The sequence below is a fragment of the Perognathus longimembris genome, chromosome 25, assembly GCF_023159225.1.
Source record: "Perognathus longimembris pacificus isolate PPM17 chromosome 25, ASM2315922v1, whole genome shotgun sequence".
NCBI lineage: Eukaryota > Metazoa > Chordata > Mammalia > Rodentia > Heteromyidae > Perognathus > Perognathus longimembris.
The window spans coordinates 1,484,449-1,556,537 of record NC_063185.1 but is presented as its reverse complement, the minus strand read 5'-3'; the positions used below and the strand labels follow the sequence as shown (position 1 = coordinate 1,556,537).

General features: G+C 42.0%; 1 pseudogene; it reads left to right on the top strand.

Moving 5' to 3' along the window:
• Window positions 1–41,120: 41,120 nt before the first annotated feature.
• On the top strand, window positions 41,121–68,916 carry LOC125341759 (annotated as a pseudogene).
• The last annotated feature ends 3,173 nt before the right edge of the window (window positions 68,917–72,089 follow it).

The window sequence follows — 72,089 nt, the reverse complement described above, 5'->3', positions numbered from 1 at the left end:
GATTCCCCAAATCAGGCGGGAAGCTCCCATCAGGCGCTGGGAAGCCAGTCTAGCAGGGGAAGGGCGGAACAGCCCCAAGCCCCCAAAGGTTCCTGAACTGGCAGAACCGGCCCCGTCCCCTTCCCAACAGGGGCCGGGGACGGCCGGCAGGGCAAGCCCCACCCGAGGCGCCTGAACCTTGCGGACTCTTACAACTAAAATCACAGGCGCTGGTGGGCAATACCAGCCCAGCAGGGTCACCTGAGCCTGATCTCGTTCCCCCTCCTCGCAGCGGAGGCGAGGTCTGAGGGTGCCAAGCCACACCCGGACAGTCGATCCCACCGGGCCACACACATACTGCCTCCCCCCCCAACGGACTCGCGGGAGTGCGCAAGCACAACCCAACAACCCAGGGCTCGCTCTGGGAGGCAGACCCCGCTAAAGTGCCTGTTGTAGGGGACTCACAGTGCACAGGAGTGCGGGGCCCCAGCGAAAGCGCCTGCTCTGGTAGGCGTGCCCTGCACTGGTGGGCGGGGCCACAGCGACAGCACCTGCTGCCGTAGACACGCCTACACAGAAGGGAGGGAAGACCTACACAGAGCTCCAGATGCGCAAATCACAAAGAAACATAACTCAGTTCATCAAAGGACAAGCCAACTCGCCAGCTCCAAAAAGCAGCACGACTGAAGAGGAGATGGAGAATAAAAAAGCAAATGAGGCCATGTTAACAGGAATGATCGAAAGCGTCAGAAATGAAATCAGAAAACAATTCCAGGAGTTTAGAGCGGAAATCTGGAAGGACACCCAGGAAGCCAAGAAAGAAATGGAAGCAAAACTGGATACAATGCAAGCCTCGTTTAAAGAAATGGAAGCAAAAATGGATACAATGCAAGCCGCCTTTAAAGAAAATCTCCACACCCTGAGAATTGAAATGCATGAAAAAATAGATTTAAAATGCAACTCTTTAAAGGAAGAAATTTCCACGATCAGAGCTGATATGACAACCATGAATAGCTCTCTGACATCCATAAACTCCGCAATTGAAACCATAACACAAAGAGTTGACCATATGGAATCCAGAATCTCTTGCCTGGACGATGAAGCAGCTGACAACAACCAGAAAATGACCACACTCCAAGAAAAGGTGAAGCTTCAGGGAAGATTAATCCAGGAACTAATGGACAAAGACAAGAGATATAATCTGCGCATAATTGGAATAGAAGAAGGAGCCGAATATCAGAGCAGAGGGCTTAATCATGTTCTCAATAAAGTTATTGCAGAAAACTTCCCCAATCTCACAGGGGACCCCATCCAGGTAACCGAAGCCTATAGGACACCTGGCAGGCCAGACCCCAAGAAAACCACCCCAAAGCACATAATATTCAGGACTGCAGACCTCAAGATTAAAGAGCAAATTCTGAATTCAGCCAAAGCGAAGAAGGAAACTTTTTTCAATGGGAAGAGGATTCGAATAACATCCGACTTATCCACACAAACTTACCAAGCTCGAAGTGGGTGGAAGAACACCATCCAAGTACTTCAGAATAACAATTTACAACCTCGGATCAAATATCCAGCGAAACTGGAGTTCACATTCGAAGGGAGAACCAGATCTTTCCACACCAAAGAGGAGCTAAAGGAGTATGTGAATAAAAAACCAGCCCTACAGCGAATATTAAGAGGGGAAGCCCACCCAACAGAGATCGTAAAAGACACACAGACAGAATCAGAAAGAAACTTCAACAGCCAAAGTCCAGCAGAAAGACCAGCTCACTAAAGACAAGAAGAAGAAGAAAAAAAAAAAAAAAAAAAAAAACAGGAAAAAACAGCCCAACAAGAAAATGGAAGGAGAAAAAACACCCTTATCCTTGATCTCTTTAAATATAAATGGCTTAAACTCCCCGATCAAGAGGAGCAGACTGGCAGAATGGATCCGCAAACAAAAAGTTGACATCTGCTGTCTACAAGAGACCCACCTTACAGCAAGGGACAAAAACAGGCTTCGAATGAAAGGATGGAGCAAGATCTACCAAGCAAATGCACCCACCAAAACGGCAGGTGTAGCCATTCTGATCTCAGACAAGCTGGACTTCTCTTTAAAGTCCACTCAAAAAGACAAAGAAGGACACTACATATTAATACAAGGAAAAATCCAGAACCAAGACATCACGGTGATAAATGTATACTCACCGAACAAAAGAGGCCCGACATATGTCAAGCAAATTCTCACAGAATTACAGAGCAAGATAGATGCAAACACAATCATAGTGGGTGACTTTAATACTCCTCTCTCTCCAAGAGACAGATCCAACACCCAGAGGATTAGTAAGGGAGCTGAGGACCTAAATAACACCATTTCCCAAATGGATCTAACAGACCTATATAGAACCTTCCACCCTACAGAGACCCAATACACCTTCTTTTCAGCAGCCCATGGATCATATTCCAAAATAGACCACGTCATAGCCCACACAAAGAACCTCAGCAAATACAAAAGTATTGACATCATCCCATGTATTATATCTGATCACAGTGGATTAAAGGTAACCCTCAACAACAAAGGATACCACAGAGCCTATACACACTCTTGGAGGCTAAACCCCACGCTGCTATCCAACACTTGGGCCACAGATCAAATTAAAGATGAAATCAAGGAATTCATAAGCCACAATGACAAAGAAAACACATCACAAAGAAACCTATGGGACACAGCTAAGGCAGTACTGAGGGGCAAGATCATTGCACTCAGTACCCACATTAAAAGAATGGAAGCAGAGCAGGTGAATACCCTCACGATGAAACTAAAACAACTGGAGAAACAAGAAATGACAGAATCTAAAACGACTAGGAGGGGAGAGATTACAAAGATTAAAGAAGAGATAAATCTGATTGAAAATAGAAAGACCATTCAACAAATAAATAAGACTAAAAGCTGGTTCTTTGAGAAAATAAACAAAATTGACAGACCCCTTGCAAGACTCACAAAAAAAAGAAGCGAAGAGACTCATATTCGTAAAATCAGGGACTCCACAGGAAAAATTACAACAAGTACACACAATATTCAAACAATCATAAGGAGCTATTTCCAAAACCTCTACTCAGCAAAAAACAATAATTTTACAGAAATGGATCAATTCTTAGAGAAGTACAAACTGCCCAAACTGAACCAAGAAGAAATAAATCAACTAAATAAACCAATAACTTACAGTGAGATACAAGAGGTAATCAAGAACCTCCCTACTAAGAAAAGCCCAGGCCCAGATGGATTCACAAACGAATTCTACAAAACCTTTAGTGAGGAGCTAATTCCAATACTCCTCAAACTCTTCCGCGAAATAGAAACGGAGGGAGAAATCCCAAACTCATTCTACGAAGCTAATATCATACTCATCCCCAAACCAGGCAAAGATCCAACAAAAAAAGAGAACTACAGACCAATATCACTAATGAACACAGATGCAAAGCTCCTCAATAAAATATTAGCTAACAGGATCCAGAAAGTGATCAAGAATATCATACATCATGACCAAGTAGGCTTCATCCCTCAGTCACAAGGATGGTTCAACATCCGTAAATCAATCAATGTAATTCACCACATAAACAGAACTAAAATCAAGAATCACATTGTTATCTCAGTCGATGCCCAAAAAGCCTTCGACAAAATACAACATCCATACCTATTAAAAGCTTTGGAGAGAACAGGAATAGATGGAACATTCCTCAAAACAATAAAAGCCATATACAACAGACCAACTGCTAATATCATATTAAATGGAGAGAAACTTAAATCATTCCCCCTAAACACAGGAACAAGACAAGGATGCCCACTCTCCCCACTTCTGTTCAACATAGTGCTGGAATCCCTAGCCATAGCAATAAGGCAAGAGGAGGACATCAAAGGGATCCACATCGGCAAGGAAGAAATCAAGTTATCCCTATTCGCAGACGACATGATCTTATATCTCAAGGACCCAAAAAACTCAGTACCCAAACTCCTACATCTAATAAACCAATTTGGCAAAGTAGCAGGATACAAAATCAATCCACAAAAGTCAGCAGCTTTTCTGTACACCAGCAATAGACAAACAGAAAAGGAAATTATGGAAACAATTCCATTTACAGTAGCCAAAAAAAGAATAAAGTACCTAGGGATCAACTTAACCAAGGACGTGACGGACCTATTCAATGAAAACTACAAAAATCTAATAAGGGAAATGAAAGAAGACACAAGGAGATGGAAAGACCTCCCATGCTCATGGGTAGGCAGAATCAATATAGTGAAAATGGCCATATTGCCCAAATTGTTATACAAATTCAATGCAATACCTATCAAAATCCCAGCCACATTCTTCACTGAAATAGAGAAACCAATCCATAAATTCATATGGAACAGCAAAAAACCTAGAATAGCCAAAGCAATTCTAGGCAAAAAACATAGTGCAGGAGGTATCACCATACCAGACTTCAAGCCCTACTACAAGGCCATCATAACAAAAACAGCATGGTATTGGTAAAAAAACAGATCGGAAGACCAGTGGATTAGAATTGAAGACCCAGAAATAAAACCGCACTCTTACAGCCAACTGATATTCGACAAAGGAGCTAAAGATATACAATGGAATAAACATAGCCTCTTCAACTACTGGTGCTGGGAGAACTGGGCAGCCATATGCAGAAAACTCAAAGTAGACCCAAGCCTATCACCATGCACCAAGATCAACTCAAAATGGATCAAGGACCTCAACATCAGACCTGAATCCTTGAAACTACTGAAGGACAGAGTAGGAAAGACACTAGAACTTATAGGCACAGGAAGGAACTTCCTGAATAGAGTCCCAGGGGCACAACAAATAGGGGAAAGACTCAACAAATGGGACTACTACAAATTAAAAAGTTTCTGCACAGCTAAGGTCATAGCCACCAAAATAGAAAGACAGCCAACGATATGGGAAAGGATATTTACCAGCACAGCAACAGACAAAGGCCTGATATCTGTCATCTACAGAGAACTCAAAAAACTAAGCCCCTCCAAGCCCAATAAACCTATTAGGAAATGGGCAAAAGAGCTAAAGAGAGACTTCACAAGAGAAGATATAAAAATGGCAAAGAAACACATGAGGAAATGCTCAACATCCCTGCTAGTAAAGGAAATGCAAATAAAAACAACCCTGAGATACCACCTCACCCCAGTTAGAATGGCCTATACTCTGAACTCAGGAAACAACAAATGCTGGAGGGGCTATGGGGAAAGAGGAACCCTTCTCCATTGTTGGTGGGAGTGCACATTAGTACAACCACTTTGGAGAACAGTATGGAGGTTTCTCAAAAAGCTCAATATAGACCTACCCTATGACCCAGCCATACCACTCCTAGGCATCTATCCTAAACAGCAAAACCCAAGATATCAAAAGGACATTTGTACTTCCATGTTTATCACGGCACAATTCACAATAGCCAAAATTTGGAAACAACCCAGATGTCCCTCCACAGATGAATGGATCCAAAAAATATGGTACTTATACACAATGGAATACTACATAGCGATTAGGAATGGTGAAATATTGTTATTCGCAGGGAAATGGTCAGAACTCGAACAAATAATGTTGAGTGAGACAAGCCTAGAACACAGAAAACAAAGGGGCATGATCTCCCTGATATATGACTGTTAACAAAGGGAGATGGAGAGACAGTAGAGACCAAGTCTGTGAACACTGTATATGTGCTTGATACATTGTATATTGCATATGGGTCTACCTGACCTAGACAAGGGATAGAAAAACAGGTTGTAAGATATCACAAGAAATGTACACACTGCCCTACTATGTAACTGCACCCTTTTGGCACAACACCTTGTAAAAAAAAATTTATGTTCAATTAATAATAAAAAAAATTAAAAAAAAAACTAAGACCCTCTTAAAAAAAAAAAGAATAAATGAATGAGTGATAAATTCTGCTTGAATGAAACTTGATATTATAGCCATTTTTAGATGAGTTCAATCTTGCCAGGAAAGAATTGCCTTTCAGGGAAAGAGAAAAGGGGCAAATTCATAGAGGTCGGAAGCGTGAAGGAGTGCCAGGTGCTGGGGAACGCACAAAGCATGTTACAAAGCCATGTAAATAAACTCTGGCAAAGAATGGTAGAAATCAAGCTGGGGAAAAAAAAGAGCAAGTGGGAATAAGATGACGAAAATTTAAATTTCAAGGCAAGTGTGCTTATTTAATTAGAACAAAAATGCATCTTATTATGTTTAAAATTATTCTTGTTTTCACCTCCAAAGAAGAACAACATGAAATGCTTTGCCTAATTTACTAGATGGCTGAGGGTACAAAGTTGAAGAATTCATTTAAATAATTTATAAGTTGCTGTTTAAAAAGCGCAAGTTTAACTTCAGTTGTAGAGTGAAATTTAAAACTCCAATTATGACATCTCTGAATGCTGAAGGATAAAAATAACTGGGTTCTTAAGTGTATCAGGAAGAGTTGGATGGAGGTAATGCATCATTCTTTTACCACTTACTGTAGTATTCCATTATTATTATAAGGTCATTTTGCCAGTCTTGGCTGTTTTCGAGTTTTTCCTACAGCGTTCTAGCCCTAAGTACTTCTGTGTGTATAGTGTAAGAACAATGGACAAGTACAGTGAACACCCTCTAGCACAACGTAACCTATGAGTTAATGCCTATCCTTACTCTGATTTCTAACCAACAGAGACTCAATCCTTCAGTGCACCACCAGCTGAGGAGGGGTTTTATTCATGTCACCTACAAGTTTGGCCAACAGACATTCTTGACATAAAAAAAATTAAAACTAGTTTTTTTGTCAAGAAATTCAGAATATAGATAAGCTAATTTATCTTTAAAATAACCCAATTCAAGTTCATAGTAGGTACGTGTACATTCTCAGGTATGTCACAGATTAAATTTTTAGGAAGTTTTCCAATGGTATCATGTTTGATTCCTGCAGATCAGATGTACTGCATAACAAGACTGCCAGGTGTGTCTTGATCTTGATGTGGGGAGGTGGTGTTGGTGACGTATCACGTTTATTATGATGACAAGCCTTGCAGTAGAGTATTTCATCAGATACCACGTGACCTGCTGCCTAGGATGGATGTTTACTTTGAATGGCTTTACAATGATAGCTCATCCCTAAAGCTATTTTCTGCAAGGTTGAAGAAATGTTGCTTGCACAAAAAGTATCATAGAGTTAATAATTCATGAGCAGGACTCGGTGTTCAGGACACATAATAAATGCTTAGCAAAATACAGGGTGTTAAATGACACATTTCCTGACATTGCCTTGAATCTACTTAAAAAAATAATTCCCTAGCCAGGTGCTTTGGGCTCACATCTATCATACTTCGGTGACTGAAATCTGAGAACTGCGGAAGTCAGACTGGGGCAAAACGATTGCGAGGCACTTACCTGAAATTAACAGGCAAAATGCCAAGAGGGTCAGTGGTAGAGGTACAGCCTTTGGTGAAAAAGCCAAGAGAGTACAGGAAGTCCTGAGTTCAAGCTCCACAGGTAGATTTCAATCAACTTTCATTTTTCAAAAATATGTTCGAGGGCTGGGGCTCAGGGGCAAAGCGCTTGCCTAGCAAGTGCAACTTTCTGGGTTCGATCCTCAGCACAAAAGAAAAGACAAAAAAAATGTTCAATGAGGATGATTACAAAATGTGTCTTCTTTTAAAGCCTTCAAGACCTCGCACAAAATTCGTATTCTCTGCACATAGGCAAGAATTTGGCAACTCCTATCTAATGACAGAGGAGAGAAAACGCCGGTGGAGAGGTGGTGTGTGTTCCAGCATTATGGAAATGTAGACTAGAAAGATGTGCGAGCCCTGGTCCTGGGAACAGTGAATGGCACCGTCAACACTGTTTTATTATCTGTTAATTTGTAGGAACTCATTATTTTCTGAATATTTACATTATTTCTATGACTGACAGTAATGATTTTGGTCATTTGACCATTAATTTCCAGTTGCTCTCACGCCTGCCTTGGATACAAGGTTAACGAAGGAAAGCAGGTGCGAATGGCAACGCATCGCCAAGTCCTGCTAGCACATGGCAGAGAAGGAGCGGGGTTTTCTCCCCACAGCATCACATACATGAAATGACTTCTGCTCAGCCTGTTTGTCTTCTGTGAGCTCCATCATCCAACACAGACAAAGAAACAGCCCAGCCCAGAGGGTGAGCAGCCCGCTCCCCGCTGTTCACTGAAGGACGTGCTTCAGGAGAGCTGCCCCAGAGAGGGACGGGGCTGAAGGAAGGCGCCATCGGCCCTCCTTAGAGACAGGACCCCCGTACCACCGAGGCACGAGAGCCTGGAGCAGGGCTGCACACCCCCAAGTCCCAAGCTGAGACGCTGCAGTGGCCTGCCCGGAGCCAGGCCGGGGGCAGAAGGGGGCCTCCGGCCTTGGTTCTCCCGATGCTCCCAAAATGATGTCCTGCAGCACAGGGCAGGAATGCCTGTGCCCAGCCGGCTGAAACGGATGGACTCGGAGGGGACCATGAACCGCAGCATGGAAGGCGAGCAGGACGAAACAGTAGCAGGCAGAGAAAGCCATTCTTGGAACGGAAGTGCACATCAGCTCTCTTCCCCTGTTCCTAGGCCGGCAGGAGTCCCAACCGCAGCTCACCTGTTCAAACAATAACAGCCTGGCATCCAGATGTTCTCAGGAAGGAGGGAGGGAGGGAGGAGGGGGAGACGGACAAGAAGGGAGGGAGAGAGGGGAGAAGGGAAGGAAGGAGAGAGATGGATTGCTGGGTTCTGAACTCTCTTGATTGTTCTGTGATGGAAGACAAGGCATCTGTGGTAAAGACATGGAGGGAAGCACTGCTCCGCGCGGCCATCCAGGTGAGCGCCACACCCGGAGCCTCTCAGGGGACAGTGTCCCTGGGCCCTGAAGATAGCAGACAGTCCGTGATGGGTGCGGCCCAGCGCCAGGCATGGAGAAATAAAAGACAATGGGAGGAGAGAGAGTTACAGATTCCCAGGCCTCCGCGCTTGACCTTTACCACTCTTGGTGAACAAGGAGTGGGAGTGAGGACAAAACAAACCCTTTACCCTTCCTAGAAGCCACTTTTTCCCAATTTCGTGTTCTTAGTGTTGAGGCACTGGACTCAAAAATCAGACTGTTTCAAAGCAGGGAGGAAAGAGCTTTGCCCATAAAGGGAGATGAAGCGCGGAGTCACGCCTCTGGAGGTACCAGCCCATGCCTCCTCCCAGCCTCAACCTGCATCTTCACCCAGAAGTTGTAAATTAGAGGACATGAGCCAAGCTCTGGGCTCACACCTGTGATCCTAGCTGCTCTGGAGGCTGAGATCTGAGGATCCAGGTTGGGAGCAACTGGTAGAAAAGGCTATGAAATTCCTTGCTCCAATGAATTGTCAAAAAGCTAGAAGCAGAGGCACGGCTCAACTGGCAGAGTGCCAAATTTGAGGGGGAAAGCCAAGCCAAGCAAGAGCACAAGGCCCTGTGTTTAAGCTCCACTAGTGTGTACACACACACATACACACACACACACTGAAAAGATAGATTAATAAATCAGCAAAGTTGCCTTTATGAAATAAAGTTTAAGAAATGCAGATTTATTGTCCATCCCCCTTCTTGATTCATGCCACAGCGTTTGTCTATTTAATCTCACCGTGCAGGTGTCGGTTTATGGTGCGCGCAACACCATGATGCCAGAAAAAGGAGGAACTTGACATTTGTGCTCACTCTATAAACTTTATCAACAGAAATCCCTTGTGTTTTCAAGTGAGTCTATTGATTCTACAGTGAAATGAATGTGCCACAATTTTCCCATCATTTCTCTTTCCTGCACAGTGTCAGCCAGAAAAGATGTCACACGCATATACATACTTACATCTCTATGAGTAAAATTCCATTTATGTGTGCAACTGACTTACAAATAGCATTTCATATACAATATTTATGCATTTATATAAATAATTGAATTTTACTCATCCAATACATGATAATACATTGTTTGCGAAGAAATGGATTGGCCTGGAAGAAAGGTTAAATGAAGTAAGTCAAGCTCAGAAACACAAAGGACACATGTGTTGCTCACATGTGGGAATTAGACCTAATGTATAAATATGCATGTAAATACATGCAGAAGCACACTCATGTGTACGTGGATGTATTAACTAAGTGTGGTATCCACAGGGCAGGAGTCCGGTGCTGTGATTCCTTTGGAAAGGAATCTGCAGTCTCACTCAATTACACTGGGATCACTGAGTGCAGGGCGTCGGGGAGGAGGCAGCATGACTGGAGAGGGGAGGGAGGAAGACTGAGGCCGTACAGTCCCAGTACTCCTCACACACAGTGAACGTGGAACTGGAAGATGGAGGGGAGAGCCGAGATGGAGAGGTTGCGAAGGTTGGAAGTGGGGGACACAGGTTCAGGCCTCACCTCGCTCCAGGGAAGCTGCAGAGCTGTCTGTGGATCTATGCTGAGGTCATCATCCAGGCCCGGGTCTTCAGACCTCCCACTCGACCCTCGTGGAGCCGAGCATGACCTAACACTCAGTCGGCAGAGACTTGGCAGTCATCTGTGCTCTAGCTTGTTCCTGGGAGTCTGCCATCAGAGTCTCCCAGAGAACCTCTCAAGAGGCAACACGGCTGAATGTGTCTCCTTCCCGCATCACTCTCTACTGCAGTGATGTCAGAACTTTCCCCCTACATTCTCACTTACCAACTTTCCATCCGCAGAAAGAACGGACCATACTATCACTCCTTTAATTCAGTCATCACTCTTCCTGTCTGCCTTCCTCCCCTCCCCCAGCCTTCCCAGGAGCAGAGGGGGGACAGTCCCTCAGTTTTCTGTTTTCTTGTGTCTTTATTTTGGCCATCCTGCTCTTTGAAGCAGGTGGATGAAGGTACAGACAACAGATGGAGAGCTGGTCTGGAATTCCATCGTCGTGTGGAACTGGCCAGTCTCTATCTGAACTGAAAAGGGTTTGCAGTCTAACAGGACGTTAAGATAAGCGGGTGATCCTGCCACCAGTGGCTCACACCTGTAATCCTAGCTGCTCGAGAGGATGAGGTCTGCACAGACAGAGTTGTAGGGGAGCTCTGCCAGAAAAGTTCAGTCGACTCCGTCTCTAAAATAACCGGCAAAAAGGAGGGTTGGAGGCATAGCTCAGGAGGTAGTGCACCAGCCAAGGAAGTACAAGGCCCTGCGTTAAAAATACAGTGTTGTCAATTGTATAGGCACCGAGATGTGAAATAAAAGGCAAAACTGAATCCATTTATACCTCTTCAAGAGGAACTTTTTCAACAGATGAACTCCAGTGGTCCAGGGACAAACATAAGCTGAATTTTCTTGAAAGCGATGTCATCTACATATAAATAAGAGAAAGTCCAACACACACAGGCACACTCAGACACACAGACACACAGACACACAGACAGACAGACACACACACACACACACACCCCTCTGTATACTGCCTTAAATGTTGTCCAATAATAACAAAAATATCTCCATGTCATGCCACGCATTCTTAACTAGAAGATCATGTCCTGCTTCATGCTCATTAAGAACACATTATATATATATCTGGATGCGGGTTATCATATTTACCAAGTATATTCCTTAGTTTAGTGTTAATTAATCCATTTCATAGTAGAGGAAGGGAAGCACACTGTGAATGAACTGTTCAGTAACTTCAAGAGCAATTGGCATAAACTCAAGGAAACGAACCTTCAAGCCATCATTGTAATGAGCACTGGAGGCCTGCCCTCGCAGCCGGTCCCAGAGCCTCCAGGCATCTAGCAAGCTGGCTGCGTGCTGATGTCCCTCCCAGAGACATTTCTAGAAACTGCAGTGTATCTGGACTGGGAAATCCTTGTACTCTTCCCAGACAAGGTGGGTGTCTGTGGATCGCTAGACACCTGGAGGGTCCTGAGTCAGACCCAGACCCAGGGGGAAGCCTCCAACTGCCAGGCCCGTTTGAAGGAGCAGATGAGGGAATCAGGCAGCACACCCCTGGAATCTGATCCTGATGTCATCAATGACTTCCCCAAACTCCAGGGCCGGGATACAGAGTGAAACGTGCCCCCCACCCCCAAGATCATTCTTAAGACAGAGCTTCAAGCCACAGGAGTTGTGTCTGGTTAACCCAACCATAATCCCCCTAAGGTACATGTTATTTATATTTCACATACAAAGATGTCTACATGAAGAGATGTGGTGCCTGGAGCCCCAGTGTCCACATTTATTTTAGACTTACCGGCTGCTGCAAAAGCACAAAAAAGAAAAAAAAAACTGAGGAGAAGCCATTTGCTTTTGCATGTCACTAAGCAGACACAAAGAAGTAAGCAGATGTTGAGTATAAAGCCCTTGGTGGGAGCCAATAGGAAAGCTAGTAAGAGCCGCGTGCAAGGCGCAAGGCGCAGGGCGAGTTGCTGGAGTGGGAAGGGCTTTCCCTGGAAGGGCGGCGTTGGAGTTAGATTGGCAATGCGTGTGGAGTCCAGGGATAGACGGAGGTTCAGGACACTCGCTGGAGAGCCCCCCCCTCCTGCACCCGAGGTACCAGGCCCCGGGAAGGCCGGGCCTTGGGATCCGGGCCCGGCCCAGCAGCAGACACCCAGGAAGGATCGAGAACAGACTCTGCGGTGGGATGGGCGACAGCAGCGGCCCTGGCCGGGACAGGGGTCACTCAGCCCCTCTGGAGCGAAGGGCACCTGTCCTGCAGCCAGGCCAGGGCCAGGCTCCGGGGAGCCGACTGCAGGCTGCTTCTCCGCCTGTGGCTTTCCTCAGGCAAAGGAAACCGAGGCCCCTAGAGTTCAGTGAGGAACCCCGGGTGTCTGTGAGGAGTCTCAGAAGACTCCACAACCCATTCCATCTGGAGGCTCCCACTGAGCCCGGAGCACTGCCCTGCGAGTCCTCTGTGTCTCACACGCCGCCCCCAGTGCTGCTTGGGCAGCCGGTGCCTGGCAGGAGGGCGTCCTGCATTCCCTGCCCCCCACCCCCGGGCCGGCCGAGCCCCCCGCCCTGCCCAGCACAGTTGGCCTCCTGGTCGTTCTCTTCTGTAAGACATGAATTCATCTTTTCTTCTCTCTCCAGAAAAAATTCTCCCCTCGCGCCTTCTTCTGTGCTAGAGGAAGGTAGAGGCCACCGTCGTCAGACGCACTTTTCTGCCTGAGCTTTTTCCTAAGCAACACTAGGTGTAAAATTGTCAGCCACCTGTTCAGAACTCATTCCTGTGCACAGCAGCTATGGAGGACGACTGGATTTTACACAAGAAATACAGTATTCTTTCACAAAGTAGTATGTGGGAGAGCAGCCTCCTTCTAACAATACAATTCCAGCTCATGTAGTTTATGAATCGGTAACCGATTCGTGGTGTGGATTCATTCTTGCCATTAAAGGTAAATGTTATCTTTTGTGAAATCAACTAGCACGGCTTTCCTCCTCGTCGCTTCCTTCTTTCCCCCTTTCTAGATTTGTATAAGCAATGATGTGAGTTATTGCCTAGCGCAAGGCTTTCGGAGCCAGGGATTGTGGCACATTCTTAGAAATTCAGGTAACTCAGGAGACCAGGGCAAGAGGATTTAAAGTTCGAGACCAACCAAGACAAAGAGAGAACCTATTAAAAAAAATAAAGAAACATGTACTGGGACTGGCATCATAAACTAAATGGTAACCCGAGGCCCTGAGCTCAATCCCAAGTGCCTCAGTTGTGCTCAGAAGGAATAAACAAAAGCGGATACATGTAAAAATAAGGGTTTTGCTCTATATGGATCTTGTACTTAATCTGCAGCACACAAAAAAAATGTACCTACTCCCTTAAAATCTGTTTAAAGTCAGGTGAAATGCCTATATAATTGGAATGCTAATATGCTTAGCACAATTTAGTGTTCAAATTCCTGTTAAAGACCATTATTCTTTACTATCTTCACTTGAAAATGAAACACATCTTGAGCTTTGGGGAGAATTCTTTTTCAACAATAGAAGCACGTCTTTGTCGTGTGCTTTAAGCTCCTTTCCAGGGTCTATGGAAACTACTGAAGGCTGGAATACACTGGGGGGGGGGGCGGCGGGCAGGGGAAGCCCTTTGTACAGCTGCCTTACAGCTCCATAGCATGAAGCCTGGAAGCTGGGACGTGGTGTGGGGAGGGGAAGGAGGGTAAACTTGGGCCATGCGCACAGATGCCCACAAGCTGGCCAGCTCCTCACATCCAGTCAGGAGTACACGAATATTTATTTTGAATAATCATTCCACTGTGTGTGTGTGCACATACACTCATATATGTGACCCACATGGTATCGTACACAAAACATGATCAACATAAGTTAAAAATGCAGCATTAAGTATTACTTTTAAGATTCCTTATGGATGAAACTTACCATAAAGCTACTATACCTGCTTCTAGTTTGAGAAAACATGGTTGGAGGAGAATTGTTGGCTACGTTTGTTAAAATATGTTTTAATGTTGCAGAATTTAAAAAGGTAAGAATAGGCACTATTAAGTATTAAAGCACAACAGCAAAAAAAAAAAAGCCAGATTTGTAAGGAAGGAAAATCAGAAAACTAATCATTTGGATTTAGTTTCAACTGCAACATATTTTACATAATGTACTGTCTTCTCCCAATGTGAAGGTATTTGTCACATAGAAAAGTTATCCAACATGCACAATAAAAGACTTTTGGGGAAAAAATCTGTTTTGAATTTGAATTGCTTCTGGTTTTCGTACTTGACTTTATCTAAAAAAGCTTCGATTTTAGGCTTATGTTCTGAAGAGTTTAGTCTTAGGATACTTGAGTATTTTATGAATAACTGGATGCAGAGATAACTCATTCAGTAATTAAAATATATCTATAGGCATACTGATTATGTACTCATTTCAAATCATGAAAATGATGCTTAAAATGGTGTCTAAATCTTTGAAAAATTATATAATTATGACTCATTTTTCACATGATTCAACAAGATTAAGAGTTATTGTGGGCTGGGGATATAGCCTAGTGGCAAGAGTGCCTGCCTCGGATACACGAGGCCCTAGGTTCGATTCCCCAGCACCACATATACAGAAAACGGCCAGAAGCGGCGCTGTGGCTCAAGTGGCAGAGTGCTAGCCTTGAGCGGGAAGAAGCCAGGGACAGTGCTCAGGCCCTGAGTCCAAGGCCCAGGACTGGCCAAAAAAAAAAAAAGAAAAGAGTTATTGTATGCCTTTGTCTGAATTTCACATATTTGTATATGCTGTAAGTAGGAACTCAGAAGAAGTTCATCCACAAACGAATTAGAACATAAAATGGGTTTTAAGATTAACAATAGTTTTTTCTGTTTCTTTTTAATCACTTGAAATCTGAATAAATAAATTATTGGATCGATATTTAGTAAAAACGCTAATGGTTTCATTTAATTAGAAATTAAGTGAGTCCACTGGCCTGCAGTCCCAGACAGCAGCTGCCCTGTGGGAGAAGTGTTGCTGAGAGATGAAGCCATGGGAGAGACCCTGGCCAGGGCTGGACCTGGGGGAGCCCCAGGGTGGGGGGCAGGGACTGGGGGAACTCAGGGGTGGGGGCCACAGAGGCTGACCTGACAGGCCCCAGGGATAAGGGTCCCCAGGAACCTGCGGAGGGAGGACCGGGGCAGGTCCCTGTCCTTGCAGGTCGCAGGGTGAGGCAGATGGTGGGCAGAGAAACCTGGCCTGTGAGGAAGATTCTTTGATTGATTTAATGGCCCAGCTCCCATTGATTATGAAACAGCGACGTTAGTAATGCAAAACCTACTTGTTTATAAGCCACTATCTCTTACAGCTCTCTTGCTAGAAGCAAATGATTATTATGATTCAATAACTTAGGGGGGGGGGGAAGTCTTGCTTCCTGTGATAGCTGACTCCTAAACAAAAACTACGAAGACGAGCCATTTAGAATTATAACAATAGACTAGAGAAAATTAGGCAAAATAAATTGGAATCCAGTACATGCAAAGTATAAGTTTGAAAACTAATTATTATTAGCAAGACACCTAATTTTATGCAGTTACTTTTCTCTAGCCATGCTAGTTAATAGTCTTGTGCATTCTTTCCACCAGGGCCTCACCGTCTTCCTTCTGGCAAAGACAGAACGATATTTATTTCTTGAATTTCTTCACCTAATGAGTTTCCTCTATTTTTTATATAGCTTTTTCCTGCTTTACCTGTCAGACAAATTCTCTTTCAAAGTCCCCCTTCCATACTTTTCTTTCACAAAGTGACCCACGAGTCACATTTATTTACCCAACTGCTGGAAAAGATCACTTTGCTTCTGAGCCTGTGATAGTTTAGTATTTGGGAAATTGTACGCACTGTTACCGGGGGAACTTTCCTCAGTATCTTCTACTCAATTCTAATTGAATAAACACCTATCTAAACTCCTTTCCACACTAACATAATTTCATGGTACCCAGGGCCTCTGTCATTTCTGATCACCACACTGGAAGAAAGACCAGAAGAAGAGGCAGAAAGTGAACAGAAAAGGGAAGGTGATCAATTGTATATCTGCATCTACCCAAAATCTGTTATCTATCATTTACCTGCAACCTATAATCTATTGACTACCTGTCAGTTATCTATTGGTAATCTATCAGTTATTTATCACCCATCTATCTTGTCTTGGGCCATTTTCAAGGAACACCCTAGAGACTGTGTCACCGCACACAGCACGGAGGAGAGTGTCCAGGACAAAAGGCAATCAGCTCATCTGGCTTCTCCCTTGGGCATTGGAATTCTGGCAGACCTTAAATTTGCATCAACCAAGGCTGTACTTTTGAATCACAAGGAGCCACTCCTTTTAAATGTGCAGTTTTCAAGCCCCTAAATCAGGATATTGCAAATATGGAATTCCTTAAGTTAATGTCACCTGGGTTGCAAGGCTTTGGATGCAGGCAGTGAAGAAAACGTCTAGCTGCAAGAGAGGCAAACGTGTTTCTAGCAACAAGAGAGGCAACGTGTTTACAATGCAGTGATCCCTCTACTGAGTGTCCTCTCACTACCCTACCTAACTGATTGGCCAAGTTGGAACAGGCAGGCGTCTACCTCCTCTGCCTCTTCAATATCACCAAAATGACTGTGGGCAATACGTATCCTGCTAGATGTGTAATGGCACTGCTCAAAGCACCCATGAGAGAAGACCTAAGCTCCTATTATTATGAGCTGCACCAAAAACATTTTAAAAAGTAACTCTAGTGTTCAATGTTACTATATGAAGCACACATCACCTTGATTTAAGGTGTCATCATGAAGAAAAAGTCAAAATTCATTATCCTCTCGGCACACGGAGATCAGGGCTCATATGCGAGTTGGGATCAATAGTAATATTCCTTCCCAGCACTTGGTAGAAGAAAAATGTTTTCTGTAAAAGGAAGAACTCCAATTACTTTTATTAACTAGGAGTCAGTTGGCAGCATTCTTCTTGGATTTAAAAAGATAGTGTAGCAAAGCCTATAGTTATAAGTTCATCATTAGTAAGACGTGCATTGGATGGGGTGCTGTGCCTCCACTGTAGCCATGTTGCACTCCTCGCAAAATATTCCTTCCACGGACGCCTTCATCACACACACACACACACACACACACACACCCCTCACCCAGCACCCTAGAGCCTCGCCTCAGCTACTCAAAGATTGCAGCCAAAAAGAGATGTCAGGTCATTATTTTACATCCACCTCAGGAGCTACAGATAAATTTCATATGACGACGCTTTCAAAACATTAAAATCACTCAGCACATTAAAAAGTCCGAGAGGCCTAGCCTGACAATCACTTATTTCTTCTTCATCATCCAGAGTAGACACGCTCTTTATGGAAAAGGTCTGTACTTGTGCCGTGTTAGAGAGTGTGAAATTATTTACATATTAGTTAGGCTGCTGAGAATGCTCACAAAGGCTGCTCTAGGCTTCTGGTTGCAATTCAAGTAGCTCCCAGCTAGACAACTGCCTGGCTCAGCCCTGGCGTGTGAGAGACCATGGAAAGAGGTATCAATATCACTATTTCACAGACACATGAAACCTGGGAATCCAGCAGATGTGTGGGCCTCCTGAACACACACAGGTCAAAGGCTAAAGGCCAGTAACTGACCTCTTCAAAATAGGAAGAGAAATTTCACCTCCTTGAATAAGAGGAAATTCTCTGAAATACTAAGAAGGAAATAGTATATTATATAATCATTAGGAACAGGCAATAGCTAGCATAGCACCAAATTTTAGAAATATATATATAGTATATACATACACAAATATACATGTATATAAACATATTTATATGCACATATGTATATGTATAAAACATATGCATAAAGAAAGAAAGGCTTGGGGAAATATTTATATACATATGTGCCTATGTATACTACACATGTACAAATGTGTATCCATGCATCTGTGTACTGATACCTATGTGCACAGACATCTGTCTATAGGCATGCACATTCATATTGTGTGTGCATGAATGTGCTCGTATTTATATGAAGTTGCACATATCTGTGTGTTTATATATTTACAAATGCATATATATGTATTCACAGATACATATAAATTTATAGCTAGTTAATATATGCATACAAATTTGTAAACATACATATGAAACTTAGATTTCATAGAGTTATAGACTGGACAAACATGCCATTTTGGACTCTTGGCAAAATTTTATCAGCTGATACTCTTCCCTGCCAAAAGAAGACCTCCCCTCTGCTTGGCCCTGGGCAAGAAACACTTCACATTTTCATATCGAAAATTCTCTCTGGAACACAGGATATATATCCATAACCCTGAATTCACAAACACCAAGGACATTGTTTTGGACAATGCACTTGTGGTTATATCAGGTATGTTTTTTCAGTCTATTACTTTTCTTTCCCATTTGTTTGTGTGGCACGTGTGCAGAAACAAACCCAGGGCCTCTATTTCCTAGGCCTCGGAGCCCTAGTCTTTCTGTTATTGAAGACAAGACCTGCCAGGGCCGAGTGAGGAAGACACCTGTGTCGCTTGGCTCACAGATGTCAGCAGAGCAATCTTAGACAGAGCACCGGTATCAGACAACAGAACAGCTCGCGGAGACTGGCGAGGCAATTAATTCTCAGATGCTAATTCAGTGTCACACAGAACAGAAGGAAAACAATAGCACCCCTGTGTTCTTGTAAACATTAAGTAGATGATGGATTCATGAAGAAGAGAAAAATGAAAAGGAGAAAGACAATTTCAATTCACCTCATACTACATTTGATTGTAAATGGCATAGCACTTTGAAATGGCTTTTATATGTTTATTTATTTCTTGGAAGTGGAAGGAAATTTGATGTCTCTATCTAAATCAATCATCCCTTTCCTTTGGCGGCCAACATGCTTAGATAAAAAACATATTGGGATACTAGAGGCTGTGAGACTAGATTTCCTCATGAGCAAAGTCAGATATTTAAATGCATTTCCATATAATAGGGAAGAGGGGAATAAATGATGATGCAATCAATCCTCTTTTGCCTGACCCCGAGCATAGCTGGTCTGAGGGGAGAGCCCCTTGCTAGCTGCCCTGTCTTTGAAGAGCCCAGGACCTCCAGTTCATGTCTAAAATGACTCTCCCGCCTCTCTCCTGGCATGCAGGGGGCTAGCTAGGTGAACTCACATCTTTGTCTCCTTTGAAAAGCGGAAGCTACATCTGCACATTCTGAGGCAACATTTCAAGTTCCCTCCTGAGCTGAGCCCCAGTCGGAACAGAAGCTAGGCGCGGGCCCCGGCGCTGGGGACCAAGCAACCCCTGCTCAGAGCACATGGACACCTCCAGGGCAGCGCCAGGCCCACTGCTGGGCTGGGAAACACAAGTGTTATCCCTGGAATGGGTTATCTAGACTTGAGTCCCACAAGGAAAGGGAGAGCGAGGTGGCAGGGGATGAGCCAACTGGGAGAGGACAACATGCATGCTAGCAAAGAGTTCAGTGACGCAGCCATGGCAACAGATGCAAGGAAGGACGCGCAGAAATTAAATCCCCATTCCCACGTGGACTGCAGTTCTGTCTTCTCATCTTCAGCTTCTTCCTAATGGTCCCTGTAAGACAGGAAGATAAAATGATAAAAATAATAAAACAAAAGCCATCAGGCTGCGACATCCAAAATTCAGGCTGCCCAGGACATACATCTGGCAAGCATCATCAGCAAGGAAGCACAGAGGCAGGAATCCAGGTCCGTCCAGAGAGCCACCCGAGGCTCACAGCCCACCATTCATCTCCCTGAGGCTCTGATGTGGCACTGATCAGCTCAGATTCCAGGTCCAACAAACCCCAAAGCCATCAGTTCCCTCACAGACCCAAGAGCACGTGGCTTTAACTCCACCAGCTCCTCTGCGAGAAGTTGTGTGGCTGATGCCGTAAGTGCGCCATTGTGGTGCAGGCTGTGGCCAGCAAGGACACGTATGGCGTGGCCCCTCTTATTGAGGTTTCTGTGGCTGATGTGGTCGAAATGAAGCACGGGGAGGGGGGGGAAGGGGCGGGGCACAGGCGCTGCAGGCTACGTGCTTAAGAAAGCAGCGAGCCGTTCCAAACCATCAATTGCAGAGCATTAGGCACCTGCACAGCGTCTGTCCACGGCTGCTTGTCCTCCCATCCCAGGCTTCAACCCCAGGATGGTTTGGATAGACTTTTCTTTCCTTTTCCCTGTTTTCCAAGAGCAGCGTTTGCATGAAGAGGGATACTGATGCAATAATTAACAAACGGGCTATTTTTTAGTGGCATGGTGGAGAATTTAAGTGTAGTTACATATGTATTATAACTTGGCTTAGACATAGCCAAAATATCAATACAACAGCAGTTATGTTACTTCCAGATAAGTAATGAAGGGTATCTGGAACCTAGCTTTACAGGCCTAAGGATGATGATCCAATCACACACGTAAAAGAGTGATCAAATTCTGCAACTGCAGTAATTGCCACAAAAATGTATATGAATATTTGGAAAGTTCTGGCTCACGCTTTTCATCCTAGCTACTCAGGAGACTGAGATCTGAGAAATGAAGTTCAAGTCAGTCTTTTTTGTTGTTGTTGTTGGTAGTGGGGCTTGAACTCTGGGCCTGGGCGCTGTCCCTGAGCTCTTCAGCTCAAGGCTAGCGCTCTACCACTTGAGGCACAGTGCCACTTCCCAGTCTTTATTTAAATTTTTATTTATTTAATTTCAAAGTAGGGGTGACAGTTTCATATGCACATTTACTCTGGAAATCTTCCATTTTCTAACTTCTCTCTGTGTCTCTTCAAAATATAAGTATTTTCTAATGGGAATATCTTTCTCAAGAGCCTACGAACAGCTCATTTGAGTGTAATAGGCAGCAGTGATAAAGTCTTTGTCTTCCAGTCTGAGGAAGAAAGAACACACTTCCCTTAGACAAAAGTCAGCAGGCCGGCACAGAGCTCCAACAGCTTTCTCCACCTTCCCGTGAGGTCGTCCTCCAGGGCCGTTTCCATGGTTCCCGGCACCTCCACGCTCCCTTCCTCGCCTTTCGCCTCATCGTGGCCCGGTTCACTCTCCCTACCCTACTGGAATAGTCTCGGGGGGAAAAATCCCCCTTTCTTGCTTAACAAGTTTAATACAACCTTCTCTGTGACTCGGGGTGAAGGTCGAAAACAAAAAACACCTGTCTCCTCTTCCTCTGTGTCACCCAAGGGAAATTCAGCAATTCAGTCAGTTAAACGTAACTGAAGAGGCAGCGCAGACGCAGGGCATTGCTGGATCTCAGCAAATAGCATCGATCTGTTTCGTAAGGAAAGGCAACTCCAAAGCAGCTGGTAGCTTGGTAAAGAATTGTTGAGGAAGTAAGTACTCAATCTGATGGCTGGCTTTTCATGGTTTGATAATCATATATCATTCAGTAATTGTCACAAGCATAGTCCTCTTAGAAAGAAGGAATAACAAAAATCTGAGGTACTTTACTGGAGGATTGGGCGATAGCATTTAGTGCCAAGTGTGGCTGCCTCTCAGGCAAGAACTGTACACACACAGACACCCTTCCTCTATTGACTTGCTAAACAAAATACCTAAAAGAAACATTGCCCGATGCTCAAGATCTAACAACAACAACAAAAACCGAAGAAGGTAAGTAAACATAAAAAACGCAATCAAGTTCTGACCAAAGAAGGGTAAGACCAGAGGAAACAAACCAAAATAGGGGAATTTCTAAGCACAATTTCTAATAGTATCACAATGGACAAAATTTTTCTGGATTTCAAATTGTAAAAGATTCTAAAAATATAAACTATGCTAAGGCAAACATTGTTCATCCACACCTCCAATCACAGGGCGCCAGGTCTGCATTAACTCTGTGGGTCTGGGTGGCCGGAGTGGTCACCACCCTCAGGGTAGGGTCTCCTCGGGAAAGCACCCACGCTCACACGAATCTTCCCATAGCTCCGAATCTTTCCTAATCAATGAAGCCCCGGGTCCGCAGACCGAGCCAGACCAGCACTGAGCTACAGCCTTAGCAGCAGTGCCCACCACAGCTCAGGCCACCATCCCAACGAATGGCCCAGTTGGCCCTGTCTCCTGCAGTGTTGGTCTAAGGAGTGCTTCTCTATTCATATAGGACACTCGCTTCGCTTCTATTTCCCAGATTGCTTTCAAGGGAGCACCACTGAATGAGTTATTCACGGGGAGGGCTGGGAGTGCAGTTAATAAGATCGGCTTGCCTAGAGAATGCCCAGTGAGACTACAAATGAAGAAGGCCACCTGCCGCAGATGGATCAGAATCTCCCTGGCACTGTGCGCCCAGTGCGGCTGTGTAATCATCAATGTGCGCCTGCCCTGCGCTGCCTGGGCTTTGAAGAGGGACAGTCTTGCTGATACAGTGGGTTGAACATTCAAGAAGATATGGAGGTCATAATGCAATATGAACAGTAGAATTTGGTGACTCTTGACTAGACCTGCTTGATGCTATGGAAAGAAAATCAAAACCTAAAGATTAGTAAATACATGCCAATCTGTGAATAAAAACCAGAAGGCTGAGAGACTCAGGTGGTTCATGACTGTCATCCTACCCACGCAGGAGGCTGAGATCAGAGGATCAGGTTTGGAAGCCATCCCAGACTGAAAAGTGCATGAGACTCCTATCTCTAAGTAGCTAACAAAATTGGATGTGGAGGTATGGCTCAAGTGGTAGAGTGCCAGCGCTTAGTGACAAAACTAAGGGACCGTGCCCTGGCTCTAAGTTCAAGTCCTAGTACCAGCACACAAAAAATGAACCAGAAAATAACCAGAGGGGCATCTTGGCTACATGAAAAGAGTTCTCTAATTCCCTGCACTGGGAGAGTATGTCTCAGAGAATTACAATAAAGAGATTAGACATAAACACCAAGGAAGAGAGGTGAGTGAAGAGCGATCCATGACCTGCACTGGAGAGACAGGCTGCATAGATGAGCTCATGCATGCAGTATTCATTCTCTTGGCTTCAGATTTCTTCACATTTCCCAATAATGGGCTGTGTTTCCTATTTGCTTCTTCATGGCACAAATACTGCTCCCCTATAGGTCTTCCTGGCACCACCTCCCATCTTGTTTAGTAGCCAGTAAGAACCATCGCCAGGGGCTTGGGATATGGCCTAGTGGCAAGAGTGCTTGCCTTGTATACATGAGGCCCTGGGTTCAATTCCCCAGAACCACATATACAGAAAATGGCCAGAAGTGGTGCTGTGGCTCAAGTGGCAGAGTGCTAGCCTTGAGCAAGAAGAAGCCAGGGACAGTGCTCAGGCCCTAAGTCCAAGCCCCAGGACTGGAAAAAAAAAAAAAAAGAACCATCACCAGATAATGCAGCCAGAGCTGCGAGAGGAGAACTTGCATTCTCCCAGGAGCAAGCGGAAGGTAGGGGAGTACTGGTGGGTTGGGGGCGGCTAGGATGCAAAGCTGGGTAAAAGTGTTCATTAATATGGGATGGCTGCTCCTACATAAAGCATTTGATAACACGATGGCTGTACCCAGCAGCAGGGAGGGATTAAAAGCACAGAAGCTAAGTCTGAGCAGATCCATCAAGTTGAAGACCCGCCTGACAGCTTATTCCAATTTTGAAACAGGTGGAAGTTATTATGTCCTTTTTACAAGGGTAGGAAAATCTCTCAGGAAGAGGCTTCAGTATCACCAAGAAGTCTAGGAGTGACTGCCCATTGGTAGATCAAAACCAACCTTAAGAAAATTGATGTCAGAATGGATTTAATAAAAGAATTTACAGAATTTAATAAAAGTCACTGGGGTCAAGTGATACTGCTTAAGAGCCAGAAGTTAGGGGTGCATGACTTTTGTCATTCTAGTAGCTCTGAACTTAAGGGAATACAATTGTTTTCATGTGAGTAGGTCTGCAATGCCACCCAAGGAGAGTTGACACTTGGGGAGTCAATCACAGACACTAAACACAGGAGAAGAAGACTGAGCATGGGCTTTTAACACCAATTCCGCAAGCACTGTCTTATTTCTAGATATGAGAGAGTTTTACAACTGATTCGTACTGGAGAAGACATTGTTTATAGGGGAATTCTTGGCGCTTGTATGACAAAATGCATGATAAGCCTCCTCACACTTCCCCAAGAGGGCCAACAATCAGTCAATACTTGACTAACTGCAGATGTGGAAAAGGATTCATTTAAGGGCTCCAAGACATTTTCAACACCACATCTGGTGTCATATTCACCATCTGGGAGCAGAAAACCATTGTGTCCTCTGTTGCAGTGGGAACGCATGGAAATCAGGCAGAGTTTATTACTCCGTAGTCCCCCAACAAAGGGACAACGTATTTTGGTCCCCCCAAAATATGCATTCAACTGTTGGCGATTTTGCTCATAATGTATGCAGTATTTCAATAGATGTGTGTTGTGGTTACCATCCATAGTTTTGAAAATAGAACAAAGCTATTACAGTGGGTAGAAATCTGTAACACGTGCCCTTCCCCATTACTGACCCAAAGTCTATTGTCTCCCAAGGTGAATGACAAAAATCATTGTCATTGACCTAAATAATGCTGGTGAATGGTTGGCTTTATTTCCTTTTTCCTTTCCAGGATGTTGCTCCACTAACTGCACAGAGACTTACCTAAGAGGTGGCCACACTTGGCACTAAATGCTATCTCCCAAGGAAGAGGATGACCCCAGGAATAACACTGGACGCTCTTGCTAGCCTTGGCATTGCTGCTGGGGCGGATGGGGGCCTCCTCAGGTGCGTTGTACATGGCTGCTCACAGGCACCGGCTCCCACCTTCTTGTTGGAGAAGGGCATCAGAAATTCTGCACATTCTTTTGAAAGATGGTGCTGTCTATTTAACAATTCTGCCTCGGGATTAGTCACCGTTCCATCTCTTGCAATATAATTGGACATTATCTGAACATTTGGAACCTGGTACCAAAAATCAAGCTTTACTGCTCTATTAAGGACAGTGGGCAAAGAGAAAATGACTAGTTTGATTGGAATCTTCACAAGACAAACAAATTCCAAGTCCTACAAAGTGATGTTTTTGTAATAGGTTTCCCAAAGTTTGTGTGTTGAAACTGGATGATAACATAGTAAATTAAGTGCCCCTTCACCATCATATTAGAAAATAAATTAGAAAATTAACATGTTACTGTAGTCTATATTATATGTTTCATAATGCTTTATACAGAAACAGATTAAAATTAATTACATTGATAAAAATTAGGGCTGGGAATATGGCCTAGTGGCAAGAGTGCTCACCACATATACATAAAGCCCTGGGTTTGATTCCTCAGCATATATAGAGAAAAGGCCAGAAGTGGTGCTGTGGCTCAAGTGGCAGAGTGCTAGCCTTGAGCAAAAGGAAGCCAGGGACAGTGCTCAGGCCTTGAGTCCAAGCCCCAGGACTGGCAAAAAAATTCAATAAAGAGGTTTAGGAGGGATATTCTTTGTGGATTTCTGAATATTGGAAATGTTTTTAATTAAAACATTTGTCCACTCTGTGTGTATGTGTCTATCTATGTGTGTATTTATATATGTGCATGTGTGTTTGTGTGTATGTGTATGTATACATGCATGCACATGTGTATGTGTGTATGCATGTGTATATATATGTGTGTATGTATATATGGGTTACATGCGTGTATTTGTACATGCACGTATAAGCACATGCACATGAATTCAGGGCCTGGAGCTGTTGTTTAACTTTTTCTGTCTAGGATGGTACTCTACCACTTGAGACACATCTCCACTTCCAGCTCGTTTATTGGTTAGTGGTAGAATAGAGTCAGAATTAAATGTTGGGGCTAAATTTGATCCAAGACATTCAAATCTCAGCCTTCTTAGTAGCTAAGATTACAGGTATGAGCTATGAGTGCTCAAATATTTCTTATCATTAGATATTGAAAACATTAAAATTCTAAGGTACAGTGTCAATCATAAGATACAGTGTGACACATTTGTTATCTTAGCTTTCTTGGTGAAAAATAATAATCATGTCTCAAGTTTGTACGTTTTGATTAGAAATCCTCCTGCTAAAATTGTGGATAAAGAGAAGATGTCCTCTTGATAAATTTGAATAAACAGGTGAGCTTTATTGGAAGTATGATCAATTAGCCCCCACAATCCACCAGAATTATGAAAATGTTTTAGTTATAGGGCCCAAGAACCAATCCCCTGTCTCTGAAAAGCAGGGTCGTGCCAACCCTGGAAATCCAAGCATGAAAGCGGGTTTTCTCTTGTGTCACAGTGAGCCATAGACCCCTGCGTGGAGCAAAAGCGCTCTGGCTAAGCTAATGGCACCAAACACTGGATATTCACTGGCTGCCACTATGAACTCTCCTGACATTTGAAGTGTTTATCCCAGACAAATATGCTTTTTCTTTTTTTCTGCTGCAAAAACTCAGGAAAATGAGATTTTCCTTGTCCCTTGCCTTTGTTATCCTTTAGTGGGAATCACTTAGGAGCTAGCAATCCCCTGCTCAGGACAGAGAGTTGCAGCACAGGCCCTCATCCAACACGGGCTGCTCAGGAGCGCCACTTTGGGATGCGTGACATTTCTCCCTGCGCTGATGCGAATGGGCACGTCGGGCCTGAGGAGAGAGAACTCGCCACAAGTATTATGCTGCATGGAACCCATTTCAGCTTTCCTTAGGACATGTTCTATAGAGAATCATACAGTGTTCTAAACCCTGAGAACACAGAGATCCTCTTCTTCTTTTGTAATGGCTGTTTATGTTATTTATGGATATGATTCCTATACCTCACAGAATAGCACATGGTGTTCTATCTAGCTATTTCCCTATATATACATATATGTATACCTATATATCTATATATGGATTTATCTATCATCTGTATATATATTTCTGTATCTATCTACATCTACCTATCTAAATATATATGTCTATATATCTCCATACATACATACATACATCTACCTATCTACCTATCCATCTATTTATCTATCAATCAATCATCTCCCTACCTACCTTCATCCGTAAGCTTAAGGACTGTTTGAGGATGGTCCCTGTTCCACTCTCTTCTAGAAAGCACCATTTATACATCAGGTAAAATTTGAGGTTATACTGATGAATGTTTACTCCATCTAGATCTCTCTGAAATGATTCCAGGTATTTAAATTTAGAAATTGGAAGGTATGCGGTGGCCTCTAAGGCTTATATTCATGACACAAACTAATATCTTTTAAATTAGTGGCCCAAGGCCCATGAGATTCACCTCAACCCACAGTGGCCTTTGCAGAGTTTAGAGTGTCGAGAGAAGAAACACGTTATTTTGTTGAAATCTATGGAAGAATCTATGAATAAGCTGGACTGATACGAGCACTTGCAAGTCTTTGGAACTGAAGTAAAATTGCAACTAACAGACAATGTTAACATTATAGGACCTCAGGGATGAAGTTGTGTTAGTTATTTTTGGTCCAACATTTGAGTCAAGAAAGTTATTGCATGAAAGCCATTTGGAAGGATGCAACTGGATTGCATCAGAGGATGTCATATCAAGTACATGGTGAAATGGTCAGGAAAAAAAATCTATGCCCAGGAGATAACAATTATATGGATTATAGTATACTAAGTAAAGTGAGCTAGATCCAAAGGAACAGGTTGCATAGTTTCCTTCCTATTTTATAACTAAAGTATGCCTAGAAATCTACCGTAGTAGTGCATGTATACATTCTACACAGTAGATTGTAAAGTTCAAAAAAGGTTTTAGAAAGCGAAGAGCTTGGAATAATGACCTACCACTCGGGGAGAATGGAGGTGAGGCAGAGCTGGGGGGCAGAAGTGAGACGCTCATGGTGTGCTCAGCAAAGGGGGTGTGGGACAATTCCTTCTGCATCCCTCGGAGGTTACCTGTGCTTCCAGGCCAGCTGAAATTTACTGTACTCTCAATCAGACACTCGGGTGATGGCAGGGCCGTGCGATGCTTGGGAGTGCAAAGTTCTGTGGGTCCCTGTGGTGGTCCTGAGGACAGACCAGGGCTGCTCCCTGATTGGGGACACCAGGCCATCAGGCAGAGAGAGCACACGCACGTGTACACCAGGACGGAGGACCTCTCCTGCTTTCCTGTTTAGATGTGGGTGGTGCGGGAGATGATTAGGTTCTGGTAAGGGATTGAGGACATCCGCCTCATGATTAAATCCTGGTGCTTTTATAAGAAGGAAGAGAAAAGCAGACACAAATGTGCATATTCTGTTTTAGCAGATGGGCTTCTGTGCTGAGACAGAGGGCTGATACACACGCGCGCACACACACACACACACACACACACACACACACACAGAGTTGTGCCAGTCCTGGAGCTTGGACTCAGGGTGTGGGTGCCATTACTGAGCTTTTATTGGTTAAGACAAGCGCTCTACCTTCTCCCCACAGCTCCACTTCTGGCTTTTTGGTGTCTATTGGAGATGAGGGTCTCATTGACTTTCCTGCACATGCTGGCTTTGAACCACAGTGCTCGGATTTCAGCCTCCAGATCAGTCAGGCTTGCCAGTGTCTGTCACAGGGATGATGAATGATCCTAATCCCGGCTGTGTTGTGAGCAGTGCTGCGGTGCCTCTGTGAGGGAGAGAGCCCATGTTGGATGAGCACGAGGAATGGCAGACTCCTCCTACCCAGTGAGAGAAGGGAATCAAATCTCCTCTGAGCAGCACACCTCTAGTTCTGCTTCAGCAGGCTTATTCATGTCCTTCTTCCCCTGGGAGACACAGAAATTCATCAGATATTAAGAGGTCAGGTAACATGCCAAGATTAGAAATAATGTACATCTCACAGTTCTACTTATTTGTATAAAGAAATATTTGTCCTGGTGTGAACACTGGGAATGAAAGTTGTGCTGAGCTTCCTATAGCCAGAGGCTGGTAATTCAAATGCATCTGATTTATATTGATTTTAAATTTAGCTCTGAGAGCAAACACTTACATGCTCTATAACATTGTTAAGCATCACAAATAAAATCAGAAGATGAATTGTCATTGCCTTCCTAAGCTGTAAATTGGATGACTCACCATGTAGGGAAATTAACTCCAAGATGATTGGCTGGTTTATCATTTGAATTATAATTTAGGCACTATGATGTGTTTCCTGTCAGAAATTCGTGTCCTGACATTAGATTAAGCCTTCTTATCTTGAGTTCAGTTAAGCAACGAAAGATTGAGTTCATTTAGTGAATAAAACTCAAGAAATAGCAGATGGCTTTTCCCCAGATTAGGTTGTTGTCAGCCTTGTCTTTAACTGTGTCATCCAGAAGACTGTGGCTTTCCTTCACAACTTGCTCATTTTACAATCCTTGCAGAACCACCTTTTCCCTGTGGTTGACTAGGGTTTAAGATCCTGCTTCTTTTAGACTAGAAGGCGACAGACAGACAGGGGTAGCTAGGAAAACTTGTTGTCCTGAAGGAAATCAAAAGCTTCAGGTAAAGACAGTCACTGCGCTCTGGTCCTCAATCTCTGACTCAGATCGCCACGGGAATGTCTGGTCTCTAGGTAATGTTTGGTTTTAAAGAGAATTTCTTTTCTTTCTCAGAAAATTACAGATGTATGTTTTCATTGGGTCTAGAGGTTGCTCTTCCTTCATGCTCCGCCATCACAAATTTACCTTGCTCATTCTCACTGTAATCCAGAGCAACTGATATGTTTCTGTTCCCAGTCCCTCACCTAGAGCATGATGGGAAACATTACCGCGGCATGTAGATGCAGTTTTCCACCTACATGTCGTGAGGTATGGACAAATAGATGATAGATAGAAAGGCGGATAGACCATGGGTGGAGAGATGATAGTTTGGTCACGGTGCTTGAATCTCACGTCTGATATGTATTATCACTCTTATTCATGAGTATTCTGTTTGCTGCAGAACTGTAGTATATAAAGATTGCAATGTGACTTCAGAGCATTCTGGTTTGTCACTGTTATGTTTGAGGGATGAGGTGACCGACTGAAGTCAGACTTGTAGGCTGCACATAAGAAGGTTCCTCTGCCTGAAATGGCTCCTCCCTCCCCCCCCCATTTCCTCAGTTGATTGTTTTTGTTCTTGAGACCTCACCTGGTCTTCTTCCTTGGGGCCTTGAGTTTGTTCAGATGAGATCCACACCTCAGTTCCAAAGTCAAGCTACACATGGTGCTCCATTCCTTATGAAAATGTACATCTGTCAACAGATGAGTGCATTTCCTCCTCTCGTGCAGTGGTATAAGCTGTACTGACTGTTATTCTCCTCATGCTTTGAGAGCCGGGTCCCAGCCTTCTGCCTGCTCTAGGCAATGCCTCTGGGACCGAATGCTGATGGGAAGGAAATCACACAGCTAGGAGGAAAGGACACGTTTAAACATAATGGGGGAAAACCATCATTTACTTGGAAGGCAGTCAAGAAGGTTCTGTAATTTCACTCTAAAATTAGAGCAAGTGTGAGTAGAAGTTCTCAGGTTGGCTACAAAGGCTGTTACATAGAACCAACTTCTCAGCTCCAAACACCACTGGGCAGGAGCTGCATAAGTTACACAGTTTTACAGACAAAAATATTAACCAATTCAAGAGATGCTTTAATACTGCTAGTAGCAATCATGTACATGATCAAAACATTAAAGACACTACTCCTTGCTTTTCATATGCTTTATATCAATGATGGGTGTTTTGAGTACAGGAAATTTGCAACTGGCCTCCTCAAGTAAGGAACCTGAGCTTGTTACAAACTAATATACAACACATATTCCACTACTGACTTGTGATTATTTGTTATCTTTTATTCTTCTACATGCGAAGTTGTAATATGCGGTGCATATTCCACTATTGACCTTTGGATATTGGTTATCTTATACTCTTTTACACACAAATGTCTCCACTTAAAGTTTGATTGCTATTATCCTTCAGCTAGCTCTAAGGACTCATGGATGTCTGCCACCAATATCCATGGATTGTGACTGAGGAAGAGCCACGTGCGGGGTGCCTCACACCTGCTAAACCTTTGCTACTCAGGAGGCTGAGATATCTGAGAATCATTGTTCAGAGCCGTCCTGGGCAAAAAAGGCCTTTTATCACCAATTAATCAGAAAAGGACTGAAGTGGAGGTGTGGTTCAAGCAGTAGAGCAGCAACCTTGAGCAAAGAAGCCAAGCTTGAGTGTGAAGCTCTGAGCTCAAGCCCCAGTAACACATGAATACCCATGCATGCACACATACACACACATGTACACATACACCTACACCTGCACACACACACTGTAAGAACAGGTAAATTGATGAAGAGGGTGTTTGGAGACAAATCAAATAAAAACTGAAATTGTACTTGAAACTCCTGGGAGAGGATGTGTCGGGAAGAACTTGAGAAACACTAGAGGTGAAAGCTGTTTTAATACCTCTAACCTCCATGCAAAGTGAGAGGCTTAGCAATAAGTATTCTTGAAAAGTATAAACTTAAGGATAAGAAGAAAGGAGGAATGGAAAGAGAAGGAGAGAAAAGAGGGAAAGGAGAGGGAGGAGTGAAGAAGTCGGCAGTATGTCCTTCTCACCATACAGCAGGTAAATGAATTTAAATCGACAAGCAGACAATCAGCAGCTTCTGTGTTTGAAAGCAGGGATGAGAGATTGAACAACAGCTCTAAATTCAAATGCTCCTGTGATGGTGGTGTTTCATATATTTTAGATATGAATGGGAAAAAACGCACCTTGTTGAATATCAGTTTCCTCACCTGTAAAATGGGACCTTTCATAATGTATACATTAGTAATCGTATCTGAATTATAAAATTAATATCTATATGTTGGTGAATGTATTGGTAGGTACCCAGGAAAAAACATAATAAAAATAATAAGGAATTAAGAGATCCTACATGAAAGAAATTGAAGTATGTATTTCTTGTTCATTGGGATATGTATCTTTTCATAATAGAGAGTGACTGAAGTGTGCTTTTGGGGTTTGAAAATTCTGGTCATAATTCTTTCTGTGACATCTTCCAGAGTATTTGTTTCCGGACTTCTAAGTAATCAACAAATGTTTACCAAGAGTTAATTTCTAGGTGGTGTTTTCTTTAACAAACTTAAAATTTGCTTAGCAAACTTAATCACAACTACCACGCTGACCACGAGGATGGATGCTAGAGCTATCTCTCCAAACTCTGGCCCATAAGAACTCATACAGTCAAACCAGGCTGGATCTGAGTCATGAGACCTTAAAAGGCAAATCTTGGAAGCGCTTTAACAGTCACATTTTCTTTTACTCCAGAGTTACTAAAAGTCAGAAAAGAATTGAAGAAGTGGAAGGAGGGACCTGATTTTCATTTTTCAACTGGGCCTGCACTGGAGTTCCAGGCAGAAGAGTGGTAGCTAGTGTTTGGGAGTACAGAGGAGAATCCTGGGATGCGAAGTGGACCATAGACTCCATAGTAGAAGAATGGGGTGCAGGTCCACTGCAAAGACTTTCTGATTCTGAATCAAAGGATGTTGTGGTGGCTCTACAAGGCTGAAATGCGGAGAAAAACAGTCCCATTTTAAATATGTTTTAGTTAAGGTAATGGAGCCTTCCAGAAGGCTGGATTGAGTTGAATACATGCATCAAGAGCTAAGAGGAAGGAGGTCTCAGTAGCAAATACAATGTAGTGAGTCCTCAGCACAGAAACCTTAAATGAAATTTTCAGCCATATTTGGACTAAATCTACCATGATGGAAATATAATTGAGAGATACCAGGGTTTTAAACAGAGACCCAAGACCCATCTGCATTTAATACTTTTACAGACAAAGTACTACCATGTGGGAAAGTGATGGCTATGATCTGAGATTATAACAGGGGATCTCAGATTTTAGAAATCATGCACCAATATGGATAAATAAATAAGGAAAGATGTGTACTCATCACAGATAATGGGTGACTTGGCTATGGTAAACAATGCTGCAATGAACAGGATTGTACTGGTAGCTTTCCCGTGGCCTTGTTTGTGCTCTATTGGATAAACGTCCAGGAGTGACACGACTTAAGGATAATGAAAACATGAAAGCACACGAAAGAGCCATCAGTGTGGATGTGCCACAATCATGCTCTGATTACTCTCACAACTCCTTGGCAAACAGTCTGGAGGAAGCAAAAGGGGCCTGTGAAGTCAGAGGATAGGTTCAAGGAGCAGGAAGGAATCAGTCTGTAGCTGAGTGAGAAGTAGGTTATAGGAGAGGTGACTCTTCCGTCGCCTGGACGGTTAAATGAAGGGAAGGAGGCACAGAGGCAGAAGGGTCCAAGAGAATGCCACACTACGGAACTCACCAGTCCTGGGAACTGAGGAGAAGGGCATGACATTCATCCATTCATTCATTCATCCACCCGTTCACCTATTCACCCATTCGTTCTGAGCTCTTTGCACGCTGAGGTAATGACAGCAACAGCCACTTTGCCAACCTAACCACTGCTTCCTGACCGACTGGAAGAGAAGCAGCGGCTTCCCTCAGACTGGCGAGTTCAAGCCCTTTCTTGATTAAAATCTTAAGTCGAATGCCGCTGTGGGAAAGGATTTGAAAAGTAAAGATTTGTCTTCCCTAGTTCACAATTTTACTATGTGCTTTTATTTGAAACAATTTCAAGAAAAAAAATCAATCAATAGGTTCTATTTAACTGGAAGAAATGTCTATTTATTGTGAAGCTGGAGTGAAAGTCGATTCTGCGTTCCTTGCACGCCGAGTCCGGGCTGTCCTGTCGTGTACAATGGCAAACCCGAGCCATGACAACCTCTTGGTTTTCACCTTGCATTCCCTCTCCTTCAGTCTCCCTGCTTCCCTCTGCTCTTCTGGGCTCCCTACATAACTTAGGTTGAACTGGCAGCTCCAGCTCATATAGACCACACTGGCTTTAACATCTAGAACCAACTCATGCCGCGCATGGAGGCTCACACCCGGAATCTGAGCCATAGGAGATTACATCTGATGATCATGGTCCATGAGAACTTCCTCTCCAATTAACCAGCAAAACCCAGAAGAGAAGCTGTGGCTCTAGTAGTAGAGTGCTCTGTGTAGTAAGAAGTTGGTGCTGAGTTAAGAATTCACTACTGAAATTTCGAGAAAGCACAGTTTCCTCCACTTCGCAGAATCCTTCACCAGGGAGACCTCGGCCCAGCCCTGAAGTAGTGCCTGTGTAAATCATAAATGGGCTCCAGGCAGAAAGCTGGAGGATCCAGCTTGTAGAGTCTAAGCACATGGTTGCTAGAAATGGTGTGAGAGACTAAGTACCGGTACTGGAAAGGCTCTGGAGAGAGGCAGAGATCTTGCCTTCCCCCGCCTCCACCCAGGGAGACTGAGGGCAGAGAGCAGGGAGCGGGCTAAGTTTCCCCGAGGAAGAGAACGAATGGGCCTTGGGTCATTTAAATGTTACTTCATATGACCCAGCAGCCCCACTTTTGGGTATCTATCCAAAATACCACAAACAAAATCACAGTAATGCCACCAGCATAACAATGTTCATCGCAGCACAATTTGTCATAGCTAGAATCTGGAGCCAACTCAGATGCCCCTCAGTAGATGAATGGATCAGGAAAATGTGGTACATATACACAACGGAATTTTATGCCACTATCAGAAAGAATGACATTGGCCCGTTTGTAAGGAAATGGAAGGACTTAGAAAAAATTATACTAAGTGAAGTGAACCAGACCCAAAGAAACATGGACTCTATGGTCTCCCTTGTTGGGAATAATTAGTACAGGTTTAGGCAAGTCATAGCAGAGCATCACAAGAGCCCAATAACTATACTCTTATGAACACATAAGATGATGCTAAGTGAAATGAACTCCATGTCATGGAAACGATTGTTATATCACAGTTGTAACTACTTTCAACGTCCCATGTGTATCTGCAGCTTCTATTATTGATGATGTTCTTGTATCACCTTCCAGTGGTTGTACCTACACTATCTCTGTAATCTTATCTGAGTATTTTGGAAACTGTGTATACTGGTATTAGAAGTAGGAAATTGAAAGGGAATACCAAAATTGAGAGACACAGGGTAAAAAAAGACAAACAACTACAAAAGCAATACTTGCAAAACTGTTTGGTGTAAGTGAACTGAACACCTCAGGGGGGGAAAGGGAAAGGGGGAGGGGGGTGGGGGGTATGAGGGACAAGGTAACAAACAGTACAAGAAATGTATCCCCAATGCCTAACGTATGAAACTGTAACCTCTCTGTATATCAGTTTGATAATAAAAATTTTTTTAAAAAGAACACATATTGGCAGTGGGATCTGTTAATCTTCCATGGAAGTGAGGATCTTTTCCAAGAATTAAAAAAAGGAAAGGAAGGAGCCATACAAGATTAAGACAGTTATCCCTGCCTCTGGGATCCCTTGGTGTGCTATGCTGATGGCAGCAAAACCCCAAACTCTGCCTCTGTCTCTGCAGGGCTGGTCTTACCTGCAGAGTTGTGTGGGATTAAGGACCCACTCCTTAATCTTGTCACTGATGTAGATGTTAAACCCATTTTCTCAGTATGCCTGGTCACCTCTTTCAGCAGTGGTCATGGAATAAGGTCTCCCATGTTCTCCATGTCCTATGTGCTGAGTATCCCTCTTGACGGCATCTTTGTCATGCCAGTCCTTCAGCGTCTGTCCACCTCCTGGGAAAAGTATCTTCTTTGGTTGACTGTGAGAGCCCTGTGAAATTCTTGTCTGAGGTGTCTTCTGTCCACAGTTCTGCACCTTGTACCAGCTTGACAATCAATTCAGGTTTAGGAACACAGGGACGGACAGACACCAGGTTGCTGTATGTCTCCAGCATTACATTGCTATACAGGGGCCTCTGAGCAATGTCCAGGTCCCGCCACTGAAGTTCACAGCCACATCAGCAAATGGCACCAGCTCCTGGTGATGTCCTGTGCACGGTGTTGCCCATCGCTGCAGCAGTGCGAGATCGGCGCCTGGCGCCCCGTGGCTTATTCCGGGGCAGACATGGGCCTCAGGCCCAGGCCAGGGCCGAGTTGAGGGAGGGCATCACAGTCCAGGGCATCATCACCACACCCATAAGCATGCGGCGGGAATGGAGCGTGCTAGGGCTGTGGCATTGTCAGCAGTGGCAGCAGCAGGGGTGGTGGAGGTGGTTCCTGTCCCTATATTTTTAAGCACTATAATCTTAAACTCCTTCCAAAAGGTATGTTTAACTTTTTTTCCCCTTTCTCTTTAGATCAATGACATGACACAGGTTTTATGTGTCCATCTAGGTCTAATATTAGGTTGAGAGTTTTAAAAGATACATTGGGGATTGGAAGTTTGGTACAAGTGGTAGAGCACCGACCTAGAAATCACAAAGACCTGAATTCAAATTTCAGAACTGCCACTAAAAAAATTAAGTGAAGATGCCTTGGTATAGTTACTTTTCCAATATGTCCACACAGTAAGTAACATTGGCAGTTGAAAAGCAGTGCTTATTTTCCTCATTGGTACTCTCTTATATAATCATTAATATATAGAAGTTGTGGGGGTTTGGGGAGGGATTTTTGTTTGTTTGTTTGTTTGGCCAGTCCTGGGCCTTGAACTCAATGCCTGAGCACCGTCCCTGGCTTGTTTTTGCTCAAGGCTAGCCCTCTGCCACTTGAGCCACAGTGCCATTTCCTCTTGCAACTAGGCCATATTCCTAGCCCATTGGAGGGGGGTGTTTAACTGATCCTGGGGCTTGAACTCAGGGCCTGGGCTCTGTCCCTGAGCCTCTCTGTGCTCATGGCTAATGTAAGGTGATGTAAGGTTCGCCAGAAAGAAAACCCACCATATGGTTCAGGCAGAGAAGAGTTTATGTGGGGGGGGGGAGAGCAAACTGCCCACACAAGATGGAGGCATGGGGAGACAGAGGGGAAGGAAGAAGAGAAAAAGAGAACAAGAGAGCAAGAGAGAGTAAGAGAGTAAAGGAAAGAGAGTGAAAGAGAAGAGCAGGGACTCTGTTGAGCCGGATTATATAGGAAAGGTGGGAGATATGACCAGGTGGATTGGCTTTGACCTCAGAGAAGGAGGAGGTAACTGCCTCCAGGTGTTCCAGTTACCTAGGTAATTCAGGTACTGGGTGCAGACTTAAATAGGTCAGGGGAATCTGCTTGGAGCCCTCCCTGGGGTAGACCTTACAGCTAGTGCTCTATCACTTGAGCCAAGCACCACTTCCTGCTTTTTCTGTTTATGTGGTGGTACTGAGGAATCAAACCCAGGGCTTCATGCATGCTAGGCAAGCTCTCTATCACTAAGCCACATTCCCAGACCAGACATTGTGTTTTAAGTATATATTTTCCCACACACGATTCAAACTACTTTAACTGAAAAGTAAATATAGCATGCATACATTTTTAATTTTCTTGAACTGACATTAAACAAAAGAAGCTGGGCTAGAAATCAAATGGTGTAATTCTTTAGAAAGGCTAACACAGTGCACCAAAATATACAGCAGCAAACTAGTATTTTAAAGTGGAAGTGTGAATGGATGTCGACAAATGAGAAAAAGAGAAGGGAGAATGCAATCCTAAATCAGTGCACATCCTACAAAATTAAGAAAACTGAGGGAAGGGAATGGTCAGAGGGATGAGGGAGAATGATAGAAAGGGAAACACTAATCAAGATGCATTGTATTTATAAACTAATTTGTTGAATGGGAAATCCTATGTACAACTACGTAAATATATATATGTGTATATATACATATATATACATATATACACATATATATATATACATATGGTAGAGCTCCTGACTAGCAAGTGTGAGACCCTGAGTTCAAACTCCAAACCACCAAAACCACAAATACCAATTATTGTTAATGTAGACCAAAGTTGTTAATCTCTTCAGCGCAAAAATCTCATCTTTATGGAGAAAAACCTTTGAAAATTTTGGGGAAGAGCTAGGAGTGGTCAAAGTCTGTACTGACTTGTTTTTCTGGAAAGTTCCATTCAGACTGGTTTTCTTGGCTTTGTGAGATCCTCCTGTCTTCTATATTATATCCTGATGGATGCCTTGTCCATAGTTGAAAATCCTGTGGAGAATTCTCCACACATATCTCACCAGGAAAGATGATAGGGGCAGGTTCTGGAGGTACTGGAAATCCTTTTGGGAATGTGTGATGGTAAGTCAGTCTAGTTAGTTCTCTATTTCTAGGCAACTCCCCTCCCCCATGTGCTTTTTTAGTCTGTCTTGTTTGGGGGTAATGACTATCCTTTTATTACTGGGAATAAGAGTCTAGGTACAAAAGGCCAAGTGATGTACAGTATTTTGGGGTCTGGATAATTCTTTGGGTTTTCCTCACTTGGTTTTATTCTGCCACTGACTTTGTAGACAGATGCTCTATCCCTTGGGCTATATCCCCAGCCCCATTAAGTAGTAGTCATTTAAAAGACTTCACATCAAACCTAGGAGAAAGCACAAGAAAATAGGGAAACAAATAGTATCTCTTCCCACTTCCCCCAAAAAAGTCTGGCTTAATGATTCTTTCTTATTTTCTTGCTGCATAGTGGGGTCTTTTTGTTTCTGACCTAAATCTGTCCAGCTACTAGTGCTAGCTGACCTTGAGTGTGGTGCCTTGTTCATATCCCTGAGACTATGATATCCTCCTTATGGCCAAAGCCAGAGACAAGAACATGGTGCCTACTCAGGCCCGCTTCCTCTCCTGACTGTGCTTATTTTTCCAAGGAAATTAAGGGAAAAGGGTGTTCAAGATTGGAAAACTTACTACATTTGATAATTGATCTCTTAGGATAAGGTAGTTTAAGATAACTTGTTAGGATAGGTTAGTTAACCATAGGTTGCTAATGTCTGTACCTTGTTGTACCAGCCACAATAGATGCAAAACAGAAATTACTTCTGTTCTAATAGGAAAGTTGCTGCCACTCTGTTCCTATATTTGACAGTTTCTTCATCACCCTTTGAAATAAAGTGGCTGAGAGAAAGCAACTCTCATGTATTCTTGGATAGTTAAGATGCTTATTCTTCTTGAGGTGGAGTTTGGGATTGTGAATGGGTTACTTTGGCCTCCTCTATTTCAAACTCTTCACCCTCCTGGCTAGTGTCAATCTTCCTCTTCCCAATAATGAGTGAGGCCAGGGAACTTCTGGAGGAGAGGCCTGGGCTTCTGTGTTTGCATAACAAGAAGGATTCCTCTAATCTGCAGCTTCAGCTCCACAGTGGGGACACTGGCAGATGCCAGGTCTGCTTATAGTTTAGCCCTAATGAGATCTCAGTGACGTGGCTCCTGTGCTCTTGCTTCATAAGCCAATGTTCTTTTTGCTGCACATTGTTATTGGGCAAGGTGATTTTCATTTTAAAGATAAATAACTTAGCTATATCAGCTATGTGTACTGGAACTAGAATTGTGCAAAGCAAGAAGTCCTTTTTATTTAGCAGATTAGAATTTTTCTCCTTTTCCTGGTATATTATGAAATGAATACTAGGTGTCAGAATTTTGTGTTGAAGAGGTCTTTAAGGCATATCACAACTAAGGACTTATGAACTCCAAAGGGCAGCACAGCTACACTTTAAATTCTCCTGAGGCTGCTATGCAAGGTGCTTCCTCATCTTGTATCCAGGAAGTTGTCGACCTTTGGAGGGAGAGTCAGGGAGTATTTGAGAGGCATGTCATCAGAATTGAAACTTTTTAGTTAGGGTTAGCCAGGCAGGCAATGGCGTAGAGTTTCACATAAAGACTATATACAGAATGGAGACTTGATTTTTAATAACAGCTTTAGGAAGGAAGGGGAAAGGGCAGAGGATAAGGGGAGAAGAGAAAGTAGGGGGTAGGAAAAAGAGAGAAGAAGAGGGGAAGAAAAGACTGAGGTTGTGGTTCAGCAGTTGAGTGCTTCCCTAGCATGTGTAAGGCCTTGAGTTTGATCCCAGTGATACAAACAATAAATTGTGGAAATTGTAAAAAAAAAATTTGTATAGAAATACCATTTAGGTATTGTAAAACTTCTAGAATATAATGGGAATCTAAAGTTATCTTATTGTTTTGCATTTAGCTATGCAACTTCATGAAGATTTAAATAACACCACCTAGTCCATTAGCGAATTATAGAAATGCAAAGATGGAATATAACATTGGTAAGAAAATTTCTGTGAGTTTCTATTCAGTAAAATTTTGTAGGAAGAAAATATATTGGTTGTAAAATTGTAGTGTGTATAATCCTTGAAACAAACTGAAATTGTTTGAGTACAGTCTTTAAAAAAAAAAATCTAAGCCTAAGTGGGTGTCACTGGCTCATGCTTATAATCTGCAGGAGCTGAGATCTGAGGATTGTGGTTCAAACCCAGCCCAAGTAGGAAAGTTCATGACACTTTTATCTCCAATTAACTACCAGAAGACTGGAAGTGGCACTGTGGTTCACGTGGTAGAGCGATAGCCTTGAGCTGAAGAGCTCAGGGACAGTGTCCAGGCTTTGAATTCAAGCCCAACAAACTGAAAAAAAAAGGAAAAAAAAAAGAAAAAAAAGTGAAATAGTACTTCAAAATATTTTTATAGCCATAGTGGTAGACAGCATTAATATTTTTGGTGACTAAGCATAGAAAATATGTGTTCTATTTAACATATTTCTTACTACTATGTATTAGTTGTACAAGGGGGGAGTTCATTGTGACATATCCATATACGCATTACTATGTACCCCACCAACCTCACCCCATTATTCCCTCTACCCCCTCCTTAAAACTATTTGAAGTACCTGTTAGTGATTTTAATTTAAGGAATTCTGAAGTGAAAATATGTGCCCTGTCACTCTACTCAGTGAAGATGAAGGATATTGACATAGGAAAAGAATACATCATCCCCAGTTCGGGGTACAAAAGTGTTCCAGTTAGGGAGAGAAGCAGCACAGAGAAAGGGAGGAATCCTATTTCAAGAGAACATGACAGGTAGTGGTTTCCTTTCCTCACAGTCTTTTTCTGACCTGTTTATTGTACTAGACACACCTGCATTCATCTGATCCCATAGTTTAAAATATTGACTTTAGGTCACTGTGAACAATTTATGGTTACTGGAAACTGTAGTGTAGCACAGTGGTAGAGAGTGGGTGCTGAGTATGTTCAAGGCCCTGGCTTCCATCTGTGGCACCAAAAGATATAATTAATAGTAACTTATAAGCACCCAATAAAAGGGAAGAGTGGCAGTCTTCAACCTCTCACGTGCTTCCCCCTTGGGATTCTTGTCATTTTCATTTACTCCATGTTGATGCCTCCCAAAAAGCACTTGCTTAAGAGGAGACAATGTATGATTTGTCTTATAACCATTCAACTTACTCATGTATTTAGACAAAGTCAGTTTCCTTCTGTTCCTGTGTCTTACTTGAAGAGATTTGCTCAGATTTCTGAAGGTGGTTACAACAATTCTGGATTGTTGTAAGATAATCAGTAAGTTTTTTGTTTTTTGTTTTTTGCTATAATAGGATTTGAATTCAGGGTCTTGTGCTGGCTATGCAGTTGCTCTGTTATTTGCCGAAACTATTTCTAGCCTTACAACCTTGGTAACCTATTTCCTCCAATAGAAATAATGTTAATGAACCAGAAGAGTTCCTCTACAGGAAAAACATATATGTTTCTTTTTTACCCTGCTCCTTAAAGCTCCCCCGCACCTCCATTGAACCTCAGTGCTGGCTTAGCCCTTTGTCAAGTTGTATGCTTTCTCTTGAATTGTAAAAGTAACTACTAAGACAAAATAAGGGTGTCTAGTTTTAGTAAGTTGAGATTTATGTTTGTATACTTGCTATGTGAAAATTTAAAAGAGAGACTTGGTGATTCATTAGCCATGTATTACCTGTTCCTCTTCAGCACATTCAAACTTTGGCTTTTTATGTTTCAATATGCGGTTTTAACTCAAGGCCTTACACTTATTAGATAGTCACTCTACCAGTTGTATGCCATCTCCAGCCCAAAGCACTGGCTTTCATAATGTGTTTTCACTAATATGTCTTCTTTGTTTCCTGCTGTATATTTTAGAATGCCTTTGCATTCTAGCTTAGCTTCAGAGAAACAGATTCAGCGAAATCAAATATCTGGTGACAGTTCTGTAACTTCTATGTGTCCTTTTGTCTAGACCTTATGTTAATTAAACAGCTATTGAATATATTTTGAGTGCTAGACAAAACACTATAAATGTGGCATTTAAGTCTGGAAAAGTCACATAGCTAACACTAGAGCAGGGTTTTGAGTGGGAGTTAGGTGGTGAGGCTTTTTGCCCACAGACATAAAAGACTCATAGGTACAGGAAAATTATTTTGCATGTTGGGACCTTGGAAAAGCTCCTTATGTCATGGTGTCATAGATGTACAAGTGAAAATGGTGCTGATAATGGAATTAAATGAGAACTAAGATAGATATATAAAATACTTAGAATAGTGCCTTGGCATGGCTAGTATTTTAGTGTTCACTAAATGTTAGCTCTCAGAACTAGTGGTCTAGAGTGTAAGATAGGAAAAGGAGATATTGGTCAGGGAAAATTTCTACATGCCATAACAAGGAATCTTTATAGGCATTAAGAAACTTCTGAAAGTTTCTGAGATTTAAATATTTTGTCATGTTCATATAACTAGATTTGCATGTAGCTATAAACAGATAGTACAGAAGAACATTTATCTGATCCCCCTCCCCCAGTGGTAACATGTAGAATAACTGTAGTATGGTATTAAAACAGAATTGAAGGTGGTAGAGTTCATTGTCATTGTTCAGATTTTTCTCAATGTCAGGGAGCTTGGCTTCAGTGGTAGAGTGCTTACCTAACAGGTGGGGGCCTTGAGTTCAAACCTCAGTACCACCCGCTTTATATGCACTCACTTGGGCATATGCACGTGTACTCTATGCAGTTTATACATATGTTTATTTAGATTGTCTGACTACTACCATAGTCAGGACATTCAAAGCTTCATCGCAGAGATCTTTCTGTGACCCCACTTACAGCATTGCCACCTTTTCCTAGTAGTCTCTAATTTTTCTCCATCTGTTAAGAATGCTTTCATTATATGTGTAACATTACAATATTTCTTTTTATTGCTTAATTCTATTTTGTGTTATAAATATACTACAGTTTAGCCTTCATCTATTGGAGGGTATTTGAGTTCGTTTCAGTTCATGACAACTACAAATAAAAGTGCTCTTAACATTGTGTATGGGATTTTTGTGTGAACACAAATTTTCCTTTCTTTGGATAAATGCTCAGGACTGCAGTTTTTCTGGGGGTCATCTGGGTAAGTGGATACTTAGTTTTCTAAGAAACCCCAGTGCTCCTTCCCAGAATGGCAGCATCATTTTATACTCCCACCAACAGTGATCCAGTTTTTGTACATTCTTGCCAGTATTTGGTCTTATCTTTATTTATTTTTTATTTATTTATTTTATTTTTTGGCCAGTCCTGGGGCTTGGACTCAGGGTCTGAGCACTGTCCCTGGCTTCTTTTTGCTCAAGGCTAGCACTATGCCACTTGAGCCATGGCGCCACTTCTGGCCATTTTCTGTATATGTGGTGCTGGGGAATTGAACCCAGGTCCTCATGAATACGAGGCAGGCACTCTAGCCACTAGGCCATATCCCCAGCCCCTTATCTTTATTTTTAGCAATTTTAATAATATATGTATCTATAGTGTATTGTGAATTTAATTTGCATTTTCCTAAGGTCTATTCATCCTGAACTGAGAAGGGTTTTTTTTTTTGTTGTTGTTTTTTAAGCCAGGATCTTGTTATGTTCCTACTGCCTGGAACTCCTGATGTTCTTGCCATGTTTCCTTTTGTGCTGCTGGAATTACAAGCATGTACTCCCATACTCAACTATGAGGGAAGATTTTTCTTTTTTTGGGGGGGTGTCGATCGTGGGGCTTAAACTCTGGGTACTCTCTGAGCCTTTCAGCTCAAGGCTAGTGTTCTACCACTTTGAGCTACAGTGCCCCTTCCAAGAAGAGATTTGGGGTACTGGCTTTTTTATCCTACAAACAGATTAATCTTGAAACAGTTGCAGGAAAAACTCAGTATAGAAGAGAGAAAATATAGAGAGCATCAAGAGGCTTCAGGGCCCATCCATGTGAGAGAAGCCAAGGATCTTCTTCAAGGCATAGAATAGAGGACAGGAGACTTGAAAGATTGAGAGCGTCTCTGAAAGGTAGAGAGCTGAAAGTGTCTGGGATTGGTGATAAGAACTTAAAAGCGCTAGTAGACATACTAGTGATTAAACATACTCAGAGGAAAAGATTTGGCAGAAAACATTGATTTAGATCATTTCTCTTCACTAACAAACATAAAGTGAGAAGAATGAATGATTTTGAGTTGAAATGCATCCAGGTAGAATTGGATATCTTATCTACTCCCACAGTGTAGAGCATAGAGTGCTTAGTGTGTCTGTGTGGATGAAACCATGGGAGTGGTGTGAGCACACTTACTGAAATGTGGATTGTAGAGAAGGAAATGTTAGAAACTCCAAAGCTCATGTGGAGGTGTTAAGAAGTTTCTGGGAACTGAGTGAAGTCCTGTCTAGTTTGTTGGACTAGGATGGACATTGGCATGTGCAGTGACAGTAAAAAGTTTCTCTCCTGAGTAGAGAACTGTTCAGAGTAACTACCAATGAAGCCAGCCTTCAAATGCCAGGTTTCCTATGTGACTGAAGCCTCATCTTGAACAACAAAAAAGCTAATGTGTCTATAAAGTTTTAGTAATCCAGATGAATTTTGTTTTTATTACTTCTAACTGTTCTCTTGAACTTAAATTTCAGTGCTATGTGGTTCTTGATTGATATCATAGTCTTATAATCTCCAAATATTTTTGTTTAAAATTTCTTTTAGTATTTCTTTCGTTTATTCTCTGATTACTCAGACTTGACCTAACCAATAATATAATATGTTTATTCAACCTATGCCGGAGCCAGCCGGCAGTGAAAAGGGAATCCTGAATGAGGGGGGTGAGGATTAAAGAAAAGGAAAAATACAAGACAAGAGAAAAAAGACAAGAGGCAAAGATGGGGTATGGGAGGTCTGCAGCTCGAGATTGTAACTCAAGACTGCAGCCACATTTATTCTTAACTTCCAGCTTACATGCAGTTTAGGAACCAGGGAATGGCATAGGGTTGCTAAAATTCAAGAACACAAAAAGTCTTTGAAGTTCGCAACATCTGATGGCAGTATAGACAGGATGAGGTTGATTATCATAGGAATGGACTCCAGTGGACATATTAAAGCAATTCCGGGTAGGGGCAGAGTTACTAGTAAACAAATGTCCTTGCACTTAGCATATCCTTGTGATAGCAACACAGCCAGAGGTCAGAATGAGATTAGCTGCTGGCTCTGCTCCCAACAAACCTATTTTGTTTCTATATCTAAATGAACTATTAAGTATTTTAAAAGCTTACATATCACCAAGAATCTTCTTTAATACCACCTATCAAAAAGAGTGATTCCTTAGATATATTTATTTTGAGTTTGTCTCCTGTAAAAAGTTTTCTCACAGAGGGAACCAGCATGATGACAGAACTCCAGCTGAGATGGCATTAAAAGAGGAGAGTTGAAGTTTAATGGCAGAATGCCTATATAAGCATACAAGGCTTTTAAAAAAAAAGTAAATACCTAATTTTTACATTCTCAAGTCACATCATCATAACCATCATTTCTGTATTAGTTGTCAGAAATGTAGACTAAGACTTCTCAGATGCCAGATAATGCCTGCCACCCTTAAGAAATGTCAAACAATATTTCTGTATACCCATTTACCACTATTGGCATTTGATAGGTCTAGTTAAAATGGAAATGTGAAACTGGGCCAAATGGATGAGTTTAAGAACAACAACTTTGACTGGTAATAAGGCTGTCATTATTTCAACTCAATGTGAGACCACAGCATACACAGCTTCTTCTCTTTTTTTTTTTCTTTTTTGTCAGTCATGGGGCTTGAACTCTGGGCCTGGGTGCTGTCCCTGAGCTCTTCAGGACATGCTCTACCACTTTGAGCCACAGCTCCACTTCCAGTTTTCTGGTAGTTAATTGGAGATAAGAGTCTCATGGACATTCTTTCCCAGTCTGGCTTTGAACTATGATCCTCAGATGTCAGCCTCCTAAGTAGCTAAGATTACAGCACCTGGCCCACAGCTTATTTTCTTACAGCATGTTTATTTTTCGTGGTGGAGGGGGGTGGACGTGGTCCTAGGACTTGAACTTAGGGCCTGGTCATTGGCCCTGAGCTTCTTTTGCTCAAGACAAACACTCCACCACTTGAGCCACAGCTTCTCTTCCAGATTTTTGGTGGAGATAAGAGCCTCACATCTCACAGATTTTGCTGCCCAGGCTGGCTTCCAACAGAGATTCTCAGATCTCAGCCATGCAGTAGCTAGGATTACAGGCAGGGATTTTACCCATGCCCTTTTGTAACACTGACCTCCAGCCACCACCACCCCCCCCCCCGCGAATTTTTTTGGGGGGTACCTGAACACTGTCCCTGGATTCTTTTTGCTCAATGCTAGCACTCTACCACTTGAACGACAGCACCATTTCTGCCTTTTTCTATATATGTCCTGCTGAGGAATCGAATCCAGGGTTTCATGCATAGGAGACAATTACTCTCCACTAGGTCATATTCCCAGCCCTCTGTTTTTTTGTTTTTTTGTTTTTTGGCTATTTGTTTGTTTTTTAAAGATGTAAAATTTTTTTCGGTCATTGGGCTTGATGTCTGGGCCTGGGTGCCATACCTGAGCTCTTGTGCTCAAGGCTAGAGCTCTACCACTTGAGCCACAGTGCCACTTTAGGTTTTCTGGTGGTTAATTGGAGCTAAGAGTCCCAGACTTTCCTGTCCAGGCTGGGTTTGAACCATGACCCTCAGATCTCAGCCTATTGAGTAGCTAGAATTACAGGCATGAGTCACTGGCACCCAGAACTGTTCTTTTTATTTATTTTTTTTTTTGGCCACTTGAGCCACAGCGCCACTTCTGGCCATTTTCTGTATATGTGGTGCTGGGGAATTGAACCCAGGGCCTCATGTATATGAGGCAAGCACTCTTGCCACTAGGCCATATCCCCAGCCCCAACTGTTCATTTTTTAATTTGGCACTCTGTAAGGTACATAGTGTGGAACAAAGTGATCTGGTTTAACTAAGGACTGATGCTAGACTTGCCTGCCTTCCACCCTGGCTTAAACTCACAGACATGCACTTGGATTACTGTAATTTAGTTGCAGTGGAAAATAACAAGATTCCTTTGTCTCAGGCAAGGCTTCAGGAGGCCATTTAGCTGGAGGTCATTTGAGGAATAGGTAGGATTTGGAGAAATGAAGAATATCCTAAGTAAATCCAAGTGTTGTGAATAGGCATGCTTAAGCCCTAGTGGCTTTAGGCATAAAGTACACAAAGTTACAGACACAGGGGGGTTGTGAGTGTTCTTGAATAAGTCAATAGGCAAAAGCAAGACAGACTATCAGAAATCTTTGGGGTTGTGTGGTGGTTCGTTTTCTTAATGATAGTATGCCAAAGCTAAGAGTAACTTGTTTTTCACTGATTTAGAAAAGTAGGAAGCATGGAAAATAAGAAGTCAACTGAAGTTTAATGTCATTATTACTGTACTGTTTTTTTCCTTCTTCCAAAAGTATTACTGGTAGAAATTTCCTCCAAGTTAGAGCATTCTGTATCTAAGAAAGGCAAAAAAAAAAAATGAGTATTCATAAATCCAATGATCTTCACTTAACATTTTTTTAGTTCTCTGTTAGACTGTCTCTTTAGCCTTAGTTGGAGATTTCATAATTAGCTGTGTGTAATATTCTAGTGAGCTGAAGTTTTATCTTAAGGATTAAGGATATGGTTCTAGGGATTAAGGATGTAGGTATAATCTCTTACCAGAAAAGACTTTACGATGTACTCTGTGACTTAAGGTCATTATAGAAAGTGTGCAGTGTATCTCAGATTAGTGTGAGAAAAGCCTCTTTTCTGTCAAAGTAGTTTACTTCCTTTCTGTAAATCTTGTGAGAATTGTTTTTCTGAAAAGTTCCTGCTTTGGCACCTGTTTTATTTTTTTTGGTTGTTTGTTTTATTTTCTTGTCAGTCGTGGGTCTTGAACTCTGGGCCTGGGTGCTGTCCCTGAGCTCTTCAGCTCAAGGACAGTGCTGTACCACTTGAGCCACAGCACTACATCAGGGTTTCTGGTAGTTAATTGGAGATAGGAGTCTCTCGGACTTTCTAGCTTGGGCTGGCTTTGAACTGAGATTCTTAGTTTTCAGCCTTCTGAGTAGCTAGGATTACAGGCATGAGCCAACGGTGCCCAGCATTATTCATTTTTTTTAATTTAATTTTTCATTGTTATTATAGAGGTAATGTTCAAAAGGGTTACAGTTAAGTAAGTCAAGTAAAGAATACATTTCTTTTTGGACACTGTCACCCCTTCCCTTGTTCTCTCCCAGTTTTTCCTTCCCATCACCACCCACATGCTCATTTTCAACATAATGTCTAATGAGTACGACTGTTTCATTTGTTCATCCATTGTATTGCCCCTTGCTCATTACATTTTAGTTTCATCCATTTCATGCGGCACTTTAGAACTCTTATTATGGCTGGGAATGTAGCTTACTCATGGAGTGTGTACCTAGCGTGCATGAAACCCAGGGTTCGATTCCTCTGTACCACATAAACAGAAAAGGCCAGAAGTGTGGTTGGGAATATGGCCTAGTGGCAAGAGTGCTTGCCTTGTATACATGAAGCCCTGGGTTTGATTCCTCAGCAACACATATATAGAAAAAGGCCAGAAGTAGCACTGTGGCTCAAGTTGGCAGAGTGCTAGCCTTGAGCAAAAAGAAGCCAGAGACAGTGCTCAGGCCCTGAATTAAAGTCCTAGGACTGGAAATTAAAAAAAAAAAAAAAGAAAGAAAAGGCTAGAAGTGGTGCTGTGGCTCAAGTGATAGAGTGCTAGCTTCGAGCAAAAGAAGCTCAGAGCCAGTGCTCAGGCCCTGATTTCAAGCTCCTGGACTGGCAAAAAAATCCTAATAGAAGCTCCTTAAATATTATTTAAATTGTATCCCATTAATTAAGCAACATCATTCTGCAGGTTGTGAATATGAGCAGAGGGAAAGAGCCTGCTGGATTAAGGGTGAAAGTGAGCAGCCTGCCTGTTCTGCTCTGCTTGCCAGATTTTTGGCTCATGGAGCATCCTTCTGCAGACTTCCTTGCCTTGACTTCCTTTTGAGTTGGTGTCCTTCTTCCTATGTGACACATAGGAGGATGTGTCATCTGGAGCCAATTCTACCAATAGCAAAAAAAAAAATATCCTTACTGCTTTTACCCATTTTGTTTAATAGATATACTTTTATTTATTTATTTATTTATTTATTTATTTATTTATTTATTTATTTATTTATTTATTTTTGGCCAGTCCTAGGCTGTGAACTCAGGACCTGAGCACTGTCCCCGGCTTCCTTTTTTCTCAAAGCTAGCACTCTGCCACTTGAGCCACAGCATCACTTCTGGCCATTTTCTGTATATGTGGTGCTGAGGAATCGAACCCAGGGCCTCATGTATACGAGGCAAGTACTCTTGCCACTAGGCCATATTCCCAGCCCCAATAGCTATACTTTTAGAGTATTAGACCCTGAAGCATTTCAGACAAAAGTTATATGAATTTGTTTATGCCTTTGTTTATGCATGCAGAGTATTGGCTGTAAATCTGCTTGCAGTTAGGAAGGAGGGCAGGATGAAGGAGATTACTTTGTTGCTCTGCCTTATTTTTTTTCCTGTATAGTTATCCATTGACTCTGTAAGAAGGCATAATTAAAGCTTTGTAAGGCTCAGTAGTCTCCTAGGTACTGGGTATGATAAGGTTCTGACCTGAACCAGTTCTTGGTCTCCAGTGGCAGCCCAGAGCTCTGTGTTGGAGATGATAGCGGCGCTATTATTGATATAGAGTTCACTGGCTCAGCTGCTGGGCATGTGATTGTATCTATATTTGAAGTGTTCTGGAGCTTGAGGTTGGCCTGCTGCCTTGTGGTGAGCTCACCATACCATCACTGCAGCAGGACTGCCGCTGCCTACAAGGAAACCCTACTGAAGTGAAATATATACAGCCTGCTGGCATGTGTTAAAGAGCTCTCTTGTCAAGAGAGAAGAAAATTGTTGGAACTAGCTATCTTTTCAGAGCAGTTTTGAGTGCCCAAGTCTGTTCTGTTTAGAAACTTGAAAGTTCCAAATGGCCAGCGAAAAAACTTTTCCAATGAAACTGCTTTCTATTTTCAGGTAGCCTTCTGCTGATACTTTCTTTCATGTCTTAGCCATGTTTCCATCTCTTCTAATCAAAAGTAACAAGGCTAAGGATAAGAAATAGGGTCTCTGAAAATCTTTGTCGTGGTCTAGCTGGTTAGTTTCAAACTTTCATACTAATGTGAAGTTCATTTGTTCTACTACTTAGTGGAGTTAAACTTGCCTGGCATTTCCCTTCCTGTTTTCCTTGAAAGGGTTACATATGTTTAAATTAGTAAAGATTATTTTCTGAGTTAAGATTATGTTCTGAATTAGTTAAAAAGTCAACTTAATTCTGTTAGTAGCTATCAGATGAAAACTTTCTCTGACAAAGACTGCACATCGAGGCAGACAGTAAGACTCATTTATGAATTTATGTACTTTAAAAGGGAGATAGTATGATTGTAAAGGCTATCCTACAAATTCTTACATAGCTTCACCTCCAAGTGCTGTTATTTCTGGAGTTAGATAATTCAGAACAGAGCTCTTGGTTTCCCTTCAAAACATTAATTGCCCACTCTTCTGGTGCAGTGTTGGATGTAGGATGGAATAGCCAGGCATTGCCAACAATCCTGACAACTCTACTAAACATGGAGTTCAAGATATGGTTGTCTTCTAAAGCCAATCTTGCCAAGGGAAATTTATGTGTGTTCTGTGTCATGGACATTCAGACTGTGAGAGTAAGGTACAGAAAGGATTGCAATAAATGGTTGTAGTTGTAGGTGTTTTAAGAATCCCATGCACTTTACAACCTTCTGTGCACTCTTACTTGGCGTTGTAGAGAGCTATCAAGTAGTCCTTTAGTTTTCTTTTTTTTTTTTAATAATTAATTCTGGGCTGGGGATATGGCCTAGTGGCAAGAGTGCTTGCCTCATATACATGAGGCCCTGGGTTCAATTCCCCAGCAATACATATACAGAAAATGGCCAGAAGTGGCGCTGTGGCTCAAGTGGCAGATTGCTAGCCTTGAGCAAAAAGAAGCCAGGGACAGTGCTCAGGCCCTGAGTCCAAGCCCCAGGACTGGCAAAAAAACCCAAAACAAAATAAATAATTAATTCTTTATTATCAAAGTGATGCACAAAGGGGTTACAGTTTCATAGGTAAGGTAGGGGGTACACCTTAGTTTTGTTAAATGTTGTGTCTTATGGTAGAAAACATCTCAGTTGCCCAGTAAGAGTTAGAAATATGGGGTTGACATAGCCGAAGATATCTTGTTGACAGAGTTTGGTTGAGTGCAAAAGACAAGCATGCACAAGTTCCACTTCTAACTCAATAGTTTTTGGCCCGACTGCATATTAAAGTTGCTTAAAGAATTTTTTGAAATAATTCCCAGGGAGCAGACCCTACCCAGACTAAATAAACTAGTCTCTGGTAGAATGTGGACATTGGTGCTATTTTAAAGCCTGTAGCTATTGCTGGTCACTTCTGCCTTAGGTCTCTGTTCCCTCAACCATTGTTCCCTTAACAAATATTTCCCCACTCTGTGTTTCATTGTAAATTTAATCCTTTGAAACATTACTACATTATTTAAATTAATCTCAAGCCACCAGTATAAGAGGAACTTTGAATGTGATGCTTGGAATTAAGTCTATGAAACAAATGAACATCCTCAAATTCCTTCTGACTATGGGATAAATAATAGACATGATTTACAGAAAAATTCCTCTTTTACTACAGTGATGTTCTTGTCATACTCATTGGCTTTATGTCTTTGCGCTTGTGAATTGGATTAATAGATGGTCATCAATATGAGAATAGAACAGTACAACTATAGAGCAGTGAGTTGATACCTACAGTAGTTCTTTTTCGAGCATGGAAATGCCAAGATTAACGGGTCCCCTAATTCTCTCCAAAAGTTTTGTGTTAAGCTTTTTTTTCTGTGACAAAAGGGTAAGAAAAACACTTTAAAGAAATAAGCTTCTTTTGGCTCATGTTTCAGTCCATTGTAGTCTGATTCCATTGCTGTGGGCATGTGGAAAGGCAGAACATCATGGTGGAGATGGTATAGTAGAGTGCCTTGCTCAACTGACAGCTGCCAAGAACTGCATAAGAAGGAGCACAAGACAGTAAATAGTGCCTAAGAATATTCCCTAGGGAACTATTCTGTTCAACTATACTCCTGAAACTTTCTATCACTTCCTAATATTCCACTCAAAGCATGAACTCAGTTGGGTGCCAGTGGCTCATGCCCTGTAATCTAGCTTCTCAAAGGCAGAGATCTGAAGATTGTAGTTCATGAAGCCAGGCAGAGCAAGAAAGTATGTAAAACTTTTATCTCCAATTAAGCACCAGGACTAGCAGATAAAAAATATGAATGCATCAGATTAATCTATTAAGTCAGAGCCCTTTTACGCCAGTCTCAATGATTAGATCTACCAGCTCTGGACCAAGCCCTTTAATACATGAGCCTTTGTTTGGGGGTGGAGGCTTGGGAGGAAGGAAGCATACTTTATATCTAAACCATATCAAGCTTGGTTTGCTGACCTCCTTGACTCTAGTGGCTGCTATTTGGAAGTTCTTAAGGGTAAAGTTTGAAGTGGTCAGGATCACATGGTCAGGATCATGTTCATACACAGTGGGGGAGGAAAGTTGGGGATGATTGGGTTCAGAGAAAATGTCATTGGTAGGTTTCTTTAACCCAGTGGAGGTAGTTGAGCTAGGAAAACCTGAAATTAGTTGATCGTAGGAGAACATTGGATGTTTAAAAAACTGAGTTTTTACTTATACGCAAATTTTAATTTTCCCCTCCCAAATTAAACATTTAAACATTTAAGTTTTATTGTCAAGGTGATATACAGAGGGGTTACGGTTACATATGTTAGGTAGTGAGTATATTTCTTGTCATACTTTTTACCCCCTTTAAATTGAACTTTTAATACTGAGTGTCTTGAGTACTATCTCAGTACAAGAGGTTTTCCCTGAAAGGCTGTCTTTCCAGATTTTTGTTGTAAAGGAAGCAATGGACTGGGACATCTACACAAAAGCTTTTCTTTCTTGGGATGGGCTGCAAGATTGTGTAGGAATAAGTTTCTTGTTTTGTGTTTGTCCTAGGATCTTGTGAATTATGAAGAAGAGTGGAAGACTATGCTATAGAGACTGAGAGGCCTTGTCATTTCTGACCATGCTCCAGAACCACAGTTGGGGGCGGCGGGTGGGGGGAGGAGGGAACTGCACACAGTATTGAAGCCCTTCATCCCCCATCCCCACCCCAAAGCCAAGTGGTGCTTCTGCATTGTCAGTCTGCTGCCATTTCTGCATTCAGGAACAATTTCAATGCCCCCTCAACCCTAAAGCTTAGGAGCGCTCCCCTGTTGTTATGTTGCTGTCAGGAAGGGATTGGATTGTTCAGCCTGGGGAGTGATTTCTAGGCCCAGATACCTTGTCCAAGGGCCTTAGTGCAAAGGGAAAGCCCATGATTACCCTGTCAGCAGACATTCCACTCTGGCAGCCTAAAATGAAATGGGAACTTGAATAAGCAGTAGCCATGTGATGTGAGAGGTACATTAATTATTACAGACACCAAGGTATGGAAGGCATCACTGCACACAGAGTATGGGGAGTCTCTTGTGCAAGTGGCTGTCTTTGCTTGTGTATTAATCCTCCTCAGATGACTGCATGCATGTGTTTCTGACTTTTGTTTGGGCCTTGGCTGAAATGAAGTCTCATGTTTCCTTTTAGGCTCTCTAGTGCCCCTAACTCCTTCTTCATCACCACCACCTTGGTAGGTGAAAAAAAAAATTAGCTCAGTGTCTTCTAGCCACATAGTCAGTGGGAAGACATAAGTGACAGTATTTTCTTGTTCAATTTTTTTTCTCACCTTCTGGACCAAGCAGGACTTTTCCCTTGGAACAACACTGCTTCCATGCCTTTCTTTTTGTTGGGCCATCTGGCCACCGAGACAGCCTTTCACATAGTTGTGCTCCTTAAAAGACTTAAAGAACCATGGGTGCCCTTTTCTCATCCCGGGAGAAGCCTTAACAAGTTACTTCTGGAAATAATTTAAAGTATCATAAAGTAAAAAGCAAATGGCTTCATACAGTACATTTCCCTAGAACAGCATAATCAACTACTGAAGTAGCTGTTTAATAGGCTAGGTTATCTTAGCACTATAGATGTTTTGGGCCAGATAATTTTATGTTGTAAGGCTCTTCATTTGTAGGTCTTGAGCAGTGTCTCTGGAGCTGCTAGCACACCTCCAGTGGTGAAAACCAGAAGTGTTTCCAAGTGCCTCCTGGCAAGTAAGCTTATCCCTCACCTGGAAATCGCCAGGTAGACTGCCAGACACGGCTATTGAGCACTTGAACTGTAGCTAGTCTGAATTGAAATTATGCTTAATTCATAAAACACATGTTAGATTTCAAAGACTAAATGTAAACCAAATACTTCATTTGTTAAATATCTCAATCATCATCCAGGCACCAATGGCTCATGCATATAATCCTAGCTACTTAGGATGCTGAGATCTGAGGATCAAGGTTCAAAGCCAGCCTGAGCAGGAAACTCTGTGAAACTCTTATCTCCAATTAACCACCAGAAAAATAAACCAGAAGTGGGGCTGTGGCTCAAGTAGAGTGCTAGCCTTGAGCTGAAAAGGGACAGTGCCCAGGCCCAGATCAAGGCCCAGGGACAGCGCCCAGGCCCAGTTCAAGCCCCATGACCCAGAAAACAAAATACAAAAAACAAAAAACAACCCACCTCAATAATCTTATAATGATTATGAGCTTAAAATGGTACTTTTTACTCAGAGTTAAGGGTGCCAAATTTGTTTTGTTTTGTTTTTTGCCAGTTGTGGAGCTTGAACTCAGGGCCTGAGCACTGTCTTGGCTTCTTTTTGCTCAAGGCTAGAACTCTACCACTTGAGCCATGGTGCCCACTTCTGGCTTTTTCTATATATGTGGTACTGAGGAATCGACCCTAGTGCTTCATGTGCACAAGGCGAGCACTTTACCACTAGCCATATTCCCAGCCCCCAATTTTTATTTTAGTAAATACTTTCTGTGCTGAAAATGCATGCACACATATGCATAATGGCACAAGGCCCTGGGGCTTGAACTCAGGGAATGGGTGCTGTCCCTGAGATTCTTTTACTCAAAGATAGCTAGCACCTCAACAACTTGAGCCACAGGGTCACTTCTGTGTTTTTTTTTCTAAATAGTTTATTGGGGATAAGTCTTCCATGTACTTTGTTGCCTAGACTGGCTTCAAACTGCAATCCTCAGGTCTCAGCCACCTGTGTAGCTAGGGATACTGGCATAGGCCACCAGTGCCCAGTGAGAAATACAACGTTTGCAGGGCTCGAGATGTAGCTCAGTGGTAGAGCTTTTGCCTAGCTCATGAAAGACCCAGTGTAGCAAACAAACAAAAAACAACAGAAAACCCAACTTTTAATGTAAGAGTGTTTTAGTGTTAAATTGAAATCCTAACTTTTATTTTAAAATGTAGATCCTAGAAAATTTTAAATTATACTGTATAGCTTTCATTATTTCTTTTCTTTGGTTGGTTGATTGATCTGGTGCTGGTGTCCAACGCAGAGCTTCGTATATCCTAGAGAGGTAGACAGGAAGATACACTATCATCAAGCTTCATCCCTAGCCCCTTGCATTACATTTCAATGGGCTGGCACTGAATTAGTGTTGATATTAGTATGTAATTTGTCCATTACTCCTGTATTAGGCATTTAGAGCCCTTTGAGCCAATGTTGGTTGTTTGTGACGAGTTCTCACTGTGTAGAGCACTCTTCCTGCCTCAGTCTCTTGGGTGCTGAGATTATAGGTGCACACCCCATGCCTGGCTAACCATTGGATTTAGATAATTTTTTTGTAATAGTTTCCTTTTTCAATACAGTAAAATTAGATACATGGTATGCATATGATGTTAGCTATCCCCATTTTCTTACAGTGTATGTTTGTTTACATTTCCTTCTTTCCCATATTGGATTTTGTATCTCTTTACGAAAGTATATAATTGTATCTTAATATTGAAGTTATGCTTCTTGATTGTTGATATTGTATGTTTGTTCCCTACTGCATTGTGCCACACTGTCCCCTAGAACAGTATCTGAACATCATAGGCCTTCAGTGACTGAATTTAGAAATATTATCTCAATAAAAGCATAAGGTTTGAAATATATGAGATACCTGATTAATTCTTTAACTTTATCCTCTTCTTTAATGCTAATTTCATTATGCAATAAGTTTTCCTTTTCTGCTTGTAACCATTTGTCTTTAATAAGTTTTTGCCTTTCGCAGGAAATGGAAGCTAGCTCTTTTCCCTAATTGTGCTATTCAGTTTTCTTCTATTTATTTCATCATTTTTGTCATTTTTAAGGGTTAGTGCCAGATGGATTTTTGTACAATATGAAATGTGGGTCTCAGTTCATTCATAAGCTGGTATTGATTTTCTAACAGTTCTCACTGACTCACATATTTATACACTGCCATGTTATATATGTGTTCACTTAGTACCTCAACTAACTTGGATATATTAAATTTTTTTCAGTTGGTTCATTTCCAGTGTTTATAACTCACTTTTCAGAGTGTTGATTGTGGTAGTATATAAGTATTTTTACCTTTAAACAGGTCTTTTATTTCCACCTGGTGTGCTGGGTCTTAAAAGCCCTTTTAGCTAGGCTAGAAGGAAAGAGAAGTTAAAGTTAGGAAGCACAGTTACAAATACAAGACATCTGTGCAGTTATTGGCAGGTTGATAGATGCTTTAATATTATGTTTAAACATGAGTCTTTAATACATCCTCTAGTGTCTACTCATCTTTGGTTTAAAAACAACTTAGGATGTGCATTTTTGCAATTAAGTAAAGTGCTTTTTGCATTCTATTGTGTTAAGTGCAGAACTGTGACTGACTTTGGAAATTTCCATTTGCTTATAATGAGGCTAGTTAGGAGAATCAGTTAAAATTTATTTTAATCCAGTACTTCCTCTGGGGAAGAGAAGGGAGCGCTTTATGAAGGTATACGTTTGACAATTAGAATTGATTTGTTTTGTTTTGTTTGGTCAGTCGTGGGGCCTGGGTGGCCTGGGCGCTGTCCCTGAGCTCTTCAGCTCAAAGCTAGCACTCTACCACTTGAGGCACAGTGCCACTTTTGGTTTTTTGTTGATAAATTGGAGATAGAAGTTTCATGGACTTTCCTGCCTGTGCTGGCTTTGAACTGCAATCCTCAGATCTCAGCCTCCAGAGCAGCGAGGACAACAGGCGTGAGCCACCAGTGCCCAGCTTTCCTTCTTTTTTGAAAAGCATATGCATAGTGATTTAGAGCAACTTAAGCATGGATTCAAATATATATTTCCATCTAATACCTATTTGACTCCATTTCTTCCAGCTGTAAAAGAGGCATAACATACAGGGTTGGTACAAGGATCACCAGGTTAATATCTACAAAGCAGTTAAGACAGTGTGGGATACAGTAACTGCTATGTTGGTTTGTTTTGAAGTAATAGCTGCCAAACCAGGTGTGATGGTCGACCCTAGCCCTCAGGAAGCTGAGACAGAAAGACTGAGTTCAAGGACAGCCTAGGGTACATAATGATTCTTTTTTGTTTTCTTCCCTCCATCATGGGGCTTGAACTTTGGGCCTAAGTGCTGTCCCTGATCTCTTTAGCTCAAGGCTAGTGCTCTTTTACTTGAGCCATAGTGCCACTTCGGGTTTTCTGATAGTTAATTGGAGATAAGAGTCTCACAGACTTTCCTGGAAAGGCTGGCTTTGAACTATGATACTCAGATCTCAGCCACCTGAGTATCTAGGATTACAGGCATGAGCCATCAGCACCCAGCTGTTTGCTTTGTTGTTGTTTTTTTTAAAGGAATTGGCACAAATTCTCTTCTCATGTTCAAGTAAACAGTTTGCTATTCGATACATGCTAGTCATGAGCTTTGGCTATGAAATTGCCCTTGCTTCCTCTCTTTCTGGCCAGTGTCCCAGGGAAAGTTGGATACAGGCAGCCTCAGGTCAACAAAATAGAACTGAAATACCAAAGCTTAATAGCAGTTCGTTTTTGCAATAATACTAGAGTATATATCCTAATATTTTATAATAAAGCTATTGGGGAAAACTTGGTAAGTCTCTAGTAGTTTTTTTTTCCATTCCTCTTTTGTAGTATTGGTGTTTGAACCCAATTGACTCACACATGTTAGGCAAGTGCTCGAAGTTACACCACTGCCCCTGCTCATGCTCTAGGAACCATAGTCTTAATCTTACTCTTGTTATTGGGCTAAGGAAATTACAGAGTTTGAAGGAGGGGATTCCCCATCCCTCCAAGAGTCCACTGTTCAGAGACAGTCTCAAGCAAAAAGATGGATTTATTGGGGAAGCATAAAGTGAACTGACCAGCAATAGATGCAGCACAGACTTGGGAGCTGCCACTGTGACCCCCAGCAATCCTCTAAAGGGAAAAGCATAGCACAGATGTGGGGGCTTGATGCAGGGTTACATCAAACAACAAGTGAAGCTCTCATGGCATAGATGTAGGAGGTTGACTCAGGGGGTAGAGCAAATAACAAGCAAGCCATTGACAGAAGAAGAATTTTGGGGTCAGGTTGACCTAATAATCAAGGTGGAGTCAGCTCTATTCCCCCCAACATTTCCTACCATGTTTCCCTAATCACGATGGAGTCAGCTCTACAACAATTCTCTTACTAGTGGAGGAGTGTATCCATGTAATCCAGAAAGAGAAAAATGAACTAATTATTTATTATACTCAATAAGAAAAAAAACTAGAATGTCTTAACAGAAGTGAATGGTTAAGATCTCATGGTTAGTGATTCAGTATTAAAATGCTAACTACACATATACAGCGTGCAGAGCAACATAAAAATATTTCCATTGACTCTGTACAGAGATATAGGGGTGAGAAGACCCAATGGGAAGGGGAACGAGGTGACCCTAGAGATGGGCCAGTTAGATGAAAGAGGAAGTAGTTGAGATGGGCTGTACAGTTTATCAGGGCAGCCCAGGGAGGTATTGTTAGTATGTATGGAGTGTTTTCACAGTATTTTTCATTATCCCTTTAATTCCTTTCAATAATGTGTGCCAGGTATGTGCACCAAGGAGGTTGTGAATGAACGGAAGCTTCAGTAGCTGAAGGCTGATGGCAGAATGAGCATTCAGTCCCTATCTTTCAAAATCTGCACACTTCACTTTTGTTTCCAGCTAAGGGGGAATTCTACCTACAGACATAGTACTAAGTAGTTTAATTCAAAGAGATGATGAGTTTTTGGAGTAAAAAAAATTTGTGAAGTAGCAATCTGTGAAAAATCTGTGAAGTAGCAATAAATGAACTGCAGTATAGCAAGGGATGACTATCTAACACTGCTACTTTGCAGATTTTCACCTATTGTGGGGATCTTTGGAACGTAGCTCCCATGGTAGGTGAGATAGCACTATTTACCTATTTAAAAAGAAACCCACGATACAATGAAGTTGCAGTAAGTGAACTGTGATATATATAGCGAGGGACAACTGTGTTAAGTCCATTAGTAAGCTTCTTGCAAACTGTCACTGGGCATTTTGGAGATGACAAAAATGAATTTAGTGGCCAGGCACCAGTGGCTCATGCCTATTGAGAACAGAGGATCGCAGTTTGAAGCCTGTCCAGGCATGAAAGTCTGTGAGACTCTTTATTTTCAGTTAGCCACCAAAAAGCCAGAAAGTGGAGTTGTGGTAGAGCACAGATTTGAGGGAAAAAAGAGAGAAAAGCTGAGGAGAGTGCCTTGGAGTAGCACATGCTGTTGCGTGCACGCACTTTCGCTTGGGCACGCATACACACACACACACACACACACACACATATACACACACACAAAGAAATTAGTGTGCTAGCCATGTCTTGTTCTTATTCCCACTATTGGGAACAGTCCTGCACATAGAAGGTCCTCTGTACATTGTTTTGAGAATGAAACTTGTAAAGACTCTTCCCATTACTAATATGTCACTCTTATGTAAGCATACTAATTAATGGGTGGCATACCAGGTTTTCCTTTTCTAATGCCCTAATGCCACAGAATGTTGATTAAAAAACTCTCTAACTTTTGAGCTTTGTTCACTTGGAAAGGCAAAAAAGTAGTACAACTAAATCACTTTTTTGTTTTTTTTTGGCCAGTCCTGGGTCTTGAACTCAGGGCCTGAGCACTGTCCCTGGCTTCTTCCCGCTCAAGGCTAGCACTCTGCCACTTGAGCCACAGCGCCGCTTCTGGCCGTTTTCTGTATATGTGGTGCTGGGGAATCGAACCTAGGGCCTCGTGTATCCGAGGCAGGCACTCTTGCCACTAGGCTATATCCCCAGCCCAACTAAATCACTTTTGAAAAAGAATAAAATTCCAAGTATCATACTACCCGATTTTTAGATTTAATTTATAGCTTGGGACCCAAGTCAGCAGTTCCAGTATACACACGCAGAGATAGATCAATGGAGTAGACTCTAGACACAGACTCACACAGGTTTGGCCAACTTTTTCACATATACACAAAAGCAATTTGGTGGAAAAATGAGGCATTTTATTATTATTTTTTTCGCAGTACTGCAGTTTGAACTCAAAGCCTTGAGCTTATGAGGCAAACCCTTTTCCACTGGAACTGTGCCTCCATGCCAATGTCTTCTTAATAAACTAGGTTAGGACAATCAGATAAGCATAAGCAATGAAACAAAACTTTTACCTAAACTCCACTCCTAATTTTTCTGGGTTACAGAAAAATTATCTAAAAATTTATGATGTAAATGTAAAATGTCAAACTACAAAACTTTTGGAAGAAAACATATAAGGAAAACCTTCTTGACTTAGGGATAGAAAAGCATTCTTAGACAGGATGCTTATCACATAATCCATAAAAGGAACAAAACAAATAAATTAGACTTTATCAGAATTACAACCTTTTTCAGGCATGGTGACAATACCAGCTATGTAGGAAGGAAAGATGGACTGATCATGGTTCAAGGTCAGCTCAGGCAAAAATCAGTAAGCCTTGTTTCAAATAGTAGACTGGGTGTAGTAGCACAGACCTGTAATCCCAACTGTGTATGAGGCATAAATAAGAGAATCATAAGTTTGAGGCTGGTGCTGGGAGAAAAACCCTGTCTAAAAAATCTATTAAAGAAAAAGGGGTGGGTTCCTGGTACAAGTAATGTATCCAATGTACAAGTACTGTACAATGTACAAGTAATGTATCCAATGCCTAACGTATGAAACTGTAACCTCTCTGTACATCAGTTTGATAATAAAAATTTGAAAAAAAAACTTGGGAGAAAATATTTGCAAATATCTTAGCTGATAAATGACTTGAATCCAGTAGACATAAAGGACTATGTGAATTCAATGCTGAAAATCCTGTTAGGAAATAGATAAAAGACTCAAAAGTTGCACGTGGTGGCTTACTCTTACATCCTAGCTACTTGGAAGGTAGAGAGGTTAGAGTTGAGGCCAACCTAAAGAAAAAATTGTGGAGACTCATTTCAACCAACAAGCTGATTGGGGCTTGGTGGAACATGCCTGTCATCCCAACTATGTGAAAGGCCTTGGGTAGGAAGGTATGGTCTGATCCTGAATCCAGCCCAGGGAAGAAACGTGAGATTTTAACCATAAAATAACTAAAGCAAAAAAAAAAAATAGAAGAAGAAGACTTGCCAAAAAGAGTGTGTGGGATAAAGGAACCACAGATGTCAAATAGCATTCCATTAGAGCAGCACAAATACACCAGTCCTGTTAAAAAGAAATTAAAAGAAAACTGATGTCACCACCAAGTGCTGGTAAGGACATAGAAAAACTATGTACATTGCTAGTAGGATATAAAATGATACTATGGGAAAGTAATTTTATTACAACTAATGTTTGAATCATAAAAAATATTAACCTACTTTCTAAACTTCTGTGCTGTCAAAAGTTAAAACTCTTCCAATATACATTTGTAATGGATGTATTTTCTAATTCAGATAATGGCTCTAACAGTGCCTTTTGAATCTCATTGATGTACAGAGAACATTTCTACATTTTAAAATCTACTGGGCTGGATTAGTAGCCTAGTGGTAAAGTGATTGTATACTAAATGCAAAGGTCTAGTTCAATCCCTAGTGCTGAATGAAGAAAGGGAGATGGAAAGAGAGAGAGAGAGAGAGAGAGAGAGAGAGAGAGACACCAATAAAGCAGGAAAGGAAGCAGTAGAATCCCATCATGCCTTCTGAGAGATGAGTGTGGCCAGTTCAGACCACAGGCTCCTTCTGAAAGATGAGTACGGCCAGTTCAGACCACAGGATCGTGGATCAAATTAAATATTTGAGCATTGCCTTTCTTTGTGAAGGTATTCTCAAAAATGAAGTTGCAGACTTTTATTTAAATCAACATTGGTGCATGAAGATTTGCAAGATTTCAGTGAAAGGGGAAAATATTTTAAACCTTAATTATGTAAAATATTTCCTCATTAGTAGACCTGTATTACAAACACCCAACTATTTCTATAACCTGAATTTTATTAAATGTTTTGTAATGATCTATTTGCTTTATAATCAAAATACCTGTAAAAAAAATCCTTGATTTTTTTGATCTCTTGGTCCACAAGTCTAAAAATATTTATTATCTGATCATTTACAGAAAATGTCAATCCCTAGCTTAAAGCACTGATCTTCAAGCAATCAAAATTTTACTTTGAATCCCCTGTAGTTACAGCCCATAAATTTTCATACAATTTAGCTAAAATCATTTTCTAATTTCCATGTCATTTCTTCTTTAAGTTATATTATTTAGAAATTGGTAGAGCTAGCCAGTGAGCAAAAGTGTTAGTTAGGTACTGAGTTTGAGTACTGATCTTGAACCAAAAAAGTATATTAAATAACTTTTAAACATGTAGAAAATTCCTTGTGACCTTTTATTCAGAGTCCTAATTAAGTTCCAAAGTGTCAGTCTAGAAATGTGTTGAAGTTTGCTTTCTATCAGCATGTAGCACATCTTGGCAGCTATGTATTAAACACTTGAAGAAGTGTCTTCTGAGCTGGGGGTATGCAGATCACAATGGTCCTGTAATTTTTTGTACCTACTCTGTAGAGTCCCAGTATCAACTAAGATCTAGTAAGTGTCTTGAACTTTTTTTGTATATCTTTCTTAATGGATCCAATACTTTGTTTTTTCTTTTTTCTGTGATTATGAGCAGATTAAAGGTAAGAAGAAGCTATGTTGAATTCTGGTTTCAGCAGTCTCTCTACTTCACTATTTTGTACCATAATCCCTAGCAATTAAATTGTGTCCACTTATACATGAGAATTTATATAAGAAGGAATTCTTTTCCTAGCATTGGGTCACTGCTGTTTCCTCTTGAAACCTACCTTGTTTGTAATGGAAGGAATGACTGTGAACACAGAGCAGTGTACTCTCAGGTCCACCCAGGTGTTTCTGAAGTTGCATAACTGCTGTGAACCAAAGCTTTTGTTTGATGGGTGCAGCCGGCAAGCCGGGGACCATGTGCACACTTTCTACCCTTACGGTTGTTGTGGAAAGACAATAGTCTATAAAAATAGAGACTTGGCTGAGCACCAGTGGCTCATGCCTGTAATTCTAGCTATTAAACAGGCTGAGATGTGAAGATTGTGGTTCAAAGCCAGCCTGGTTTCCAGTTAACCACCAAAAAGCCAGAAGTGTGCTATGGCTCAAGTTCTTGCCTTGAGCAAAAGGAGCTCAGCAACAGCACCCCTGCCCAGAGTTCAAGCCGCAGGACTGGCAAAAGCAAACAAACATTAGATTATACAACACCAAGAGTGAACCTAATGGTCTCCTGACTGTTGGCATTTCTCAGTTTGGGTGAGGTAATGTGTGGTTGAGCAGTTATCACTTGGACTTGCCTCTTCTGTGTATGTAATATTTGTTAAGTGCTCATGTCTCGTTCCCTTTCGGTCGAGCAGATGAATTACCAGGATGCCTTGGAAAACAGCAGCCTGAGCTGAAGGCCTTTCCCTGGATGTGTCTATACATTCTCAGCTCAGAATTCTGGATGATGAACATCCCAAGGGGAAGTACCATCATGGCTTAAGTGCTTTGAAGCCCATCCGGACCACTTCCAAGTAAGGAGATCTGAAGGTTCATGTGTCAACGGCAAAGCACCAAAAGCATTTTTGAAAATTTGGACTGAGATGAGGCAGTTGGGGAGATGTACTTTTAATCAAAAGAACTGTTTACTGAAGTGTATTTTAAATATTGTCTTCTGGGTGTATGTTGAATCTTTGTGACTTGGTTTCTTTTTACAGAAACCAACACCCAGTGGACAATGTTGGCCTCTTTTCCTGTATAACATTTTCATGGTTTTCTCCTCTGTCCCACATAGCCCACAAGAACAGGGAGCTCTTAATGGAAAATGTGTGTCCTTTGCCCAAGTGTGAGTCTTCTGATGTGAACTGCAGAAGGTAGGCATCTCTGGTTCATCCTGTTTTCCACATATTGGATGCTAGGCCTAAGACAGGAGGGTGTGAATTCTGCAGCTGTCCTGGGTGGGGCGGTGTCCTAGGGGTGGCTTCCCCTTTGCTCTTCTGCTTTATTTCCTATTTCACTATAATACTATTTTAAGCATGGGCTTTCTCTCTCTCTCTCTCTCTCTCTCTCTCTCTCTCTCTCTCTCTCTCTCTCAGCCCTGCTTCTCTTCCTGAGTTGGAAGGGAGATTTTGTGGCTGCCTTGTGACAGAATACATTTTTGTGGTAGCTGATTGTATGATTAAAATCTAGTTTGCTACTTTGCTTTTTACCACAACATCCTTCAGAAAGGGTGGGGGCCCTGACAAAGGAAGTTATCCCTAGACTTTATTCAGGGGTAGGCCGTTTGTGGGTGGAAGGAAGGGCTCTTGTTCTCATCATTTTCTGTACCTTGGAATTCTCCCTATCTGGAATAAATATGCACATACACAGAAAGGGACTTTTCTCTAGAACGTAAATACTATGTGTATAATTTTAAAGGAGAGACTTGTATGTGCTATTTCAGAGCCTGCAGACAAAGAAACTATGGGAGGGAAGCTAGGGTGTGTCTTTTTCTCTGAGGAGATGTGTAACAGGAAGACATATGCTTTGTTAAAACTAGAGAGACTGCGGCAAGAAGAGCTGAATGAAGTTGGGCCAGATGCTACCTCCCTGAGAAGGTTTGAGTGGATCTTCTGTCTCACCAGGCTCATCCAGTCCTTCATGTGCCTGATGATCACGTAGCTGGTGGGCTTCAGTGGACCAATAAGTTCTAACCATCCTTTCTGACGGTCTCCAGGAGCCCGGCCCTGTCCAGCTCTTAACTCTCTTGCTCAGTTACTGGGGTTGTGCTCAATTCGGGGTAGTTAGCAGCTTTAGAGACACCTCCTTCTCTGTTGGAATGGGTCAGTGGATTTGGGAGTAATGGTGGCTTCTCAAGCACTGAAATGATGATGGGCTGTACTGGGAGAGAAGAAAGAGCTAATTTGCATTCCTAGGGTGATCCTGGTTCTGCACAGGACTGTGCTTCTTGGTTGTATGTTGACATGAAATAACAATCTTGATCTTGGCAGATGTGTCATGGCAGTATTGTGAACATAGTCTTACTTTGTATGAACTGTGAACCAGCATGGTAACATACCAAATGCCTGGAAGCAGAGTATCATGATTAACAGTTGGCAAATGAACCCTCAAGGAGCTAGAGCATTGTCAAGGTTTTCAGAGTTTGACTTGGAGTCCATTTCAAGCTTTGGTGTATAGGGTAAGCAACGGCAAGTAGTATTCCATTGTGTATAAGTAACACACTTTTTTAATCTATTCATCTGTAGAGGGGCATCTGGGTTGTTTCCATATTTTGGCTGTTGTGAATTGTGCAGTGATAAACATGGATGTGCAGATGTCCTTTTGATATTCTGAGACCTGTTGTTCAGGCACCTAGGAGTGGTATGGCTGGGTCATAGGGTAGGTCTATGTTGAGTTTTGAAGAACCTCCATACTGTTCTCCAAAGTGGTTGTACTAATTTGCACTCCCACCCACAGTGGAGAAGGGTTTCTCTTTCTCCGCTTCCCCTCAAGCATTTGTGGTTGGCTGAGTTCAGAGTACAGGCTATTCTAACTGGAGTGAGGTGGTATCTCAGGGTTGTTTTTATTTGCATTTCCTTTACTTCCAGGGATGTTGAACATTTCCTCATATGTTTCTTTGCCATTTTTATCTCTTCTCCCGTGAAGTCTCTCTTTAGCTCTTTGCCCATTTAATAATTGGTTTACTGGGTTTGGAGGGGGTTAGTTTTTTGACTTCTCTGTAGATGACAAATATTAGGGCTTTGTCTGTTGCTGTGCTGGTGAAGATCCTTTCCCATATGTTTGGCTGTCTTTCTAGTTTGGTGACTATGTCTTTAGCTATGCAGAAACTTTTTATTTTGTGGTAGTCCCATTTGTTGCGTCTCTCCCCTATCTGTTGTGCCCCTGGGTATATATTCAGGAAGTTCCTTCCTGTGCCTATACATTCTAGCTTCTTTCCTACTCTGTCCTTCAGTAGTTTCAAAGATTCAGGTGTGATGTTGAGGTCCATGATCCATTTTGAGTTGATCTGGGCATCTGTTTCTTACACCTTCTGTGTTGCCTTACATTGAGATTTTTTTTATTAAATCTATTCTCTACATGTTTGCCTTGAGGTATCGGAGCAGTAGTACTGATTATGCTGTGAATTTTCTGTGTGTGGGTAAGCTGGAGGCTCATGGTTTGAGTAAGTATATGTTTAAGATGCATGGTGATTAGGTAGAGCTAATTTATAGTTTTGATTTTTCTTTTCTTTCTTTTATGTTTCCCTCCTTCCCCAACGTTTGATACCTTTTAAAAAGTTTTGATCTCTTTTGCTGAGGCAGAGAACACTATTTTTCTGATATTTCTGGGGTTTTATATTAATTGACCAACTAACACAATTTTGTATAATTTTTATGTAAATGAGACCTTGTAACTGAGATACTATTTTATGTTATTACTGATCAAAATGTCAAACATTTTCTTAGAGCCATCTTTTCCAAGAAGAGCTTCTGTCCTTGGTTCACTACAGTGCTGGTGGCTGCTCTGATCTGTAATCAAATTCTTTCATCTGGATAGCATGAGACAGGCTTTCTTTTTTTTTTTTTTTTTTTTTTTTTGGCCAGTCCTGGGCCTTGGACTCAGGGCCTGAGCACTGTCCCTGGCTTCTTTTTGCTCAAGGCTAGCACTCTGCCACTTGAGCCACAGCGCCGCTTCTGGCCGTTTTCTGTATATGTGGTGCTGGGGAATCGAACCTAGGGCCTCGTGTATCTGAGGCAGGCACTCTTGCCACTAGGCTATATCCCCAGCCCCTGAGAGACAGGCTTTCTTGATTCCACTCTCCTCAAAAAAAAAATTCCATAGGTTTTTGGGATTGTTAATTTCTTTCCTTGAAAAAAATGCTCCTTATGCATGTTCAGCTTGGTGGCTTTTAAGGTCACTCCCTTGAGCGTCAGCGGTTCAATCATGAAATAACTGGAAAAGCAATGCATACATCTATTATAATAATAATTCAAAAATTATTGCTGCAGCTGTCTTTTTGAGACCTCTTTTCTTTTTGACTGGAAATAAAAGAATTAGGCTAGTTTGAGATTAGTACCAAGAGTGTGCAAATTTCCTGTGAGCAAACTTGGATCCTTTCAAGAACATTCATTTTAAATTTTTGCAGATTTTCTAAGCTGGCATGATTTCAAACTGGCTTGGCTTGTTCTTACATAAGAACACCTTCCCCAGATTACAAGCTTTCCAAGTTATTTCTTGTTTCCTCGTAGGTGTCATTGTGACCTGTTAGTCAAACAGACCAAATAAAGCACAACCAAGCCTGTGCTTTGTGTGTGTGCATGTGTGTGTGTGTGTGTGTGTGTGTGTATGTGTGTTTAAATTCACTGGCCATCTGATGGTGGGTATTCCTGCATCAGGATGATCCAAGGGTCGGGCAATGTCAGGGAGTCAGTGACCCATGTACAGTTTACATAATCACTGTGAACAGAGTACCAGAATCTGTCCAGTTAGAGATGAAGAGTCAAAATTTATAAAACTAACAGAGACATTTTGGGGTCCTTTTAGACTCAGATAGTTCTGAAAAATCCAGGCCTTTCCTAGATGTCTCTGTACAGTTGGCATCTGCCTTAGATCCATCCACAAGAGAAAGCTGCCTCCAGCAGCACTGTCTCTTGGTGAATGTGAACTTCCCCAAGGCCCTGGGGCTAACGACAGTGAAAAAAACGTTTGAGTAGGTAAGTTCTCACCCTCCATCCTTCTCTCCATCTGCAGCTTGCTTGGTGCTGTCAGGATCTGGACTTGAGGGGAGCCTCTGTAGTGGAACCAGTGACAGAAGATTTTCTTGAGAATTTTCAGGATGGCTGTATTCTGTGCTCAGAATGAGAGAGTCAAGCTGGGCAGAATCTCTCACCAAGAGTTCAGGTATGGTAATGTTTATCGCTGGGAATAGCTTTCCACAGCCAGACACCTATGCTGATAACCTGGAGTTTTCTCCCAGTTTGTTTAGACTTAAGTGATAAATGTGTAACTTTTTTTAAACTAAATTCTGTTTGGATATTTCAATAAAAACCTGTTTTTTCTTCTCCCTTACAAAGTCACATCCATTGTCATTACTTTTGTTAAAACTCTGAGTTGGAAGTTCTTTAATCTAATGTTTCCTCTTTTCCTCCCTTTAAAGTTTTACATAGTGTTAATATTGGTTCTGTCCTTTGCCTTCCCTGCCCCTCCCCTCTGGGAGAGGCTGGTGCTCTTACTCAGTGCTGAAAGGGGCACTGTAAAGGGATGGGAAGGAAGAAGCCCAAACAACAGCCTGCTGTCCTTGCAAGCCTTTCCTGGAGACTGGTCCACAGTGCCTTGGTGTGTGAGAAAGGGCTTCATCTGTTGGAGGAAGGGCTCTGTGACTCAGGTCCATATTTTGGATGCATACTGGAAAAGAAGCCAATCTTCTTGGTAGTAAACCAGCAACCCATGCATGTGTGCAATGGGGAACCAATCATTGCATTTAAACCTAAAAATAAAAATTGGAGGGAGGGCAGAGATAGAATATAGTAGTTCTCAGAATCAGAACTCCTCTATAGATCGAGTTATAGAGCATGACATGTCTCATTAATGAGAATATCCTAGGGCCTAGGAGACATGTGATATTAAGCTACTTTTGGGAAAACAGAAAAATACAAATTAGCTCAGAGTCTGGCTTCTGAAAATCAGCATTAGATACTTGAAGACAATTGTACCTCTGTTTCTGTCTGTGGTTCTGTGCTGGCTTACACCCGTGTTAACCTTTGCTGTAAGAAAACAAGGTAGATGGGTGGGTGGGCTTTGAGTTTACTCTTTTTCTTTCTTAGGTTGGGGGATTGGTTTGGCTTTCTTTTGCTGTGGTATGTTTTGCTTCATTTTTGCCAACCTCAACCTTAGTATTAGCTACAAGGACTTGAAAAGACTCCAAAGAATGTCAGCCCTTTTTCTTCAAGGCCTAGAATTTTATATTCCATCATGAACAGACATAGCTTCCACATAGCTTTGTGTATCAACAGCACCAGTAATTATAAACAGAGTACCTCTTTAGGGACTTTTTAGGATATTTTGTGTTTTAATTCTCTTTCCTTAGCAGCAAGGTCTTTATTCCTAGAGCTTCTACTCCAGTGGAGAATCACTACAGCTTCAGGACCTCTAACAGCTGAGTGCCATCATCCTGACAGACTGCTTTGGACTTTGGAAACATATTGCTTCTGTTTTGTATTTCCAATGTGTGTAGTTATGACAATAGCCAGAGATCAGATGACCTGTTAGATGCTAGCCCTCTGTAACTGAACTCTGTATGCTCTTGCTGTTGTACAGTGTTTGTGAGATGGTCTTTGAAGATGGTATCTTTATATATTTTTTCTTTCATTTTCAATAAAAACCCATTACCTCCAACTCTTGGTATTTAATACTATTGTTGAATGTGCCTGTGTGAGTGTGTGCCCCAGCATTGCAGGACCTCAGAGCTGGAGGTGGTCCTTGGTGGTTCTTGGGGGCTGGTGGTTCCCTCCCTGCAGGTGGTGTTAGACATATGCTACCTGATGTAACATGTTTTTGTTCTTGGGAGGGAGTGGTTGTAGGGAGGGCCCGAGGGAGGGTCTCTAGAGTTGTTTTGGTCTGCTTTGATTACTGCTTCTGTACTATTAAACTGCTGATGTTTATTTTCAGGAATGTTTTGCAAATGCACTTCTCACTCTTCTTTTTTTGAAATTTAATTTATTTATTAATTGACCACATATTTTTGACAAGGTGTTGTGCAAAAAGGGTATTTTATCAAATAAGCACGTTTGATAGGATACTGTTGGACCTGGGTTACTGCAGCTGAAAGTCAGGACACAGAGGACGCCAGGCGAATGAACCAAATGCATATTTTATTTTAGGAAGGCCAAGGTTTTTATACCATTTCAGAAATAGAATCATAAGACATCAGTTTACAACTTCAGGAGTAGAGATCAAGTGGAAGGATATTTTACATATCAAGGCATGTGGTATCTACTACTATAGTACTACTTACTGTAGGCACACTGTTCCGTTTTATCAAATAAGTATGTTTGAAAGGACAAAAAGAAGGGTCTTAATTTTATTTAAAGAAATATACCCATGTGTGGAGATACTGGAATTAGGTCAAATATATACTTTTGAATGAACATGTATTTAGAATGAATTTCAGCTCATAGACAGGTCTATTTTACATTAGAAAGAGTAATGGTCATGATGGTGTCCTTAAGGAAAAAGTTTCTAATCTGGCCTGTACAATATCCTGGGTCAGTTATAGTGGGCTGGGTATCTGTAACATTTGGTCTTCCAGGAAAGATTTTTTTCATTGTTTGTACCCTGATGACTGTGGTGTGAAGCAGACTACTCTTTCTATCCTAACATAGCACTGTGACATTGAGTATGGTTGCTGTGGGGATGTATATTTCTCCCTATTGGCCTTTGTGGTGAAATACCTCTTGGAGTATACCCAGGCAGCAGAGTCTTATCTGCAGTACAGATTGCTGTTGGTACTAGGCCTCCTTCTGACAGAAGTTGTGCGCTCTTGGTCACTTGCACTGACTTAGGCATGGAATTACCGAACTTGTGTCCGCGTACAGGGGGCTATCCTAACCATGGCATTAAAGAAGATCCTTAAGCTAAAGAAAATTAAAGAGAAGTCCCTGGGTGAGGTGAGTATGCCCTACACAAAGCCCCCTTAGTGAGGACTCCTTTCCCCTGGGGTCACTTTTTGCTGAGATCCTTCTGAGATAAGTGGCAGTAGCCTGTGCCCTTAAAAGGTCTCCTCACTGCTCTTTGTATCTTTAGCTCATAAATATTTGCTCCAACAATGGGCAGAGGATGTTTGAGGCAGCTGCTGATGGCAGGAGGAACTGTTGTTGCCATCTTGGGCATGGTTTACAATGTGATCATTCTAGGACCAACAATCTTACTAAGCTCGGCTGTTTTCATCCTCTTTTATCCAGCAATGGTGAGCAAGCCTTCTAGCTGTATTAGGACAGCAATTCCTCCTTAGGAAACTAATACCTTCAAGGGAATTA